The sequence below is a fragment of the Lissotriton vulgaris genome, chromosome 6 (genome assembly GCF_964263255.1).
Source record: "Lissotriton vulgaris chromosome 6, aLisVul1.2, whole genome shotgun sequence".
NCBI classification, from domain to species: domain Eukaryota; kingdom Metazoa; phylum Chordata; class Amphibia; order Caudata; family Salamandridae; genus Lissotriton; species Lissotriton vulgaris.
Genome location: NC_141694.1, coordinates 1,772,049,849 through 1,772,121,937, shown reverse-complemented (window position 1 = coordinate 1,772,121,937; position 72,089 = coordinate 1,772,049,849).

Here is a 72,089-nt window from a genome sequence, read left to right as displayed (position 1 = left end):
CTAGTTTTAACTGTGACAGTACCCCCCGTAATTCTTTCAACCAGACAATTGTATGAAAGCGGTCAAGTAGAACAATGTCTGTCAATGCTGAAGCGTAGTGGGCTAACTCTGGGGTCACCATTAGACGTCTCCAATATAACAGTGGACGCAGCCTCGCTAAGTCCGCAATGTTTTCCCTACCGAGGTCTAATTTTAAAGGAACAGTAGGCCTACTTTGCGGCACCCCTACCAGCCCCCGAAGAAACTTGTTTTCTGCTGTAGTCAGGTTTGCTAGGTTACAGAATCCCCATAGCTCTGAACGGTATAAGCTAGCACTAATAACTTTCATTTGATAGATCTCAATTTACTGGTTTAGTAAGAGACGCTCTATGTTTTAGTAATAATGCTCCTGCTAGTTGGCTAAACTTTAATACAGCAGTATCTATGTGTGTGTTCCATTTCAAGTTCCCCTGTAGGGTTATTCCAAGGTAGGTGAAAGCATCTACCTGCTCAAGGGGAGTGCCTTTAAAGGTGATTACGCCTTTAAACAACAAACGGCGGTTCATACACATAAACTTTGTCTTGCTGGTGTTCAGTTCTAAACCTCGGGAATCACAGAACTCGCCAAATGCGTTGACCGCCTTTTGGAGACCGCTTGGTGTACGCGATAATATAAGCGTGTCATCCGCAAACATTAGGACGGGAACATGTGAGCCAGCTATTATAGGGGCATCAGAAGGGGATCTCTTCAGGAATTCTACTATACCATTTATATATATCGAGAACAGTGTTGGCGCTAAAACGCAACCTTGCCTCACCCCGCGCTCTACAGGGAAGGGGTCGGTTACTTCTCCCTGTGACCCCCATCTAATTTTGGCGTAGTTGTTTTCATGCAGTCGTACAAGGAGAGTAAGAAGTTCTTGGCTTATCCCTGCATCAGCTAGGACCTTCCAAAGCTTGTCCCTGGGGACTAAGTCAAAAGCTGACTTTAGGTCCACAAACACAGCATATAGAGGGCCGTTATTTAAGGTGACGTTCCTCCAGTACAGGGCAATAAAGTAAAAGACCTAATCGATGGAACTTGTCAAGGGACGGAACCCCGCTTGGTATGGTGACAAGATGTTATTTTCCTCTATCCATACTTGGAGCTTATTCTGCACCATACGACCAATCAGTTTCTGAGCTGAATCTAAGAGACTGATGGGTCTATAGTTGCTGGGGAGGGATTTGTCACCTTTTTTAAACACTGGGATGATTTCCGCTCCTTTCCAGGACAAAGGTACTTCACCACCCATCGCCGCTGCATTGGCAAGCCAAGCAAAATATACACACCATGTGTTCAGATCACTTAGGTAGACGTCTGCTGGTATACCGTCCATGCCTGGCGCTCTTCCCCCCGTTACACAGTCAAGAGCAAGACTTACATCTTTTTCATTAAACACATTATGCTTGTAATAAACAGTTGGTGGCAGAGTAACACAAGCTTGCGACTGATTGCGAGCATATTGAGGTTTGAAGAATTCTATCCAATTATTAATGGCAACATGGTTTTGAGGGGGGGCAGCCAACCTCCCCTATCCCACCTTACCGTGGACCAGAATAACTTCGAATCTTTGGCCGCGCATGCAGTTTTGAGCTCACCCCATAGTTCCTCGTCCCACAGCCTCTTCGCCTGCTTTTGTGTGCGTCTATAAGTGTCCCTGGCTTCCCTGACTGCATCGGCGTTCCCCAATTGAAGCTCTCTACTAAGATTCTGGCGTGCCAGTCTACAGCTTTTACCGTACCGCCCCTGCCTACTTTGGTGTTTTTTGCCCTTATTGTGGTCTACTGGTTTTAGGAAGAATGTTTGCAGTCTGCAAAAAAGTTTTTTGTGGGCCTCCATCACAAAGTCTCGAAAGTTAGAGTTACTTGTGAGTAGTTTTATGTTATTTACTTCCTCTCCTACTACTCTCTTGAGTTCATCTAGCTTCCCCTCATCCTCTACTAGCTTCCCCCATTTTAGATGCCGCTGATTGTTTGTACATACTAGGTCCAAGGTCACCCTCTCTTCCTCTGAGCTTACCCCCCTTTCCTCTAAATAGGACTTGAAGTCCGTGCACAGCGGGTTATGATTGCTTTCCATTCTTTTTACTACGGTCATATCAACCAGTTTACTCCAGACCCTGGTATCTACCAGAAAATAGTCTATTCTACTGGATGCCCGACCGTTGTCAAATGTGTTGTTCCCAACACGGTCAGAGGTTGTGCGACCATTTGCGGCTCTAAGGCCTCTAGCTAAACAGAGGCTCTATACTTGAATGGCCACCGTACTCCATCTTTTAACTGCAGCTATCTCAAGCTGGGGGATTCCCCATTTGCTATCCTCTTCCTCGGCTAAGAATTTGTCCTCTTGACCCAGGGGTTCAAAAGTAGTATTTAAGTCCCCCCCAACAATGATAAATTGTTCTAGGGGCAATGATTCTAGCTCCTGTTCGAGGACCGTTATTACGTCTGAGGTCTTTCCCCCTCTGACCCCCCTAGCATATATATTAAAAAGGGCTAGCTCTTCACCATTGTCCCATCAAATATTAACTGATAGTATATCCCCGGTAGGAAGGGATCTTTGCAGGATTGTGCAATTCAGCGATTGGCGAATCCAAATCAGCATACCTCCTGATGGGCGGCCTTTGCCATTTATCACTGCAGAAATAAAGAAGTTGAGGTACCCCACCCGATATACAGGGCTTGGTGACCATGTTTCTTGGAATAGTATAATATCATGCAAGTCGATGAAAGCACACCATTCAGGGGATGTTACTTTATTCGCTATCCCAGCAAGATTCCAAGAAATAAAGGTCAATGTTGATTTAACTGTGGTGGGCCCTGACTGGCCAAGTCTTGAAAGGTTGCTTATATTTATGTTCTGCTGTGTAGTTTTTGTTACTGAAAATTTTGAAGGGATGCCAAGGGCATCATCTAGGTGAAACTCGGGTAATGCCTCACTGCCATTACAACGGGCTAGACTGCTATACCCTTCCAAGGTAACAGGCCTCCCCTCCCTTTTATTACTATTGGGAGCTACCATACGGTTGGCTACCTGGGTCAGGGCTAATGAACCCTCCTTATTAATGCTACCATTATCTGTTTTCACAACATGAGAGTATCCTATCATATTATTTTGATATACGAGTCAATCGCACTTGTTTAGGTTTGATAATGCTGCAAATCTATTTTCTAAGTTTACACCCCAGTCACAACTTTGGACACCCCCACCTCCACCCCCGCCCCTTCTGTTAGCCACTGTGGTCCATTTGGTCCTCAAAACACTTCGTTTAGCAATGAAGCCTCTTCTGCTATAAAAGAAGTCAAGTGTGAGAGGGATGTTTTCTGCTGTTCTGCGTTGAAGGGGCAGAAGATTAGGTAGAATATCGGGCAATACTTCTGGTCCTTTGAAGTTAAATACCACACAGTCGCCTTCAAATCTTTTAGGGCTACTGCCTATCCATTTCACTCTTCTGGCAGTTAGTAATTCCTTTGAGAGTTTTTGTTTACCCCAGTGGGAGATATGCATATTATTAGTCAGCCAGTATAGAGCTTTACTTAAGAGTGATTGGGGGGACTCTGTCTGGCCAAACTTCAGGGTTGGTACATTAGCTAAGGACAGGATCAGTGGGGATGCTTCTACAATTAACTCCATTGGACCTGGTTCCAGGAGAGAATCTTCCCTAGCCCCGTTACTTATCAACGGATCTGCTGGGCGATGGATATTTGCTGCTAAGCATGGGGTGGGGATAAGTGGATGAGTCGGGACCAACGGATCCCTACTTTCTCCAGTTCCACCTTTCCTATGTTTTGTTTGCTCGATTTTGTCCACCACCTGGTTTGGTAGTTCCCCAATGTTTTCATTTGTGTTCAACAGAAGACCCTCAAGCTTGTTAACTTTGTCAGTAAGTTGGTCAATCTTAGATAACAATGGCTTGATTATACCCCTCATTTTTTGATCAAACATTCCCATGAGCTTCTTAATGTTGGCCTCATCCCATAACATACTGCCCTCATCCTCTACCCCTACTTCCTCTGTACCATTTTTCCTAGGTGGAGTTGCTGGTCTTTTCCTGCTAGAGCGTAACCCGCCACGCTTAGGTTGACCCTTTGTGGCCCCTATGGTCACCCTAGGCGCAGGAACAGGCACAGGATTAGGGGGGCTATCCTCCACTATTTCTAGGTCCAGGTCTGCGGCATCATGAACTACCTCATCTATTTTACTCAATATAGCAGGTGAGGATGCATTGTGAGCGGGGCTCTCAGTACTAATCTGGGAAAGCACCACTGCTTCACTGGAGTCTTCTAGTTCCTGTAAATTAACTCGGGGTAATTCGGTTGAGATATTAGTAGGTGTTGGGCTCAACCCCAGGGAAGACCTTCTATCATTGTTTATCTTAGCGACCACTTGGAATAGGTAGTTATCCATGGTGTTTGAAGGAGCAGTACATTGCTTTTGTTTAGACATACCTGTAACAACACTCAACAATCACAGTGGCCCAAAATGTATAACAAGCCTATTGTCCAGAAGCCACTACTTACAAGTACTTTGAGACCTCCCCTTATATCCTTTAGTAAGCGCTATGGTACTTCGTAGTTATCACAAAGGGTTGTAATCACTCACGAAAATAAATAAACAGCGTTCCTGGCCCAGTCCAGTCTCTGCCAGTCGCGGACTGTCGCAGACTGTCCTGCCCTTGTCCCGGGCTACTCCCGGTCGCTCCCGCGCAGCGGGGTTGGATGAGTAGATTTGTATAGTCAGAGTGAGAGGGGAGGAGCATGCAGGGAGAGCGGCCTAGGTGGTGGCAATTGGGTCTGGCGGGCGCTCCTGGGACTTGAAGTCCTGCGCCCGCACTCGCTCGCAGCCCCGCACAACACAGTCACCTCACAGAAGCTTGATGAAGCCCCCACACGAAGAGGGACCCGCGAAGCGGGTTCCGCGAGCAGTTTCTTCAAAGGCAAGTAAGAGCAGGGAAATCCTCTGCGACACGAAATCCCAGCGTTAGCAGATCCAAATAATGTCCCAACCAGCAGCCAGGAGGAAAAGGTTTTTAAATGAAAATGGTGGGGAGGAGCATGCAGGGAGAGCGGCCCAGGTGGTGGCAATTGGGTCTGTCGGGCGCTCCTGGGACTTGAAGTCCTGCCCGCACTCGCTCGCAGCCCCGCACAACACAGTCACCTCACAGAAGCTTGATGAAGCCCCCACACGAAGCGGGACCCGCGAAGCGGGTTCCGCGAGCAGTTTCTTCAAAGGCAGGTAAGAGCAGGGAAATCCTCTGCGACACGAAATCCCAGCGTTAGCAGATCCAAATAATGTGCCAACCAGCAGCCAGGAGGAAAAGGTTTTTAAATGAAAATGGTGGGGAGGAGCATGCAGGGAGAGCGGCCCAGGTGGTGGCAATTGGGTCTGGCGGGCGCTCCTGGGACTTGAAGTCCTGCGCCCGCACTCGCTCGCAGCCCCGCACAACACAGTCACCTCACAGAAGCTTGATGAAGCCCCCACACGAAGCGGGACCCGCGAAGCGGGACCCGCAAAGCGGGTTCCGCAAGCAGTTTCTTCAAAGGCGGGTAAGAGCAGGGAAATCCTCTGCGACACAAAATCCCAGCGTTAGCAGATCCAAATAATGTCCCCATACTTGCCCACACATAAACAAAAAACAGGATGGTACTTATATTCCTGTTGAGTCTGGCCCTTGTTTGGGTTTAGGGTGAAAAGAAATTTGGCGCCCTAAGTGCTGCTGATGAATGTGCGGATGATAATCAAACTGGTCATGTGGGACTGTCTTTGTATACTGGTACCTGCACTTACTCAATTGGAGGTATTAATTTGTACACCAATCAGTAAATTCATGGCCAGTTGATCTAATGTTGACGTTTCAACTCTTAGCCTATTGAAAGGGTCTCATCAGGACCAGTCATCTTGAGAACGTAGCGAGAACATGAGGCCCAAACAGAATAATGTGTAATCTGTGTGGTGTACACAGTGCTACCCTGACCCCGCGCAGGCTTCACAGAATGTACCCAGAAACGGCACATCAATGCCCCCGATGTAAACTACCTGAAGAAGATTTACTTCCTATGTTGTGGGCATGCGTAGGTCTTGCTGACTTCTGGAGGGGGGGTTAAACAAATATTGGAGGATGTTACACACCTGTCCATGGGGAACAAGGCACTAGAGTGCATATTAGGTGTTCGTAGACGGACGAAGACACACAAGGTTCAGCTACACTTTTTTGGACTTGGCGCTTATAGTCGCAAAGAGATCGATCACTATGCGCTGGAAGTCAGCCAGAGCCCCCACTACATATATGTGGCATAGCGAATTGCTTAGACGGGCAGGAGCTAAAAGCGCCATGCAGAGAGGAGGCCTGAGGCCTCAGGAAAAATCCTATCTCCCTGGAATGGGATGCAATGGTGGAAGCCTACAAAAATTTCACCCCGGATGATGCTTCCACTGTACTAAGTTCCCAATAGTAACTGTAATAGTATAGTATGGAATATAGTAACCACTGGCGGTTACGGAAGGAGCAGTGTGATCAGGAATTGTGCACAAAATAATTTAATTGGATGAAGATGATCAATTGAATTATACACTGAACAGCCAGAGCTAGTTGCGGGTGGGGGTGGGCTTTAGAGGGGTGGAGGGTGGGGCCATAGGGTATTGATTTATTATAAGTATTCTTATAAGTGACCTGTACATTATAGTGTAGGAGAAGCCTGTTCAGAACCAGCCGGTAACTGAAGCATCACCAGAAACAGACGATGGTGAGGATGTAACCTACTGGATAACAGGCATTATATGTCATAGAATTACCACGCTGTGGAAACAATATGCACAATATGTATCATGTTTGGTAAAGGAAAAAAAAACAATGAAGTTTGTTTCACAAAAAAAATCTGTGTGGTGTAACCATGAATAAATCAACAAACCCACCACCTAAAGGCTCTTAGTCGAGACTCATCAAATTCATCCAGAATCCAATCATATGGAAATCTACAGAGAAACGTACAGTAGTATGAATAAATAATCAACACATAATAGGTAGGGTCAATCAAAATCCTAGCTAGGATTGTGCAAACATACATGCTGTGTGTTTACAGCGATAGTGCCCTGAATTATGCCACCCTATACAGAGTGTATATGTACTCAACATACAACCATTTTTACAGATCAATACCAAATGGTCACGTCCTGCCACCACTCTCTGGAATCATGCACATCTGGATGCTGAGGATTGGGAGTGATTATTTGTTAAGATAAGGAATGAATCCATTCCCAACATGATCTACTTTTTCTTGAGTCAATAATTCAATTTGCCACGTTGCGTGGCCATATGTGTTGAGCCACATCTCAAAACATTGCATTCAATAACTCGAGGAAGGAGCAGGGGAGCCAACCGTATGTATGTAATATGTCAAACCCTTATGTCATAGCTGCATCCCTTCCCAGTGGATTTGCGATTGCCTCTGGACCTGAAAAAGTTTAATTATAAGAAGGCTCGTAGTCTGTAATGAAAAAACCCAATAATTGTTGTCTGATTTGCCTCAGTACCACCAACAAAACCGCTAGTGTCCAACCCATCAGCACATCATTTACAATGAGCGATGCGCCTCCATTCACCGCTAATGGACGAGCGGGAAGCTTCCCTGCTGTTAAAACCATTGTCGGTGACTAACTAGACCTACACCGCGGGGACCGGACGCTATGTTGGGGAAAGAATGCATGTAGACCCATGTGTTAACATGTTGGTGCAATTACTGGCTAGAACCAATCTTGTTGAAAGCACAAAATACTTTACTAAGGTTCCTGTGTCGATACTGATGGAGCAGGGTTTTTGCGTAAAAAAAAACCTGCGCAGATTGAATCCTCATTAACATTTATTGAACATGCGCAGTGGAGAAAACTAATGAAAGAGACTAACGTGAGTAAAATGCTTATGTGCAAGTGCGAAACTAAATTGACAAGTAGACTAGAAAAAATGATTAGGGGTTCTGCCCACCTCATCCTCCCGTACCTGAGCAGGAGACATCCAAGGATGAAAAAGTAGAGAGAAATGGTACTGAAGGGATCAATCCATTTTTAATTATCAAACAAGAAATAATTAATTATCTTGTGATAAACAAATTAAATCAAAGAAGAATATATCAAAGTTCGTATACACAAATATGGGCGGACAGCCAAAGAGGCACAACAGAACACAGTTTATATACAATACATCACATGTACATTATATACAAATATACAAAACATATACAATATAAAAGTAACTTATATGTACCCTCAGGACAAAAGAATATATACAAAAATGTATATACAAACCAATTTACATATGTACCTCCTCTAACAGTCTAGTGGAGTATACAACTACAAGGTAGTCCCAAACGAAAGAGCACCAAGGGGTTAACACATATACCCAGCTTATATTTGCATAGGTGCATCAATGAGTAAATCTAATCTTTCTTCTATTTAAACAAGGGACTCCGTTTACAGCCAAAGGTGTCGACGCAGTCGCGGTCGCGTTTCAGCCAGATGATATAGGCTTCATCAGGACATGGGTACTCTAATCTTCAAGGCCCTGGCCCAGTCTAGGGAAAATCTTAATTGGCCAACCGACACCACCACCCACAAAGGATGGGGTAGTTGCCACCGTCTCAGCACGAATCTTATTTTCTTCACTGTATCCACCCAGCAAGAAATGAAGGAGATGAAACAGGTGTGTGTTTAGGAAGTGGCTCAAGTCACACAGTCTTCCTTAATTCACAAGCGGCTACAGCCACGCGTGGAACCAATGTCAGCTATGGCGTTTCTCTAACTCTAGTGTTTTGTATATTTGTATATAATGTACATGTGATGTGTTGTATATAAACTGTGTTCTGTTGTGCCTCTTTGGCTGTCCGCCCATATTTGTGTATACGAACTTTGATATATTCTTCTTTGATTTAATTTGTTTATCACAAGATAATTAAATATTTCTTGTTTGATAAATTGACAAGTAGGCCGTAAAACTTGTTTGTTTATGGCTAATGTAAGTAAAAAGACTAATGCTGCTTTAGATGCGCATCATTAATATTAGCTGAAAATAAAATAATTCATCTAACATGGATTGTGCAGGGATGGAAGCAGCATTGGGTTGGTGTGTAGAGAAAACATTTTCATGAACCAATAAATGTTTGTGTTTCATTCTTATAGAATACAAAGCATCGGGTTTTGTTCTGGATGTCGGGTTGAGGGTTAATACGATGAAGAGAAAAATCTGAGAAAATGATCTTAAAACTATGAAGTGTGAGCAGCAGAGGATAAAGAGCCTGAATGTGACCTTCAGACACTCACGAACGTGCCAAAATTCTGAACAAAAGGACATTACTATGAACAAAGAGAAACTTCCTCTGCAGAAAGGCGCAAACCAGAAGAATGATATACGTTTTAACATGTTGTTAGAATAGACGAAATGTGGATAATGAAATGAAGACTATTTCCTCGGTTACGTGGCTGATGTCATAGCCTGTTTCTAAAACAATGGCCTTTGGAAAAATGTGTATGTGTAGACAGTGGAGTGACCATACACCCCCTTTCCTAGCCAATCAAATCACTAGTAGAGCCCAAGTTTGATAATTTTATGGGATGGTCTTTTGGGTTGGAATGTTTAATTGAGGTGCCCGGAGGGAGGGGTTGAGGACAGACTTTTCCGCAGACTGCTGGGGTGAGATCGTCACTTGTCGTCCGTTTGCTGTTTATTCTCGCATTCCTGAACTCAATCTTTGCCTTTCAAATCTACTTGAAGGCAGGGCTGGACTGGCTGTAGCGGGGTCCGGGCATTTCCCTGGTGGGCGGAGGGGTGGGGGCCGGTTTTGTGGCTGCAGGGGGCCGCTTTTCTTACAGGGTGCCGGTTTAGCAGCAGTGCAGCAAAATCGGCCCTCTGTAAGAAAACCAGGAGCTGTGGTTAGCAGCTAACAACTCCCTCCCCTCCCGTTCCCAGGGCCGGTGGAGAAGCAACCTGCCAGGGTTGGTTACTGCTACCAGTCCGGCCCTCCTTGAAGGGCCTATGCTGTTGCCTTGGCCAGGTGACACTGTTTCCTAATTGGGTTAGTATTAGCCTGATATCTAAGTTTGCATAATCTTTGCAAATGTACTTTCTCTCTGAAACTTTTGTCTCTTCATCTATCCACTCCTAAAAGTACTGTCATTGATTATGAGTTTGACATTTTCTCTTCTAATATTGTTTACTTGGTGACGATCTATGATTGAATCTGTATTTCTTGTATGTACTGAGATTTCATTCGCTTTATTTTTATTTAGATAAATAATATAAATTTACAAATGAGTCTGTCTTTATTATTATGTTTTACTCATAATTATTAATTTGTCTACCCTGTCCGATTACAAAAATCTAATTGCCATATTAGGTAAATTAATGAGAGCTAAATAGTGAAATGGTAAGTTGGTTTAGTCTTAGAATTACAACTAACCGGGCATAAAGAGGCTTGTTGGTTATTAGAATTTGGGTCCTGTCTTTATAAATTGTTCAGTCCCTGAGCGCTGGTTCAATACTGATTATTCCTATGTGATACACTGCACTGGTATACAGCCGTTATTGGGAAAATCATAGCTTAATTAAAAGCATTCTTTGAAAACAGGCTGCCCAACAAAACATCAGCGTCAATCAAACCTGTCTATTTTTACATGTACAAATGGTGGATCCATCTGGCAAATGACCTTAAATAACAATGTGCTGAGTATAAATACCATGCATGTAAGATTCACAATGTCGACTTGATCCTGTAGAGCACAAACAAAGTCAGGGTAAGAGATTCCTAGTTCGATATTTAGAGGCAACGCTAATCATATATATCATTCAGTCCCAGAGCTGTGCTTTTCAGTGTGTCGATTCATCTACATTCTTTTTTTGGTGCAAAACAGAGATAGCTTCGACATCATCATCAGCCACATATACATATACATTCGTAGGGTCTTTTGAAACTACATAGTAGACGTAAAAGGATAAAAGGTGTAACAGCCCTCTTAGGTCCTGGCGTGAATCTAGCCATCTTGGTGACATGATGAGAAGGAATATACATGTATCGTAAAAATACAGTTTGCATTTTTTGTTTTTTCTTTTTTGTTTGTCTTCTTTTGTCTGTGTTTTGCCTGTAAAAAACTTAAACAGTAAAAAGAGCACACATAGTTCGGCACGTATGTGAGGTAGTTTCATCAGCATCTCGCATCACAGTCCATCTACAAAGGGACCAATCAGTTGTTCCTAAACCCCCTGCCCTTTTTTCACCCCCCCACACCATCTTCTTAATGTAGGTCCCGCCTGCATCCGTGTATATCACCCAGCAATCATTCACACACCCAATCAGAGGTCCTCGTCACTCTCAGATCCCTTGAGATCGTCTTCTTCCAGTGGTTCACATATATCCCCCCTATATGAGTTCCAGTGCCGCCATACCCCGTTCCACTTGCGTGGATTATCCCTCAGTTTGTACACCGCTCTCTCAGTCAGCATAAGCATGTCCATGTTGCCGACCCACTGGGCTAGTGTGGGGAGATCAGCCGACCCCCACTTCTGAGCTATGTCTCGTTTCGCTGTCACCATCCCCACCGTAACCCAAGTTCTTGCATAAAAGGTGAGGTCGGTCGGCCCCCAGATATTCAGCAGGCACAGTCGTGAGTCTAGAGTGAAGGAGGTGTGTAGTGCTTGGGCCATGGTGCGTAATACCCGTTGCCAGTGCGGGGAATGAGATTTTAATATCTTTTCTGATCACTTAGATACCTATCTCATTCATCCAATTTGGATCGATTATTATCTGTCATTGAGTAAAAGGCAAACCCCGATAAGTTAAATCAACCCCATAGACTGACACAACTCTGAAGAACCACTTACGACTGATAAAGTTTAAAAAGTTTAATATAAAATCAGAATCAGTTGCATATACAATCCTCTCAGGATAAGATTCAACATGTATACAGGAACTAAAAGGAACATAAATTCCCTAAAAAATCTAAGTCTACAAAAGAAAACGATTAAAATCAATTCCAGAATCAACAGATTAAAAAGCATAGACACAAAGTGGATCTGTTGCGTCATCTACAATAAAGAGAATAAACAAGTTAAATCTGTCCCTACTCTATGCTAGATGTCATCCCTACTTCGCAAGCTCCTTACCTAAAAAGGTGTCAGCAGTTTGACTTCCAAAGAAGTTCAACTCTCTTAGCCTCTAATGGTAATCTATGTCGAGAAGCAGTACCCTCTCTGCCTACCCATCCGCTCTCTCAGGGTCCTCGGCCTACTGCTCTCTTGCGCTCTGCTCTTTGCTCTCAGGCCATCTGCTCTCGCTCTGACCTCTCCTCCCCGGGGTGCTGTCCCTAAATACACAATCACAGTATGGGTGGAACGCCCTTTTGACGCCCACCACGTACCCATTCACATGATCTCATTTCTGGGTTTTTCCATAGCTTCATCTCTTTGCGTCGTTCGTTAAGTTGACCTTGCTTCTTAGGCGCCATCTTCGTCTTCATGCTGGTGACTTCATTGACATTCCAGTTGACACTTTCAGAGCAAAGTCTATCACCTCAACAGAACTCTATTCATTACGATTGTGATTATAACCTCCTTTGGTCCTGTGAACGGTCACTTCTAAACAAGACCCCAAATTCCAAGCGTCTCTTATCTCACTTAGGCCATAAACTTCGTCCAGCATTGTCACCTTAAATTTAACAAGACCTTTGACTCCTTGGCTCGCACGTACAGATCAAAGCTATCCCCCTGTTCCTGTGAGCCCACTAAATTACATGCAGCAGACTACACTCTTGCGAACCCTTGGTCAGTTAGGTTAAAATCACACATGACCACACTATTCTAAAATTCCTACAAACTCTTCTACACGGTATGACTTTTAACACACATATATATATAATCGAATTAACAAACCATTGATTATAAGCGAATCCAAGTTACATAAAACACAACGTTACATCCTCGTTCTTGCACAGTGCTATATAGTCTGCACATTTCTTCACTTTACATTTCGCCGCTTTCTCCGTTTAATAATTGCACGTACATGAATTCTGTTCAGCATGTTTTACTGTTCGTACACATTTCCACACATTTCTACATTAGCCCATCCTATATACGGGCCTTTCTAATTCTAATGCATATTCAAGAGTAAATACAAATACATTTCCTATTACTCATGTTACATCGGCTAACTTTATACTACAAGTGCTAACTTTACATGTTAAGTTCTACGTTTGCGTTATAGTTTTCGTTACAATTCTAACTTTACATTATAGTTTTCGTTACAAGCCTATAAATATGGTACGGATATACTTTTCATTCAAATTGCGCTCTCTCAGTTCCCCCCTTTGATGACCTCTAGGGGTCATCACTAAATTCAATTTGAATGACACTTTATACAGAACTAGTTGCAAGGCTCCCTCTTTTTATCATTTCGAGAGCTCTTAAACTTTTATACTGTTGATCTTGTAAAGCAGCTAATCTCCTTTCTTGCTCTCTCATGGACCTTTGCAACCGGTTCGACCTATACCATTTGTACAGTTTTACTAAACCCAACAATATGATTATGCAAATCAATATTATTAAAACAGGTTTCAATATGTACCACACAACGCTTTTACCAAGGTTGGCAAACCAACTTCCAACCTTTCCCACTCCATGACCTACTTTTTCCCAAACATTTACTTTTGTTAAATCTTCGATTTCTTGATGAATCTCTGTAATGTTCCGTATGACTTTCTCAAGTGGTTTTGAATTATCTGGAATGTAAGTACAACATTCCTGAACCTTCAAAGCCTTGCAAACTCCGCCTTCTTTTGCTAGCAGAACATCTAAAGCAAGACGGTTCTGAAGAACCATTGCCCTAATCGACTGCATCTCTCCTTCTACTAGCATCAATGACCTTGCAGTACTAGCAGACAATCTATCCACAACTGTAGCTAGTCTCCTGATCTTAACATCATTAAGTATCAAACCTAAAAGAGGAAACATTGCTCCAAATATGTCTCCAACTACTTCAGCATCTCCTACTTCTCTTTTCCCTCTTGTCGAAGCCTTTCCTTCAATTATCTCTAAATCCTTTGCATGATATATTTTGGGGAAGACAATTGCCAAATAACATGAACCATACCAATTGTCAGGCAATTTTACATAGGCATTTCTTCCACATACAAAATATACATTAGGAATCGCTTGCATCCCTTTCATGAAATCTTTCGTATAGTACTCTAACCTAAAAGCATGTTCGCAATTAACTTCACCTACAAATATACTCTCATAATATGTCTTGCTTCGAGTTAAACATAACTTTCCTTTCTGCGTTCTATCCAAAGCTATTGGACCATTGCTACCTTTCTTTTTGTGTGCCTTTTCTTCTTCAGTCCAATCTGTTTTCCACTGTCCTGACATTTTTAGAATCTTCTGCCTTCTGTACCGGTCATCTACTTGTCCTATGAACTTTTTCTCTACCTCTGACACTCTGCAAGTCAGATTATTTCTGCGTGCATATGAAGTATCTAATGTATCCCAAGGAAGAAAGAATTTTGCCAATCTATCCTCCTTTTTGTGATAGTCCCACTTATTCATTTGTTTATAATTCGGGACGTCAGGCAGTACCGAATCATAATTTGAAAAGTAGTACTCGAACCCTTCTCTACCATAAAATATACTGAGCAATAAACTACATGTTATCCCATATGTCAGGGGGAGATGATGATATCTGATGCCTTCATCTACAGAAGCCGGCAATTGCATGCAAACATAACAATCTTTGGCCTCCATGGCATCAATATACTCGTACAATAGCTTGGCATATGCATTTGATCTAAAATTTCCCTGTGACTCGTCTACGTGTAACCTACGAGCTTCATCTGCCAGTAACGCCTTTTCACGGATCACATTGCTCTCCTCCTTCTTTCCAACAAGAGCAGGTTTCAAAGTCGTTACAGGCTTTACATCTGTTGTCTCCTTTTCACTTGCATGTCCTACTATGTATGATATGGTAACTACTGTAATAATGAGAAAAATTACTACTGCTATTAGTGTACCTATTATGCATTTGGCTTTTCGGTTTGGGTTGCCATTCTCCATGTTATCAAACAGCGTAGCTCTTTCTTTTTCGAGGAAAAGTTTTCTTTTTCAGTCTTTATTTGCTTTATTTTCTTTCTCAGTCTGTGAAGTGCTTCTTTATCAACCAAAATCTCTTTTTCACAACAATGTCTTTTTATCTTCAGCAACAGACAACCCTAACCTTCCCCGTCCTCTAAATGTAATCCCTAATTTTATTCTTCTTTCCACTCGGCGCTAGGTTATCTTCTTCTTTATAGCTTAAACACAAAAGTCTTTATGCATCTACAATGATTCTCGTACCTGCAGCTCTAATAACATATTCCAATAATTCTAAACGAATGACTTTTTCTTCTTGTTCTGGTATTTGATGACCAAAAGTCGGAAACTCTAATCGATTTAGCACTAGGTCTTTGATCCGACTTAGGTAAAGGGGAATGGGAAGTGTGAAAGTCAGTAGCCCCTCAGTCTCGATTCCAGGCGTCAACATCCATATCTCCACTGCCACAATTGGATCGAGATTGATCACTTGCACCTCTCTCACTCTCCCAGATCTCTGTCCCCAAGACATCTGCTAGATAAGTCCACTCAGGGGTGGCGTACCTTCTGCAGGGCACACGTACCCTTCTTGATCTTCTCGGACTCTCAGAGCCTGAATCCGTAGCTTCTTCTTCTAAATCTGAATCCTCAGAGATCGGGACAAGGGTTCTTTCCGGATTTTCTCTCAAGCTTGACCTTCTCCTTCGTTCTGGCCAACTAGCTTCTCCATTCCTTGTCCTCCTGCTCCTTGTTCTTGGACTCGTCTCTTGATCACTTACAGCTTGTTCGGTGTCTGACTCGAGCTCCCAGGTACTCTCCTCTTCTGAGGCAACTTCGGTCTCACTGGTGTCCTGACCGTCATCAGCCTGTTCCGACACAGGCTCAGCCTCTTCAATCACCTCTACAGCTTGGCTTTCCCTCTCTGTGGCTTCTCCGCTTTCCGCTGGATTCTCATCCGAGAGAGGAGCTGTTTCTTCCAGAGGTGCTGGAACTCTTCGGGTGTGTGAGGCGTGTATCCAGTTGGGCAAGCCTCCACACTTTACTGCAGTGTTCGTAACTAGTATGACTTGGAATGGTCCTCGCCAACGCACGTCTAGACAGTTCTTCCTGACATGCTTCTTCACCAGGACCCAGTCCCCCGGACACAGGTCATGGCACAGGTCTTGAGCTGACGGAACCTCTGCAGCCTGGACCTGGAGGGACACAGAATGAATGGCATCAGATAGTCCCTTGCAGTAGTCCAAGATCAAATCGTCTGTGATGTTCAACAATGCTGCACTCGGAACCGATGGCAGTCTCATAGCTCTCCCCATTAGCCCCTCGTGTGGAGAGAGACCTGTCCTTCTATCTGGTGTGCTTCGTATGCTCATAAGGACCAATGGAAGGGCATCAGGCCAACTCAGAGATGTCGATGAACAAACCTTGGCGAGTCTGGATTTAATTGTGCTGTTGATTTGCTCTACAATCCCCGAGGCTTCTGGTCGATAACTACAATGGAGCTTCTGGTCTATACTCAAAGCTGAACATAGCATCTTCACTATTTCGCTGTTGAAATGAGTTCCTCTGTCCGATTCCAAAGAGGCTGGCACCCCAAACCTCGGTATCAACTCTCTAAGCAACAATTTTGCTACTGTAAGTGTATCGCACCTACGTGTAGGGTAAGCTTCAACCCATCTAGAAAATATACAGACAATCACTAAGACGTATCTGAGTCGATTGCATTTGGGCATTTCAATAAAATCCAGCTGCATTCTATTGAAAGGCCCCCCAGACCTTCCTATGTGACTCAATGTGACTGGTGTTCTCTTTCCTACGTTTAGTTGCTGACAGATCGCACAACGCTGACATACTGCTTCTGCCGCTACTCTAAACTTCGGATTGTACCACGTTTGTCTGAATACTCTCACCATAGCATCTCTACCTATGTGTGCTGGTCCGTGCAATCTCCTTGCCATTGGACTAACAAGTTCGTTTGGTAAAACTGCTCTCCCATGTGCAGAAATCCAAAAATTCATTTCACTTTTGGTACATCCAGCTGTTTCCCATGCCTTTTTCTCAAAATCTGGAGCATTTTCCTGAACACACTTCAATTCGTCCCACGTATCTACAGTGTCTAACAACATAGTCAACTCAGTTCTTTCTTGTATTCCCCCCACTTCTACATTGGTGTGAGAATACCCCTGTTCCGCACAGTAACGTGCAACTTCATCTGCGTATCGGTTACCTTGTGACACAAAATCTGTATTCTTTGTGTGCGCGGCGCATTTGACGACCGCTATAGCTGTTGGACCTTGTAACGCTTCTAACAATAGTCTCACGAATTCTCCATTCCTAATAGGAGAACCCGAGGAGGTCATGTAACCTCTTTGAGACCACAACTGCCCGTAGTCGTGAACTACCCCGAAACCATACTGGCTATCGGTGTATATGGTGACTCGAATTTTGTTGCCTGCCAAACAGGCACGGGTCAAAGCAATAATTTCAGCTACCTGAGCGGAATGTACTCCTTCCAGGCAGGCGGCTTCCACAACTCCGGTAATTGTACAAACTGCATATGCTGCTCTCAGCTGACCGATATCGTCTCTTACGCATGAACCATCAACAAAGAATATTTCATCGGGGTCAGTCAATGGCTCATCTACGATATTGGGTCTCGGTTTGGTGCATAGTTCAGTCACATCAAGGCAGTCATGATCTGTACAAATTTCATCATCAATATCATTTGGAAGTGGCATCAAAGTAGCAGGATTCAAGACAGAGCATCTCTTTAGGGTCACATTCTCAGCAGCCAATATGACTTGCTCATAGCGTGTGAGCCTGCTATTCGTCAGATGCTGAGTCTTAGTCCTAGTCATTAACAATTCCACAGAATGCGGTACGTACACCACTAACTGATGTCCCATAACCACATTTTCGCACCTTTCAATGCTGACACCCGTTGCAGCAACGGATTTGAGACATCCGGGCAACGCTGCGGCTACTGGATCTAATGTAGCCGAAAAGTATGCAACTGGCCTACGCGCATTTCCATGTATCTGGGCCAAAACTGCTAAAGCACAGCCTTCTCTTTCGCAGCAATAAAGCAAGAATGGTTTTTCGTAATGAGGCATTCCCAAAGCCGGGGCACGACACAAGTCCTCCCTCAGCTGCAAAAACGCCATCAGACAATCTTTGTCCCATGGTACCGGATCACTCACCCCCTTGTGCGTCAGTTTTTGTAAAGGTTTTGCCTTCAGTGTAAAGTTGGCTATCCACTGCCGACAATAACCGACCATGCCTAGAAACATCCTGACTTCTCTTTGTGTTTTAGGCGCGTTCATTTTCATGATCGCCTCTATTCTGTCTGGAGACACCTCCCGTTTTCCCTTTTCAATCCTATGGCCCAAGTATTGCACTTCTGTCAGACAATACTGCAATTTACTTGGAGACACCTTGTGTCCGTTCTCGGCCAAGTGATTTAGTAAGGTGATGGTGTCTACTTTGCAAGCTTCCTCAGTTTCTGACGCCACTAGGAGGTCGTCTATGTACTGGACCAGAATCGAGTTCTTGGGCAGTACTAGACTTTCAAGATTTTTCTTCAGCAACTGGTTAAAAATCGATGGGCTTTCTGTATACCCCTGAGGAATACGACACCATGTTAGAACGCGATTTTCCAGCTTAAAAGCGAACAGATACTGGCTCTCCTCATCTAAAGGAATCGAAAAGAAAGCCTGGCACAAGTCTATCACTGTGAACCATTCAGCTTGGAACGGTATCTGAAACAATATCACTGATGGATTCGGTACCACTGGACAACATGAAACAACTATATTATTAATCTTTCGAAGGTCCTGCACTATTCTGTATTTCCCACCAGGCTTCTGCAAACCCATAATCGGGGAGTTACATGGACTTCCCACGATCTCCTTCAGTATTCCCTGTTTAATCATGGATTCGATCACAGGCTTTATTCCTGCAATCGTCTCCGGTGTCAACTTATACTGTGGTGTTCTTGGATACTCGGCATTGGGTTTTACCATGATCTTTACTGGTTCTACCCCTTTGATCAGTCCTATTTCTTCTCCGGTAAAATCCCACACCTCAGCTGACACTTTCTCCTTTAAGTCCTGTGGAAGCTCCTCCATCGTTAAGGTAGGGTACAGTTCCACACATCCCTGCAAGTTTACAACCTTAAAATCGGCATCATCATCGTTAGTCTGCACTTCTACTCCTTCAGGTGTACAATATATTGTGCAATTCAGTTTACACAACAGATCTCTTCCTAGCAGACACACAGGGCTAGAATCACAAATCACAAACTGGTGTTCATCACTATAGTTCCCTATCTTCACCGATACTGGTTTTGTTAGGGGATTCGTCATTCTCCTATTTGCGACTCCTACTACCTGGATCGTCTCTCCCGACATTGGCAGACCTGGGACTACCGCCGATCTCAAAGTGGATCGAGTGGCCCCTGTATCCACCAAAAAGGTCGTAGGACATCCAGCCACCTCAGCTTCTACGTATGGTCCTCTCTGGTCTACCTCCAGGGCTGCTCCTAGGGTACAGTCTTCTTCCCTATTCACTCGTTGTCCCGTAAGGGGATCAACGTAGTAGCATTCTTCTCCTCCTACGAACAGTGGCAGTTGTCTATAGGTTTTTCCTCCATTTGCAATGTGAGGCGGTTGAGGGAACTGAGCTCGAGGAGTCTGAGTCCCCCCTTTGATAAACTTTCCCTTCGGGACCGCTGTTCCCTTTACCATGTTGTTCTGAACCTCATCCTCCTCCTGTTCTAATTCCCCCGTCTCGACATTATAGGGACACTCGCGTCTCCAATGTCCCACCTCGTTACACTGATGGCACCTCGTTGTCTTTTTCAGTGTCGCGATATCTACCCTAGGTCTCGGTCTTTCCTCCTCATCTCTGTTTTGATTATTCTGTTTCTTTCCTAGGGTTCCTGTTCCCTGTTGCCGCTGTCCACCCTTTCCGGCTGATTGCATCTGCACCAACATCAGCTTCTCCTTAAGTTTCTTTGCTTTTGAATCTATTTCATCTCTACAGTACCTCGCATACCTCAGAATCTCATCTAGAGGTTTGTTTTGCCAACAAATCAAATGCTGTTGAATCATTAAGCTTATGTCTGGTCTCAATCCCAGGACAAACTTCGACACAAACTGTCCTATGTCTTTGGGATCCATCACGTCCAACCCACTATACTGTTTGAAGGCTTTCAGCAATCTCTCATAGAACTCGTGAACGGTCTCTTTAGGTTCCTGAGTTGTTCGATCTATTTTAACCCAGTCTATGTCCTGCAACGGCACCTTCTCTTTTAACCATGCAATTACCCTTTCGTACTTTTCCATTACTCTCTCTGATGGACCATTCGTCTGGGCATCCCTCGTGGGTTCACAAACGGGCCATTCAACACTAAGTTTGCATGCCGTCCACAAATCTCCGGGTACTACAATGTCAAACAAGGTGTTCAAGTCGACCCACAGTACCTTAGAGATCTTCACGAACCTCTCTACCTGTTTGTACCACTCGACGGGATTCTCCCTTAGCTTTGGAAAGGAATTGGTAAAGGCCGCTAAATCCCCCCTACTCCAGGGCACATGCACGTAGCTTCCGTTCGCGATTTCTCGCAAAGGGAAAGCTTCCATTCGCATTAGCTCTCCATCCGGGGACCTCGTAAGTGTACTCCTTCTGACGGATCCCCTCTTGGACCATCTTTCCTCCCATTTATCCAAATCCCTCTGTAGCAGGGTTTCCGTTCTCCCACAGAACTGTGCATAGAGATCTAGAACCTCAGTGAGTTAGGATGATCCAAAACTCATCTCAGTGTCAGAAATCCGCTTACCTAGCTAGCTACAGTGTCTCATGGATCATTATGGAATGATCCATGTCTTAGACAAACCAGAACATGATCTTTAGAATACCTCAGGAATCGTGGAACACATGAACACTCTTTCGTTATATAATCATTTCAAACCAAAACTGAGAGTCAAAGAACACAAGTGCAAGTTTGAAATATTTATTATTCAATGCAAAGTTCTCAAACGCAGTATCTTGTATAATACCAAAATGCAGATTATAAAAATCAGAGTCAGCAGCATAGTCACTAATCTATAGTAAGCAAAAGGTGCTAGCATGTTATAATGCAAAATCTATAGAAATCTATATCACCTATATTTCGCGCACCCTATCTAGCATATTATTTTATATCTAAGAAGGTCTCATTCGGGCTTTAGCAGGGCGGCCCCATACCTCTCAATGTCAGTAGGAGCAGATCACATCAACAGCTACCAGCTCTCTTCATGCGCAGCACCAAGTGTCTACGTTCATTCCGTGTAACTCTATCTTAAACCCGCGTAGAGCCCAAAATGTTGGCATCAACATTATTTGTGTTATGTCTAATGTGGTGCGAGGATCAGGCCTCCCAGCAACCTTGTGTTAGGTTAATTTTAGAGTGTGCAGCTCTCAGTGTGCAGACAGTTGTACCAAGTGTACCAGGCAAAGCTGATAGCATAGAAATAACATATTATTCTCAAATAAACCACCTCACCGCTTCTAGGGTGAAAGCGACAACAACAAGTATGTGTCGTGTGCAAAACTGAAGCCGAAGGAAAAAAGGCTGTTTAAACATGTAATGCACTCATGCTAACTTAACGCAATATATGTAACGAAGTATCCATATGACACCCCCCCATTGGTCCGAGCACCGTCAAACATAAGGAAAAAGGCAATACTAAATCAGATACAAAAATTGAAAGCAAAGTTCAATAATCTTGAGCTAAAATAAGCTAAAAATATGTATGAAAGAATATGTATGAATGCCTACAGTGGCCTCAAGTCTAAAAATAAAAACAAAACTTTCGAACCAAAAGTTATTCGCCAGGTCTCAAAAATATGAAATGTAGGACCAGGCCGCATCAATCCAAATGTCTGTAAGAGAAAAAACAAGGCACTTATCCGATATCCAAAGTCATGTGCCACATTGACGTTATCCTCAGCGACATCACGTGATTGAATTCTCCATCAGCTGAACACAGTCCATCCCTCCAATTCAGCGAGGGGAAAGTCATATTTCACAACAAAGCACTCCTCCCAGGCATGTCATGATTGGAAAGTATATGCAAAGAAAGTTGCAACAGCCTCCAGTATGAAATCACTGCCATCATCCGAAAATAGTTCAGCAATCCAATTCAGCAATGGGAAAGAACATACGTGCTCCTCCAGCATCGGATCCTCCTGTAACGCCAGAGGACAACTCGGTGGGTTCACCAGATCGCTGTGTGTCAGAAAGGCATCCGCCGCTGCAGAGATCTCCCATTGGCCCAAAACTCCATTTATCGCTGCCAAGGCCATAACTCTTTCGCCAGAACAGATCAGCTCATGAGCCACCACGGGACGCATTAGTTGATCAAAATCGACGTCAGGAGCAGTCCTCAAGCATAGGCACAAATCAATGGCCCAATCGAACTCGCAGCTCAGGCAGTGAAACACAGGTTGGACACACGTGAAGTCGGTGAACCGAAATGACAATCTATAGGCCGTGCTTAATGCTGCAAGCGGCAATGTTCCATAGTAATTGAGCATCCGATTACGGCACAGTGTCAGGAGGTGTTGAACGGCGTCTTGCGCAGGATGGGCATCCATGTTTTATGAAGAAAAACACCAACAGAATGCCTGCGGCTACAGCCAGCAACACAGGTAGTCCACCAAACAAACTCGAAAAAATAGTGTGGAAAAACGTGGGAATGATACCAAAAACTTTTTCAAACGTAGTCACGAGGCCACTGCTTACTAACTTGAAAAAATGTGCAAGCCCAGTCGTTGAAGAAGCATTAAAAATCTGGTGTACCAGCTCGCAGAAATGAAACGGCAAATCAGTATTTAAAAGCGCCTGCACCTCTGTGCGGGTGTTAGCTATGTGAAGGACATAAGTTTCCCGGGCCGAACTCAGGGTCACTTGTTTTTGAGACAAAAGGGCCCTTATTCTGCTTAAACCATTGAATTTTGCTTCCAAGGTTGGAATCCGTGGCCAGATGGAGACATCTAAAGACCCATGCGTGGGTGGGTATAGAACATTCTTGCAGCACACCACACGCTCTGATACAGTTACCACATAAGCCACACCAATTAATAAACCACAACATAATTCGTTGTTTAAAAGCAAATAACTACCATTAGCTAATAATGAGAATGTGGGAACCACTGCTGGAACTGGCGTGCCTTTTAAAACACATGCTAAATTTGGGCGGTCCTGATTACAAGAACCGTGTAACCGAATGTGTCTGCATATTAATGAATGGTCAGGTGACTGTGTGCATTCCTCACCATTAAGATTCACTTCTTTCCCATCCTTCAGACACCTGTATGTGTATGGTAATGACCATGCCTCATGTAGGAATGCATTGCCTAGTGGTTCATATCGTCCTATAGCAATATACCGCATACAGTTAGTAAATTTATATAAAGGAAATGGTAATGTAATTAAACCATGAATAAGCCATGTGAGCAAGGGACTCATGTCTGAGCATACCCTGCCAACTTAGGGCGAACACAGAGAAACCAAAGGCAAGGATTCTAGCTTCTCAATATGTAACATAGAAAACATTTTCCGGTCCAAGGGAAGACATGGCTTGGCAGTTTGGGCTGGACTGTTCCCATGAGGCACAGGGTCATACTGATTTGCATATGGCCATGTCTGAACTGGGGTGGCGGAAAGCTAAAGAACGGTGATGGATTAAACCCAGATCAGTTGCCTGGGGGTGAGTGTTTTCATTGTCAACGCTCCGTCCATCAAGACCTTTTTCTGTTGCTGAAACCACTACTGCCACGTGGCTTATTCATGCCCGGCTGAAGACGGCTGTAATGCCAGAAACCGGTCGTGGGAAGCTTGATTTTGGTCCAGGGAAGACATGGCTTGGCAGTTCGGGCTGGACTGTTCCCATGAGGCACAGGGTCAGACTGATTTGCATATGGCCATGTCTGAACTGGGGTGGCGGAGTGAGCTAAAGAACAGTGATGGATTAAACCCAGATCAGTTGACTAGGGATGAGTGTTTTTACTGTCAACGCTCCGTCCATCATCACCTTTGGTTTTTCTTTGTTCGCCCTAAGTTGGCAGGGTATGCACAGACGTGAGTCCCTTGCTCACTTTGCCACTGGATTCAAGCAAGCCCGGCTGAAGACGGCTGTAATGCTAGAAACCGGTCCTGGGAAGCTTGATTCCGGTTATTAGCACTTCTCATCATGAATAAATATTGATCCAACCATTTGTTTATGTTGTTATTTATTGATTTGTAGTGACCCCCGAAGAAGGGCTCGAAATGGCCCGAAATGCATTGGGTTTTTAACTTGAATAATAAAAGACTGCTTGTGATGGACTCCTTGCACTACTCGTGTTCTTTCAAAGAGGCCTGGATTGGCACTGTCTGAATGCAAGAAAGCTGAAAATTTGCACCACATCCCGATTGTTGAACCTTTTGATAAATTGGATTGAAACTATATTTGGAAAATATGAGTAAAAATATGGTTGAAAGCTGGATAACTAAAAGGACAAAAGATTTTGAATTAAATGTGCACGCTAAACAGCGGCACAACGCTGTGCATTTGGTTTAGGGGCTATGAAGTCCCTCCTTCCTTATAATTATCTCTTCGCCATGTGGGCACTCCCTGACAAATTCAGGTGGCCAGTCTTGTTCAGCTAGAAGAATGTCATAGCCCTTGGATAGCATCTCCCAAAAGAGTTCTCTTATTTTTCTAGTTATGTCCCCCTCCATCCGGAGTGTTACTTCATATAACTTATGGGGTATACTAACCCTGGTGTCTGCAGTTTCAACCTGAATGCATTCATTCAAGTCCACTGTCTCCAGATGATCCTTCAGGATCTTGCGAACTATGGTTACTTCTGCTGCGCTGTCTAGCATTGTCTGAGCCCACTCCCCGTTCTTGAGTTGTGTCCTCAAGATCCTCGGCATGTCTGACTTTTATGCTTGCTACCTTCTTTTTGGAAAACTGAGCTTTTTTACTTTGGTGAACAGGTTCCTTGTCTTTGGACTTGACCCTTGTGTTCTGACCGTCCTCTTCTTTCCGATTTCTGCGAGGAAGTCTGAAAAGATCGAGAGGGACGTGTATCATTATCTTGATATCTATCAGGTTTTTTCAAATTATCCCTATTCCTCAGATTATATCTCTTTTGAGAGGCCTCCCTTCGGGGAGACTTGTCTCTCTGTTAGGGAGATCTTCCTCTGGGTTGAGAATATTTTTCTCTAGGAAGAGTTTGTTTATTACTCTCCCACTTCTTTTTTGGAGTAGTGAGATTATTCTTAATAAATGTTTTTTCAGGATTTTCAGTTAGTTGGGGCTTCAATGATTTTCCACCCAAAATATCTCTACCTAATTCTTCATATGAGTTTTCAATAATTCTGGCAAGCTCATAAGGTTGGTCTGCTATATCTGTTTCTTTTAACTTCTAATGGATTGCCACGGATGCTGCTTCACATCTAATGTTAGCTAATAATATAGCTGAGACCTGTTTGAAATCTTTCAGTAATTTCATACCTAGATTTAAGGTTGGTTCTGGGCCATATTCATTCTGAATTTGTCTCAGAAGGTCTGGTGTTACCGCCATGGACGGTACACCATGTGTTTTTGTGTAGATTGAAGCAAAGACTATACCCCAAGTATCACAGTCCTCCACATGCGGTGCAATCCCCATTGGTAAACAGATTGTCAGAATTCTGTGTTTTTCATGAGGTGTACTACCAGGGAATACTGCCTCTATTTGAGTAATTTTTTGAGCTAGCCAAAACGGAATTTGTTCCCTTTTGGCGGGTAACTGTATAGTCTATGGTGTAATTTTGTTTGTGTTCCCCTGGTACGGGGTGTGTTGCGGAATTTTTATCACTGGTTGGACTGTTAAAGTCCTCATGACATACTGAACCTATTTTTATTATTTGTTTTAGCTGAGCTAAAAGTTCTCTATCTGACATTTCTTCAATGTCAGGATGTGGTGTATAGCTGGCTAGAACCGGCCATGTAGCTCCTGGTCTACCTAGTGGACCGCGCCTGGTAATGTGATTTTGATGTTTTAGGGCGCCATTAAACCAGAGCTGATGCTCTTGGTAAGTTAGTGGAATTACAACGTCCTCGAAACGAATGTATTCTGCTGGAGGTTCCTCTGCTTTGTAGTAGTGGAACTCGCGTGTTACTGGATTTGCTTGTGGAAAAGTAATCCATGAATAGAATACCTCTGTCTGCCGATATTCATGCTCAAATATAACCTTACCACCTCTCGATGATACCCCATTTTCTATACGTTTTATAGTTATGGTTTTCCTTATATTTGCCGGGATGAATATAGCATCCTGGTCATTTTGTTGGAGAGCTGTGTCATCTAAGACTGTTTGAGCTGCTATTCTAGCTCTCTCCCTTTCGTCGTCACTCTCCGACATTTTTATTTACTAAAAGTTCTGCAGAACAATTTTCAAGGAAACAAAGATTAGGTGCACAATATTTTGGAACACTGTATCAACTTTGACTAAACCAAAAACTAATACATAGGATTCTCGTCCCACTAAGTTTTGGCGGATATTATGCCCTTTCACCCACTCCAGACTATTGGAGTTTTTACAGGAAAGAGCGTTCTGTGTGAAAAGCACGACTGAGTTACTCTAGTATCTAGCGTTAAATTATCGCCTTACCAAACGTTGGGCACCATGTAGGGTAATTCCTATATTCCCAATAGGCCCTGCGCGTTGGAATAATATATCCTGTAGTTTAGACGTAGGACTGAGGTCTACTAGGTCTCTACCGGCTATATTAGACTTAATTGTGAGTGCCAGCTAGCTCAGAGGTCACTAGAAACTTTCTCGAATAAACACGAAGGGATTAGTTTCTGAACTGCTACAGTAGTAAAGCTTACTAAGAAGTACAATGCATATAATACGAACAGTATTATAAAGTAGTACTGTAAAAGCATGATATGGTTTCTAAGCCATAAAGTGCATAAAATGTATAAAATACATAAAATACATACAGTGATAAGAGGATGACTAAAATACTCAACTGGTGCTTCTAGAATATGCCTACCCCGGTGTACCTAACCTAAGTCTGGTAAGAGGGAGGGAGTATAAGAGGAGGAGTTTAAGTCTAGGAGTTCTCTGCCAGGAATCTGATTCCAAGAATTCTCTAGGAGGTCTAATTAGCTCTGTACCTTTGTTCTAGAATGAAGGAGGTCTTGTATCTCGTTCTCGGGACTCGATTTCCCAGATACCCGCAAGGGTAGCCTGGAAACAATGGTGCTGGATTTCTCAGCAGGAAAAATTAAAGAATCTCGCAGTGCGTCTGCTGGAGGGTCGGCCTCCTTCGGCACTTGCTGCTGCAGGGCGTCGGGCAAGTAGATAGTCGATCTGCTCCAAACCACTGTGTGTATGTTTAGGCAAATCAAGGCATATTTATACTTTGAAGGTGCCGAGTTTGACGCATGTTTGGACTTAATAACGTCACTCAAAGGCTCATTTCTTGGAAAACGCCGGGAGTTCTAGGAGAACTTAATATTCAAGCAGGGGGAAGTCCCAGGCTGCTGAAGGCGGGTTTTTCCAAGAAAAAGTTGTTAATTCTTGGAGCTTAGTGGAAGTGTCCATGCCGTATTTGGGCTGTACGGTTTAGGCCAAATATGGTAATGATTTCTATGCCTATATAAGGGAATGATAAAGTATACCTATATAAGGGCATGACTCGGGAAATTTATACTAGGCTCTGAGATTCATTTACAACACTATCAATAGTGCAGCAGGTGGAGTGGCACTATGGCCCAGACGTTTGCTTGGCCCACTGCTCATCAATTGTTATTATTTTATACTAACTTGGGTTGTTCTTTGCGTTTGTTCTTCTGAGGGACCAATGATGATTGCCACTGCTGGTGAACCTGAAGGATAGAACATGAAACATTAGTCGAGGAAAGTCACCAGGCAGTGGTGGCTCCTCCACTAAGGTGGAGAAGCGTCACCCCACTGTTTTTTGCAGTGTAAAAAATTAAAATAAACTGATAATAACTCGAGGTAATTATCATTTTATTTTTTCCCATTGCAGCGTCTTTATGGGTGGGGCTCCTCTCAGAGCAGGGGGAGGAGGTGTTTGCACTCCCTATGTGAGCATGAGTGGTTAACCGGCCCTCTCGGGCCGGCCAAACAGTCATGCCCACATAGCATGTTCTCTATGCAGACTGTATTACAGCCGAGGTAGAGAACATACCCACCCCTCTAGCCACTGGTTGAGCGCAGTGTCACGGCGCTCAGACCAATCACAATGCGCATTGCAGTGTTATGATTGGTTGCAGGGAGTGTGGGAACCCTGGTGCTTCATGCTTCCTGTTTCCCCCAGGAAGAGGACGCAGGAGACGCAGTGGCGGTCTGCCAGCTGTTCAGCCTAGAGGTAAGTGATTTTTTTTTTATCCGATCCCCTGCAACTTCCCCCACAGTCCGCCTCACTACTGCTGCAGGTAGCAGCCGTCACCGTTGCCAGTCCCAGATTTTCTCAGGGATATGCACGTCACTCTGATTATACCATCCTTAAGTTTGCACAGACGTGAAATAAATCATGATTGGATTTTTCTGACCCAGTCTCCCACAGACGCGGTATTTTCCTGAAATTTCACATAATTAAGCAAAAGCAAATTATTCGAATTTCACACATTTCTAATACACACCTCCATTGTCCAGGCTAAATCTAAAGGAACACAGGCATCTTAGAAGGATGAAAGTTTGAGTTAGCCATAGAGTTGTGGTTTGATTATGTGGTCTTAGGTCACACATTTTCTAGACTTGTAGTATTATTATGTACTGTGAATTACATCTCAAATGGGAATAAAATGGGAATATTCATATAAAATAAATACAAATAGAACAAACTGTGCCCACTGCATTTTTACAAATAGGTAGTACAATTTCGGGTATTCAAAGCTTTTGTGCATCAGCATGTGTGCCGGTGCATGGCCATGAAACCACTGGGGGATGAATGAAGGCAAGCTTCCTAAAACTGCAGCAACAATCGGCCAATTGGCCCAAAAAGATCTGTAAAGATAATATTGTATTAAATACATTCCGTGCTATATCCACTGTGCTCATCTTGGTAAGTTAGTCTATCAGGAACTATAAATATAGAGGGATGGACTAGTCAGGTCTGAACTTTTCAAAGCTCAAAAAAACCTTATGATTTTTTCTATGCTATGATGATTAGGGAGCAGGCGAGGAAATAATTGTTCAGACCTCTGTAAGTCTATGTATATCGGCCTCCCTAACAGGGTAAATGCATTTGCCAGCGGCGGCTCCTCTGTTATGGTAGAGCATTGCCCCACGTGCTGCTGGCTCAGCAGGCACACACATTCATGAAATGATAATAAATACCATTTATGTGTGGCAGGCTCGCGCAGGGGGCGGGGCTGATTACTGCAATTGCACTCACGTCAGCCCCCTGCCAGTGCACATGAAAGATCCATCCAATTTGTCATGCACACTTAAAAGCCTGCAATCCCAGAGCTGAAAAACCAGATGAGGGATACAAAATTTTCCAGCTATCACGAGAAGAATTTTAGATTCTATTAAGGACACGGAGGCGAGGATTATGCTGTCTCAATTTCTTTACTGAACTCACAGCAGCCAATAAAAAGTAAATCTACAATATGAAAAAACATCATATCCCATGAGGCTTTGAACCACGCCTCATCATTACAGCCAATAGCAACATCACAAAGTATACAAAATAGAGAGGCACCATTCTGGCTTCCTCTTTCTTTGCGAAAAAACAGTCAATAAGTACGAACCAAAAAACAAAGTCTCAACTCTCAACGGAGAGGCAAACAGTTCTTTTCCATTCTCAATGGAGAATATAATCCACACGACTAGAGGTCAACAGCTTCTCACACGAGGATGGTCCATCTCCATCCGGAGTATCCATTCAGTTCTTGTTAGAATAATTTCCTAAAAATAGAAACAAAGTTGAGAAAAGGAGAACCCACAAATCTGATTCTCATAGGGTGGGCATTTAATACTGTTATGAACATAACCATTAAACAACTTAACAGTTGAAATAAACTGTCCCAACGGGTGGGATAATCCTCGCCTCCGTGTCCTTAATAGAATCTAAAATTCCTGTTGCGATAGCTGGAAAATGTTGTATTCTACAGCAGGACCGGAGGCTTCTGATTATGCTGGTTCAAAGCTCATCAATAACAACAGAAGAAACGTGAGATATAGGCTTGTAATAAAAAACTTTAAGCACAGAATCTGTAGACCAGTCAGCTGCCTACAGAATATCTTCTAACCGAGATCCCAACATGTAAGCTTTGCAGGCCATAGTTCCTCTCGCAGAATGGCCACCATACACTGAAATATCAATACCTGCTTCTGACATCACCCATCTGACCCATCTGGCAGCAGAGACCGGTTTGAAAGGCTTTTGAATAGAAAATAACATGTGCGAGAGTGCGTTCCTCATAACATTTCAAACATTGCAAAACACATAATTTATTATTATGAGGGAAAGAAGGATACTCTACCAAACGGGACATCGTTTTTGTCCGTCTCTTGATTACAAAAGAAACACCCTGTGGGGAAAACATTCTGCCTGCTAGATGCAAAGCTCGAATATCAGACACTTTGTGACAGGAGATTAGACATAGCAACATGGTGAGCTTGGCAGATAATTGTTTCAAGGAAAGGTATGTATTATTCGGCCAAGATTCAAGTAGGGAGAGGACCTTAGAAACATCCCAAAGGGTTGAATACCTGGGCCGAGCGGGGTTAGCCACCCTGACACCTTTAAGCACTTTACATACCAGGGGATGCATCCCCAAGGGTTTGCCATCAATATGATCGTGACCTGCTGAGATTACGGACCTGAAGTTGTTAACTGATCTGTAGACAAGGCCTGATTCCGCACACTCAGAAAGGAAGCTTAAGATCTCGGTTAGATCTGATCCCACGGGATCCACCTGCCGTTGAAGGCACAAACCCACCCATGTCTTCCAGGAAGCTGACAGGGGGAATCCAGAAGTTCTATCTGATAGCCCTGAACAGTCTGAAGGATCCACAAATCTGTGGTGAGACTTGTCCAATTGAAATCAAAATGCAACAACCTGCCCCCTAGGGGAATCGACGGGCACACAGAACTTACCAAAAGACTGGGAGTTGAAGTTTTTGTATCCACGGTTAACACCTCTGTTGAAGCGACCCCTATAGCCACAAGACCTGGACGGGTAGAAGCCGGCCTGTTTGGGCTCCTGGGTGTAACCTCTGCGTCTGGGGGTGAAGCCTCTCTGAGGACTTGGATTGGTGTAGCGACCGGTCGAGCATCCTCTGCCACGGCCGGCCCGACCAGAGACCTGATGGATCACTCTCTTAAGGGAAGATTGTAATTTATCGAGGGAGGCGAAGGTGCTCACAAATTTGGTAATGTCTTTTACAAACTATTCGCCAAAAAGTTGTCCTTCCGCAAAAGGGCCCGGTTCAGATGATGCCAACTCCACCAATTGAGGATCAATTCTAAGCAATACAGACTTGCGCCAAGGCGCAGTTAGCGTTTCCCAACATACAAATTGCCATTGCGCCCAACCAGCCAGGACTTCGGGGTGAATAGCGGCCCATATCTCTTGTGCCTGGAGGGCTAACTCAAGAATTTTGGCTAGAGGGCCCGAAAGGTCCAGGACCTTATCTTGGCGCGGTCGATCCCCTATTATGGTCTTTTTTTGTACTTTTTTTAAGAAGGTGGTCATAGAAGAGTCTATGTCTGGAGGGAGTGCCACCTTGTGAGCTAAGTCTGGACGGGGACATTCCGATTTCAGACAAGCCCTAACCTCCTTATCAAAACCCTTACGTAAGTGAGTTTGCATGTATTCTGCCACTGCAGGGGGAGGGATCCAGTCAGCAGACCGAGGATCGAAAATGTCCGAGGGGTCAAACAAGAAGGGAGAGAGTTGGACGGAGGGTAAGAGTGTTTACGCTTCTTAGCGCACTTACGAGGTCTAGACTCCTGAGATGAGTCTGTGTTTGTGTCCTTATCTGTAGTGGTATCATGAATCGGAATGTGGGAGGGGGAAGGGTTGGGGGGCCATCTTGGGCCTGCTCCTTGTCTTGCAAAGCTTCGAATATGTATGTACATGAGGCCTGGGGAGACCGAGGGGTTCTAAAGCAGGGAGGGGGCCTGGGACAGAGGAAGACCCGTGGGAGGAAGGGTTGGGGCAGGGGGAACTAGAAGTTCTAACTTTTGTGCGATTCCGCAACAGGGCGGAGGAGAGGGCTTTATCTAGCTTGGCATCCAACTTTTTATCAATGATGTCCTCAATGGACTCATTGTAGTAGTATTCATCATCACCCTGTTCCTCACACGCAGCAATCTCCTCCTGGTAGAATTCGCAAACTGCCATGATCCAGGTGAATATGAATATTCAATCAGAAGAATCCCCAGATGAAAGCACAATCATCAGCCCCCAATCAAGGTAGGGCTTAGGGTGGGAGCAATTCCGGGGCCCAGGAGCCAGAAAAACAGTATCAAATACACAAGTCACCAATAGAAAGTCCAATCTAGGACTAATGGAGGGAATAACCCCTACCTGCAAGCAGAATAGGGCGCCAAAAATTTATTTCCAGGAGTCCTGGAAAGGCAAGGGTTAATGTCTTAGGTCTGCTGAAGTGAAACGCTGCCTTATCTGTCCAAAGGTGGCCCGCACTGGCTCCTGAGCTTGCTGCGTAGGAGTCCCCGATTCAGCCTGGGGCAGATCGTCGGTCAGGCAGAGAAAAGGAGCTCCTGAGGCGCACGCTGAAGGCCCGGCCGGGCTCCGGCATGCGCCTCGCTCCCAGCAGGGGGGGGGGGCAAGCCCCTCCAATCGCGAGTGGCGATCGAAAGAAGCCAGCAAGCAGGCGGCAGCGGAAGAGCGGGCAGAAGGGGTCTAAAAGCCTAAAGCGCAACACGCGCCTGTTACGCGGGGAAAGTAGAAGGTTACGAGCGCGTGTCTGAATCGGAACCGAGCAGCGCTCCAGTAGAGGGAGATAAAACAGTTGCTTGCACAAGCAATAACACGCGTAATAAACAACAATACAGCAATCTCCACATTACTTTTATCAAGGCCGTAACAGTTAAATCAGAAGACAATATCACACCAGTAGTGCAAAGTAGACAAAATAGAGAGGCACTTATCTGGGCTGTTGGCAGCAAAGATAGAGGAAGCCAGAATGGTGCCTCTCTATTTTGTATACTTTGTGATGTTGCTACTGGCTGTAACGAGGAGGAGTGGTGCAAAGCCATGGGATATGCTGTTTTTTCATATTGTAGTTTTACTTTTTATTGGCTGCTGTGAGTTCAGTAAAGAAATTGAGACAGCATAATCAGAAGCCTCTGGTCCTGCTATAGAATTGCAACTGCAGGGCCCCCAGCCTCAAAATGAGCGCTGGGTTAGCCTGCGCCAACCAATCCTGTGATTGGTTGGATTCACGTGGCATAAGGGAGGAAGTCCCTCTCTATCTGCCTAAGTCCGAGGACAGCGCCAGAACGAAAGACGGCAACTGGAGCCTGTGGCCAGCAACATACATATGGTAAGTTTTTGGGGCATCGCACCCCACCATATGTTTATGTTGCTGGCCGCTACTGGCATTTGCTGTCATCCGCTTTAGTAGATATGGTGGGATTTTTTTCTCTTCAGAAAAAAATAGTTTCTACCACCGTTTTTGATGAGAGATATAAAGGTGTAAAATACTTTCCCACAGATATGATGCACTGAAGCAAGCGTAGACAGCAGACAGCAAGGTGCCGTGCATTAAAGTGACCTGGAAATAGCACAGAATGAAGGAATGTGAAACTAAGAAATGCATCCTTTATTTTAAAAAGAGGAATAGTTGATGATCTGAAACCCGTTATTTGATATAATCTGAAAAAACTCAGCAGGAAAACCCTTATTTTTTTCAATTCTGATCTCTGACAACTTCATGAACTGTACGTATGAATACAAACAATTGCACTCAGGTCTAAGGTCAGTCCTAAGTTGTGGCAAAGAAAACTCCTCCGACTGCATAGCCAGCTCCCTGCAGCTGTTGTCAAACTCTTTTTGGGTAGAGTATCCAGCTGAATCGATTCAGAGATGGGAGGTGCTGAAAATCAAACAATTGCTTCCCGCCTTTGTAAAGGGTGAAGATTGCTGACTTCACATGACTTAGCGTGCACATTTTTTAAATTAAGCAAATCCCTACTTGAGGCATGTATTCTGAAAAGATGCTTAGACCAGTGAGACAGATCAGACCTGGATAGAGCATTTTACCCACAGAGCGAATGTTGTTGGAACGGAACTACAGCCTTGGCAGGGAGGAATGTACCTCCATTTGCTTTTCTGCATATGAAGGCGGTGGGTCCCTGGACCATGCAAGAGCAGGTCTGAATCCTGTTGTTGGAGAGCTTTTCTCTGAAGCTTTAGGCTGCGCATGGGAACACCAAGTTAGCCCGGTGTTGTATCTGAAATCTATTTGCTATCCCTGGCACATGTCCTGTCTTGCTCCATGCCATATCATGATGCTTGGCCCCCAGTTCCCTTGTCTCCATCCTGTTCAGCCACTGGCACCCATGAGCATGTCTGTCTCCTGACCCCTTCTCTTCTTCCTTTGCAGTATGGCAGTTTGGGAGTTGTTATTCAGTCTCTGCTCTTTTGAGATGTCTGCTGGCCTGGCAGTGGTTTTTATGCCTTCAGACGTGCCACCGTCACTCCAGCTCCTCAGAGGGTACTGACTGTTTGCTGAACAGCAGCAATGTTTCATGCAGCAGCTCAGCATTTGTTTTTGTTCTACAAAAACAAACTCCCAGGGTGTTTTCTCCCTGAGAATGGGTGTTATTTTCCTTTTTTCTGTATGGGACCACCACGCTTTTACATGTGATCCCAAAAAGAAAAAAAGCAGTGGCAAAGCCAACAGGTCTCACATAGTTGCAGGGATTCTATTCAGGAACAGAACTATGCTTGGAACCATAGAACATCAGCATGTAGGGACTGATTCCCTATACCACATCAGTATCTATAGGCCCAAATCCAAATAGCTTATAGTGCTTCACTTGCCCCCATAACCCTCCCAGAGAGAAAAGTGATTTGGCACCCCAGAACACAACACACTTGACCCTCTCACGGATCTCGTTAGCAGGTCATCCCCTATCGTTCTCTCACTTGTACTTGTCCAAAATAAATTAAAAAAGAGACAAAAGAGTCAAAAGACAACCTGAAAAGAAAGGAAATGAAAAGTGCAAGTTATTTATTGGAAACTTGCACTTACAATTCTGTTATCGACATTGGTGTGGTGCACTAAAAATTTGCGTTTAGAAAACATCTTTGATTTTCCATTGTGATAACATGTTATTTTCTTATTAGAATACTCCCAAGAAATGCACAAGATTCACCCAAGGAAGTTCAGTACACTCATATGAGACTACATGAGAGGCAGCACACTCTTTAAGCTCTTATCAGGATATAAGAGCTTAAAGAGGGAATTAAAGCTAGGATGACAGAAGTGCTTGCAGATCCAATGATCAATAGATCTGGCAGTGTAGGAAGAGACTTCATACCAACATCCCTAACTGGAGGATATCCCTCTACTATCTCTCTGGTCCCACTCTCTTCCCCTAATGGGTAATTTGTAGCTCCCATTTTATCTCAGGTGTTAGCCAAGGGGCACAGGGCCATATGTCCGAAATGTCCATTCTGTATTTCCTAAATAGTGAATCCCAAGTAATCGCTATTTAGGAAATGTAAAATGGAATGTACAAAAAAAGAGATTTCCTAGTAGCGATTCCTACCAAGTCTAAATAGAGATTTACTAAGATTGATTCCTACACAGCCTAAAGGCCCATAGGTATGATTGGTTTTGCATTTCAAAATTGCGATCTCCTAATAGGAAATGCCAAATTTGGAAATGCAAAACCATTCATACCTATGGGCCTAAGGCACCCCCTGCTTGATGCACTCCAAAAAAAGGTGGTGCAAGTGTGCACTTTAAAAAAAACATTTTGGGGTGCTTTTATAATTTGCACATGGTTACCATAGACTTGGAGCCGATGGTAATAGCATTTCCTAAATGTCCATTTCACATTTAGGAAATGCTTTGTACATGCGCTTGCAACATCACAAATAGGAAATGCCTAGTTGCTGGGTACAAAAAAAGCACTTTGCGATTTCCTATCTGCCTTTGTACATTAGGAAAGGCTGTTTTGCATTTCTTAACGGGCCGAAATTGGAATTTGGCCTGTTAAGAATTGCAAAAAGCTTTTGTATGTATGGTCCATAGAGTGGTTTTGGGAGCCACCAACTTGTAAACCCAATTCACTTTGTCTTGATAAACAGGGGTAGATATGCATTGGGCCGTCCAACATCCGTACCTCAGGACATAAAATCCCTCCAAAATGTAGATAAAAAGTAAATTAGCAACAATGATTAGCCGAGACTACAATTTGGAAGACCCCATTTCAATGCTCTATTGAAGAGTTTCTTCTCCTGTGTGTCCTTTGGGGCATTCTCAAGATGCTCCTCCCTGAGCAATGGTCGATGATAGTCAATGTAGTGATAATGTCCCACCTGCAGCACTGCAACAGCATCTGTGATGGCCTCCCCACTCAAAAAACACTTCTAATCCTCTACAGGTCCCAACACTATGAAGTGTGAAAAATTAGGTATTAATCTGCTGGAACCACAGTGGAACAGGATTTAAATCCCAGTACAAGCTTCCCATCAAAGAGCAAGCAATACCTAAAGTACTGGCCCAAAAGGTGCCTTGCACCAGACTATATCTCCAGACTGTCTGTACCCCACCAGTCCATCTGACGCCTATGTATGTATACATGGATGTATAGGTATTTGCAGAGAACAAACCTAGCTAGAGAGCAACAGACTGGAGCCCTAAGTTATGATTAAAGATCATTTACAATAAAGGCAGATGTTCGTGGGTAGTGAATCCTACTATATGGACACTGCGCAGACCATTCCCCAACTATGGTATTTTTACGGCAGGGGACAGGCTGTTGAGCTCATACAGAAAATGGGTCTCAGGGGACTTGGCATGAGCCGGTGTCCCCCTGGGATAATTCGCGCGGTGGAACGGTCCACGTGACGCGAATGGGGCAGCCTGGGGAGAGGGAGGGGCTTGGTGTGCTCGGGGTGGTAGCGGGAGATCTGACGTCACTCGCAGGAGTGAAGGAGCTGTGGCGTCTTCGTTTTTGCAGGAGCCGGAGTTTATTTCCTGTCAGCTTTTAATTTCGCAGCGCTGTACAGCAGGAGGAATATCGGGCCGAGGTGCGGAGAGATAATGTCGGCTGAAGACATTGCGCGTGAAGCGGTGCGAGCGCTGGTGGCGGTCGGGTGCACAGATTTGCTGCGTCCTGGAGCCACTATGGATTGTGTTGAGGAGGTGAAGCGCCCGAGGCATGTGGCGGCGGAAGGGGTGAGTCGCGCTGTGGCGGCATGTATGCCTCTTTCAAGCCACCCTGTTGAGTCTGTGTGTGAGGCCCCAATTTCCACACTAAAGTCTCGTCGAGCGCGCTCCTCAGGAAGGAGTGCTCGAGATAAAAAAGCTACGCTGCGGTCTACATCTGCGCCAGGTGTGCTGAGGGGAAGCCAGGTACTGCTGACTCCACAGGCAAGGAAGAGAGTTGGAAGGAGAGGTGGTAAAGCCAGCACTAGTTAGGAGAGCAGCCAGCAACAATTGGAGATAAGTGAGGAGGATATGTTTAACAATTATGCCACAGGAGCCAGAAGGGAGGCGCAGTCGCCAGGAGTATATATTATGCAGAAAGAAGCAGCATTTCAGGAGGAATAGCCCCATTGAGATATACTATATGCCCTGATAACAAAAGAATTGATATAGCGCCAGAGGCGTGGGTTGGGGGTCCTGTGGCTGCGTTAGTGGATTATCCCACTGACAGTGAGGAGGAAGAAGTGGGTCAGGTGGACTCTGTTGGGGATGGAGGTGCTGGTCGTGGAGAGCCAGTTTTATCTGAACTCAGCATTCAGACTCAAGAGAGATCAGAGTTTCAGGAGGTTTTGCTGCCTCAAACTAGAGGCCCCCCGAGGGCGAATATTGACGTGGAGTACATGCAGGAGTAGGACAACATTGACTTGTTTGTATATGGCTTCCAGCCTGAAGAGGGAGCGTTTTTGGGCAGGGGTGGTGGGGCAAGTTCTTTATGGTCCGGGGGTCACTGTCCGAGTGGGGCTAGTAACATGGACAGTGAGGTGGTGGCAGTTTTTCCGGAGGCCCGGCCACCACCGCGTCACCCACAAGTGGAGTTTGACTCAGACTTGGGGCCACAGCAGGGGCAGTGGGTATGGGTTGAGCACGCTGACGTGCCCAGGAAGGTGTTGTCTGAAGTAAATATGGAGCAGAGAGCGGGTAAGTTAAAGGCGGTTCCTGGCTGGAGCGGCAGGAACTTGGTAGCGGACTCTGGTTATAGGTCTGTTTCTCCGAGTTCTTTTCCATTCACGACGAAGCAAGGTGCGGCTTTTGGTAAGTCCAAGCATACCCGAGACGGATCTGGTGCGGATTCAGGGTCATCGGCTGGGCGCTCTCAGCAGCGGCCTGTGTCCAATTGGGGGAGATATGATGGTGGTATTGGTGATGGCGCAATGCCAAGCACAAGTTCTGCGGTTAATACGGTACATGTTGACTATGGTGTTGAATATGATGGTGGTGATAAAGAAAATGTGAATAATTCAAGGGAATGGTTGTCGCGTGATGCGGCTCCTGGCATGGGCGGTCAAGAGTTTGGGTTGGGGGGTAGTGGACATTTCACGTCTTCTAGTGTGTTTCAGAGAGCTGGAGCGGACTTCTCTGCAAATCGGAGGCGGCGTGGCGGACATCATAAGCGTGATGGTCTCAAAGAATTTCAGCAAAGGGCTAAGCAGCTGCCTTCAGGAAAGAAGGACTGGTGGGCTGCGTGGACGCGTCCTTTGGTGAGTGGCTCAAGTGTGGTGCCAGGGGAGGGTGATGCTGACAGGACTGCAAATGTTCAGTTTGAGTTAAACCAGGTTCCACAAGAAATGCCTCGCTCAGGTATGGGGTCATGTGGTCAAAGGGAGGTGGGTGGGGGGTAAGTTCTGTTTCGTCTGTAGTTAGTACTTTACAAAGTGGGGTTCAGGGGTGTGATCGGACAAAATTACCCTATATGGGAGTGGCCATGCCCTTGGGCACACACTTGTCAGAAAGGACGAGACAAAAAATTTAGAGCCATGATTATGTGGATGTTTTCCGATTATTACATAGAGATCTGCAGGCTAGAGAGGGATCGAAAGAAGAAGAGATGGAGTTGTCTCGCCGGCCTGAAGTGCCTAAGACCATAGAAAACTGGACGGCCGCTTTTATAATTTATGCTAGTGTATACTGTGAGCGGTATCCGGAGAGGGTGGTGGCGATGTTCAAATGCATTGACATCATTAGGAGGGCACACTTGCAGGTGGGGGGCTGTGCCTGGCTTAACTACGATGAGGAGTTTAGGGGCAGAGTGAGTCTTTTCAAAGACAAGCCGTGGGGGGAAGTGGACCAGGAGCTATGGCTTCAATGGATGTCAGTACATCAGTCATCAGCGACTATCCATACGGTAAGTGGTCTCCCTATAACATATCGGCCCTTTCTCCAGCGTCCCGCTCCAATGGGGGCGGGTGGAATGGGAAGAGCACAGTTGCCTGCCATGGGAGCGTGTTGGAGCTTCAACTGGGGTGCCTGTGTCAGGCAATTCTGCAAAATTCAAGCACGAGTGTGCTCAGTGCGGGGGTAGACATGCCATATTTCAGTGCTTCCCCAATCAACACCATGGAGACCAGGGAAGGGGGCAGAGAGGGAGAGGGGACATTCCACCTCTTGTCCCAAAAGGCTCCTACCCCAGTTAAGCTTCAGGCCATGTTACTCTGTTTGGAGGCCTACCCGGATGGGGTAGCAGCGGTTAAGTTGTTTTGGGGTTTTAGAGTAGGCTTTCGGATTGGATACCAGGGTCCTCGGGAGCAGCGTTGGGCTGACAATTTGAAATCAGCAAAAGAATTACCTCACGTGGTTCGAGCCAAATTGAGTAAGGAATCGGAATTGGGCAGGATAGAGGGTCCTTTTCGTCAGTGTCCTCTGCCCAATTTGATGGTCTCGCCTTTGGGAGTTATCCCAAAGAAAGCTCAGGGCGAGTTTCGACTCATTCACCATTTGTCTTGGCCGGAGGGTCAGTCAGTAAATGACTTCATTGCATCGGAGGATGCGACGGTTTGATATGCTTCGGTGGATTATGCCCTGTATTTGGTTCGCATGGCTGGAGTGGGTGCGGAGCTGGCCAAAAGTGATATTCAAGCGGCTTTTCGTTTGCTGCCCATCCACCCCTTGGATTTCGAATTGCTTGGGATGTTTTTTGAGGATGCTTTCTATGTAGATCGTGTATTGCCCATGGGTTGTTCCATCTCTTGTTCTCTTTTTGAGACTTTCGGCACGTTCTTGGAATGGTGTGTAGTACGGAGGTCTGGTCATACAGCAGTTTGTCACTATTTAGATGACTTTTTGTTTATTGGACAGGCAGGGAGTGAGCAATGCAGCAAGGTGTTGGCTTGTTTTCAGACAATGGCAAAGGAATTTGGAGTGTCATTGGCTCCAGATAAAATGGAGGGTCCAACCACTAAATTGGTATTTTTGGGCATTGAAATCGATACAGAAGCAATGGTGGCTAAATTGCCCTTGGAGAAGGTACAAGAAATCAAGGCCTTTTAGCAGGAAGTTCTTATCGCAAGGAAGATGGAGCTCAGGCAGGTTCAGCGGCTGCTGGGGTATCTAAATTCTGCCTGTAGAGTGGTGAGAACAGGAAGAACTTTCTGCAGACGGCTTGGCCTTGCTATGTCGGGAGCTTCACTGCCACACCATCGCATACGTTTGTCTAGAAAAGTGAAGGAGGACTTGGTCATTTGGTTGCGGTTCTTGGATGAATTCAATGGGGTATCGATCAACTTTGTGGAAGATGACACCGAATGGCAGGTGCAGATTTTTTCGGATGCTGCAGGGGCTCAAGGATTCGGGCTGTTCTGGGAAGGGAGCTGGTGCGCGGAGCATTGGCCGGAACATTGGCTATCGCAGAGTCGTAGTATCGCCTTCTTGGAGTTTTTTCCGCTACTGGTGGCATTGCAGGTATGGGGTGAGGAGTTCAGGGACCGCAGTGTACTCTTTCACATTGACAATATGGCAGTGGTAAGCTTAGTCAATGGGCAGAAGGATAAGGATGTGCGGGTACTGCAATTGTTACGTGCATTTATGTTACAAACTCTTAAGTTCAACATTGTTTTTAGAGCCAGGCATATACCCGGTGTGAACAACTCAATAGCCGATGCTCTGTCTCGTTGTAATTGGCAGAAGTTTCGATCTCTAGCGGAGCGGACAGCTGCAAGACGGAGATTCCCTCGGACATCTGGGACCTAGGGGAGTGAGGATGGCTGAATTGGTGGAGCACTCCATTGCTAGGTCCACAAGACGAAGTTACCAGCACGCGTGGTCTGAATTTCTAAAGTATGCTTCTTCGCAGGATCAAGGTGGTGCGGCTGTGGGTGATGAACAGTTCATGTTACGTTTTGTGTTACATTTGATGGACAAAGGTTTGTCGCACACGACTATTTCGGGCAAACTTGCTGGCATTTCATTTTATAGTCAGTTGCTGTTAGGGAAAGAAGTACGGTGGGGTTTTTGTTAAGCAGGATGTTAAAGGGTTTTGGTAGAAGCAAAGTTCATTCCTTGCATTTGCGGGAACCTATTACGTTTGAACTCTTACGTGGCATATTACATGTTTTACCTAGTTGTTGTTATAGTGAATGGGAGTTGGTGCGGTTCAGGGTATGCATGATATGGATGTTCTTTGGTGCTTTCCAGGTTTTATTGGGTTTACGGAACCAGACTGGGATCCAAACGTCTGATATACAAATTTTAAATGAGAAAGTTTTACGGATCAGGTTACGGCAGTCAAAGACAGACCAACAACGGGTAGGAACTTGGATACAGCTGGGAGGGAGCAGGGTGTTGGGTTGTTGTCCGCTGGAAAAATGGGAATCATTTTTAAAGTTACCTGTTTTTCGGGCTGGGGTAATTTTCTGTCATGCTGATGGGGGTCAGGTATCTTGTTTTCAGTTGTTAGCAGTTCTGAGAAAAGGTTTATCGTTGGTGGGTAAAAATCCTCTGTGCTATGGGACGCATTCTTTTCGAATAGGTGCTGCTACAGAAGCTGCCAGGTTGGGTTGGGGGAGGGAGGAGATTCAACACATTGGGCAGTGGAAATCTGACTGTTGTTATAGATATGTGCGTCAATGAATACAGTATGTTTTTCTTTTATGCTAGTCAATTTTGTTTCTTATCGTAGGTCGACTTTGGTCTTTTCCACGGAAAAAGAGGACATGGATCGTGGGCTACTCTTTGGTGAAGTGGTCATCAGTGTTTGCGGAACAGCAGATATGTGGTAGGGCCTTGGGTTTGCATGGGAAAGACCATGCGGTATTGTGGAAAGGGGTTGGAGGGTTGAACTGGAGAGACCTTTTCCCTTTGTTGTCCAAAATGGCTAAGGAATGGGGATTTCCAGATCTTTTAATCATATATCTGGGAGAGAATAACCTGGTCGAACTATCTGGTCTATCATTGATACAACAAATGAAACTGGACTTAGCGGTACTAAAAAACAATTGGGTGGGCACTGCGGTGGTGTACCGGCACCACTGGTGGGGGGCTCGTACGCATTCGGCAGTGGAGAAAGCTCGCCGGAAGCTGAATAGAGCCATGAAACTTTATTGCACGGCAATGGGCATTACTGTATTGGCTCATGAACATCTTTCAGGCAAGGAGCTTCATTTGTTCAGATGGGATGGAGTGCATCTGTCTCAGATGGGGCAGGCGTATTATCTAATGGAATTACGGGATCTGTTAGCAAAGTTTTGGGGTGTTGATTTATGGTGTTCTAGCAAGGATTTTTGAGTTATGTCATCTGTGGGGAGAGGGGCAGGAAAACACCTTGGTTTTCCTGGGTGGCTTGTCTTTGGGGATAGGATAGTCTAGTGCAGACGTATCCTTTCCCTCTGGGTTGGGGTGGGTAGGTAGAAAAGGGAAAGGGAAAGTTTGAAGGAAAACATTGGTTTGGAATTAAACAGTTTTGGAGTTTTGACAAATGATGAAATCGTTGGGGAATTTGTGATGCAAAAACCAGTATGAAAAAAGGTTGGGGAAAATATTAAAAGGTTTAATTATTTAATAAAATGCAATAGTTGGAGTCTGTCTTTGACTGTCCTAAAATAAAGTGACCTTTTATGCTACTTTGGAAAGATGGGTGGAGTGTTCTTATTGCACGAGGATGGGTTGACTCGACCCAAGCACGAAAGCCCTTACAGCCCATTCTGTTTGCGACCTCATGTAGTGTGTGGGGCGGGTTTGAACATTCTTGTCAAGCCTGGATTCGTTTTCTGGACCGGCCCTGCATGTGAGGGTGGAATGTCCCTTGAAAAGATGGGTCTTCAGCTCCTGTCTGAATTGCAGAATGGTTAGGGCAGTTTTGACGACGATGGTGTTGTTGTTTTAGGTGCTGGGAGCATAGAAGGAGAACACTTGTCTTCTTGCAGTCTCTTTTATGCATTTTCTTTTGTTTCCAATCTGATGATGTCTTAGCCTCTGGTGCTGTGGTCTCTACCTGAGGTAGCTATATCTCTCTGCCAGGTATGAAGGACTCCCAGTTAACCCCCCCCCCCCCCAACCCCCCTCATCAGTACTAGCCAAAAAGCTATTGTAATAACGTTTTCTCGCCACCCCTGCCCCAACCTTTGGCTCTCTGACACTGCCTTACAAATCCAGTAAATAACATATAAAAAATAAATAACTTAAGATATAGTATCAGGAAAAAGTGCATGCGTTTGTGCACATACAAGTTTTACTTTCCCAGATCTCGTCTTTGCACCATCACGATTCACCCCCTCCCTGCACCCTCACACCTCCCCACACTCACACTCACAAAGCGGTCTGCACACTTCCATGCATTGCTACGAGGTGATTGAGTGTTAAATGATTGACAGGTTTCCCTGTGGCGTGAAAGGGGTCATCATATTTCTCACCTATGAGTGTAAACACAAACGGGGCGTGGCCTGAAGCCGTCTATGGTGGACGTGTAGCTTGCTAGCTCCGTCCGATGCCCTAAATATTAGCTGTTTATCCTATACTCCCCTGCCTGCAACCCACCTGATCCCTACTCAGATTGCCCCCGGGGGCCAGCGGCGTGGAGCGGTGCTTCGTGGCCCCACAGGAAATGCTCCTTAGACGAGTTATAACAACGGAGCCTGCTGCGGCCTGTGAGCTGAGACGGAGCCCCGGCCTAAAGTGATCGGGCTGGCCGGCCTACCACCCACCTCCTTCGCGGTCCAGTCGGGACTGGTCTTCCGACGCCCGACACTCTGCCAGCCGGACCCAGGGACTGAGGTACGGAGCCCCTGCCCTCGCTGTGGCCCCACTGCCTGCCCCGCTAGGACACGTCGCCACGGCCAAGCCGCACCGCAACGCGGCCCCTACGGGACGAGAGGCCACCACAGTGCTGTCCCCACGCTGTCCCACGAGGTTGCTGGAACTCTGGCGTCTCGCCGGTGGAGGTGAGGAACGGTGGAGCAGACGAGGTGTGTAGTTTGCTGTAGGCGCTGCGGGTCCAGCTTCCCCCTGCACAGGGTACCGACGCCATAACACAGCGCAGCCAGACCCTGTCGTTGTCTAGGCGCCAGCTTGCCACCGCCTCGGAACCTGGTGGAGGACTCAGACCCTAGCAGTCTCACCTTTGCGGACCACGAGGCTGCCTGCGTGGGGACCAGGGTCGGACTCACAGCGTACAGCGACACACACTGCAAGCGCTGAGACCGCATTGGAGTGGGGGAGTGCGCCACGCGCTTTGGCGCCTTTTCACAACGCTGCGGCCCGGACCCTTTCCACGCTCTCACCAGCCTTGACGCACTGGCTTTGTAGAGGACTGGACCCATCGCCTCTCCCCCCTCGCCACCACTGCGGACCTGGGGATATACCTACAGCTGAGGACACTAGTGGTGCACCGACCCACCCTCACATTGATACCTCGCCAAGACAATCCACGCCACCCCTACCGGCCCTGGGGTCTCCACTACCACAGCTCCTACTCAGTGAATATTGACCCGTCCACACCCACTGCAGACCACTCGGAGGGATAGCGGCGAGCTGCTGCAACCGCTGCGACGCCACCCTGTTAACACGAACCATGGGCAGGAACAGGGGCAAGCCACAAGACCAGGTCGCCCGAACGGACGTACAATCCACGGGCTCTGAAGACCCACTGGCCTCCTCCAGCATGGACATCGTCCCGCCGACCGGTAAGGGATCGCAGGACGCCAAACTAGATCTCATCCTAAATGAAATACGCGCGACGCGCGAAGCGCTAGAATCGCGCATAGACAGTATGGCGACTGGCCTGTCCCTACTCAAGGCTGACCACAACAAATTGGCGGATCGAGTGGCGGAACAGAAAATAGCACTGGACGATCTCATACCGCAACAGACGGAACACTCCACGAAATTAGAAAACGTGGAGAAGCAACTGAAACTTCTGTGGGGTAGAGTGGACGACACGGAAGGACGTGCCCGCCGCAACAACGTCCGCATCCTAGGCATTCCGGAAAGAAGCGAGGGAAGGGATCCAACGCAGTTCGTGGAAGATTGGCTGAGGAAACTGGTGGGCCAGAGAGACCTCACCGCCCTCTACAGTGTGGAAAGAGCCCACAGGATGCCATCACGGCCCCCGCAGCCCGGGGAGCCCCCTCGCCCCCTGATCGCTCGTCTCCTCCACTTCAGGGACAGAGACACCGTCCTACGGGCGGCCAGGGAGGAAGCGCCAATACGCTTTGAGGACAAGAATATATCGGTATACCCCGACTTTACACCCACTGTGCAACGGGCCAGGTCCACCTTCATGGGGGTGAAACGCAATTTACGGGCCAGAAACATGAAATATGCACTTTTATTCCCTGCCCGGCTCAAAATCCTACATGGCAACAGATCTCATTTCTTCGATTCGCCCGAGGATGCGGCAGAGTGGATGGAGGTCACACTGACCCCACAGGCATCACAGGACCCGCTCGCAGACCACCGCAGTGCCAGCCGCAGAGGCTCGCAAGACAGACGGAGCGACACTCACAGCCCCGGACATCATTCATCACGCGGAGATCCGACTACGACACGTCCACCCGGACGCCAGGCAGCGAACTGAACGTCATCATCCCCACGCCACCGTCTAACTGAGGAGGCACTGGCTGCCCACGACGCGGAAGCAACCGAAGACAGACTCTCCGTCACTACCGACACCCACACTGAGGTATCTGGCTCGGACAACAGCTTGCAACTCTTCCCGAAGATCACAGCCCAGATGGCGGAGGAGTTCTGAACGACGACGCAATTGAGCCTCTCCAGGTGGTAACGTATGGCTAATCCCCTCCTTCACATATGGTGGGTTGTATGTGCAGGGGCACATTGTATTGGGGGCTATCATGCCCACGCGGACAGTTCAGTGTCAACCGACGGAGGCCTACCACCCCCGGTATGCACAAGAACTTGACTGACTTGTGCCCACGTTGGGCACCATGGTTTGGCTCCTGGGTACGTTGGCTCAGGGACCTTTTTGTTCAGGGGTTACTTGTTTGCGGGACACTCTCACCTCTTAGCACAGCAGGACATGTAGGGTCACTCAGTTGTATTACATTGTTGAGCCACACAGTTGAAGATGGGACCTCTTAATAACTACCAATTGTGCACCTGGAATGTGCGTGGCATGGGATCTGTGCATAAACGACATAGAATCCTAGCACAACTCAATAGAAGAGGGACACAGATTGCTTGCCTGCAAGAGACACATTGGAACGCTGCTGAAGCGGTGAAATTGCGCAAGAAATGGAGAGGGCAGTTCTTCTCGACCTCATATTCTGCATTCTCTAGGGGGGCGGCAGTTTGGCTCCGTGGCTCTATACCCTTCCAGCTACTAGAGCAACGGATTGACCAGGAGGGACGCTATGTATTTCTACGGGGACTGTTGGATGGGGAGGCGGTAGTCATTGGCTGTGTGTACTCACCTAACACAAATCAATCGGAATTTCTGTTTAATGTCAACAGGGTACTTGCAGATTGGGCTGATCATCGCTGGATCATAGGGGGTGATTTCAATGCTGTACTTGATGTTATGCTAGATAGATCGCATCCCCCATTGCAGGCTACCGAGAGCAGTAAACAGGCTGCTGCGCTTGCAGGATGGGCTGCCGGCTGGGATTTGGCGGATGTGTGGCGCAGCGTACACCCTCTGGATAGGGAATACACCTTTTTCTCACCTCCCCACCAGCTTCACACCAGAATTGATCATGTTTTCTGCTCCCGTTCCCTCACAGCACAGATTGTCCAAGCCCAACACATGGGGAAAACACTATCGGACCACAGCCCTGTGGAGATAACGTGGCAGTGGGGTAGGAAACTGGCTCCCATCCCGACTTGGCGACTGTCTCCTGAGCTCCTCGAGGACTCGGTCTTCCGGTCCTCCCTGTCCGACACTATAGATACCTACTTCTCCACCAATGCACACACGGCCAGCTCCCGGCAATAGAATGGGACACTTTCAAGGTCTGTCTTAGGGGGGCTGCTATGGCTATTAGGGTAGGAAGGAAGCGGGAAGTGATCAGCGAACTGAAAGAGGTGGAGAGCTCACTTGCATCCCTGGAAAACGAGGCGGCGGGCACAAATGTTCCCTTCACACCACTACAGGAGGCACATATTAGACACGCGGAGCTCCTGGAAGAACTGCGGCTTATAGACTACAGGGAGTACACAAACAGGCAGCATACACAGGCTGACCGCGCCGGGCCCCTACTTGCCCGCCTCCTCAAGGACTCCCCGATCAGCCAACCCATTCTGAGGGTTTTCGACCAATCTGGCCGCTCAGCTACCACCCAAATAGGGATCAACACGGCGTTTAAGGACTACTACACCACGTTGTATGGTCCTCCGCAACCCCTATCAGAACCCGCACTTGTGGCCTTCATGGAGGGTCTGGCTCTCCCACAACTTACTGCCAACCAGAACAAGGACTTGAAACGTGCTATTTCAGTGGCAGAGATCAGACAGGCGATCAGAGCTCTTCCAAAAGGCAAGGCACCTGGAACGGATGGCCTACCGACTGAGTTCTACGCCACGTATATAGACCTACTAGCCCCACGGTTACATACTGTTTATTTGGCTGCCCTACGCACAACCTCCCTGCCACAATCATCAATGCAGGCCCTGATCACGTCCCTCTTGAAACCGGCCAAAGACGGTCTGCACCTAGCCGACTACAGGCCCCTGTCCCTTCTCAATACTGATTCTAAAATACTGAGCAAGGTGCTGGCGTCGAGGCTCATGCAATACGTGCCACAGCTGGTCCACCCAGATCAGTGCGGTTTTGTGACGGGCCGCAATACGGCCATGAACCTTAGGCGATTGGCTCAGCTCATGCTCGGAGACAATATTGACACAGGCTCCAAAGGGTGCATTTCTCTAGACTTGAAACAAGCTTTTGATTCCTTGAGATGGGACTATATGTTCGCCACCCTGTTGAAATTCGGGATACCGCCCGAATTCCTCGCTTGGGTCAGATTGCTATACACCACCCCCACGGCCAGAGTGCGCACCTCCAATCAAATCTCAGGTCCTATGGCTATTGCCAGAGGCACCAGACAAGGCTGCCCGCTCTCCCCTCTCCTCTTTGTCCTCGCCCTTGAACCACTACTCTGTAGACTCCGGTTGATGGCCCCCCTCTATGGCATACGGCGATGCGGTACGGACCACATTGTATCTGCCTATGCGGATGATATTATATTATATCTCCGCGACCTGAGAGGTGATCTGAGTCCGGTTTCTCGGGTCTTCGAGGATTTCAGAGAGATCTCCGGCCTCACCATTAGCGAGACTAAATCCTATGGGTTCACCTTTGCAGTAACAGATGGTTCAACCCCCCTGCCTTTTGCCCCTCACGAATTCCAGATGGCTGACACCACCTTCCGGTACCTGGGGATCCAGATATACAGAGAGGCGAGCATGATGATAGACGGCAATCTGGGCAAGGCCATTAGGGCGCTGAAGGCGCAGATTCAGTTTTGGCTTACATTGCCGCTCTCGATACCCGGGAGGGTGGCGATCTCCAAGATGGTGATGCTCCCCCGGCTTATCTACTACTTCACCAACCTGCCATTCCAGATCCCAGCGGCGACATTTAAGACCCTCGACTCACTACTAACCGAGCTTGTGTGGGGACACGGCCGCAGGCGCATAGGTCTGGCCAAGTTGCAACTCCCCTCCGACTCAGGAGGCATGGGCTTACCGGACCTCAGGGCCTATAATTATGCATGCCAGCTGCAATGGCTAGCCTACTGGGTGGCGGGCCGTAATCTGCATGAGATTAATGTTTCGGAGGACGACCACGCTAAGGGGAGAGTACACAACTTGCTTCTTCCCGGATCGGATCTGCCTAGAAACGCCCCGCCACTTCTCAAGCTGGCGATCACATACTGGCGGAAAGCGCTGAGATACACGTCCCCTGGAACGCCATATGCCCCCACAATTCCACTACTGGGCATACCGCTTGGTTCGGGCACGCTCACGACGACCCTGCTGGAGCCCTGGCATGACATGGGTGTGACGCATGTGGGGGACCTGTTTGCGGAGGGACACCTACTATCTTTCAATGACTTACGAACTTCGCAGGGCGTCCCCGGCGGCTCCTTTCTCCTGTATGCTGGACTCCGACACTATATCTCGCGCAAATGGTCGCCTGATGGGCGGGAGCCTACCGCGAACCCTCTTGTTACAATGCTCTACCTTATGGGAACGGGTGGCCACCTGACCAGATGGCTCACATCTAGCATTAAAAAGGGAAGGGCACTCCCACTGTCACCACTACGGGCGACTTGGGAAGTAGATCTTGGAAGGCCGCTAAGAGACAAGGAGTGGGAGCGCATACTCCAGTTCCCCAGGAAGGTGGCCAGGAATCCCAAGTACAAGTTCATACAATTGATGTTACTGCACAGAGCCTACTTGACACCGCACCGACTGCATGTGATGTTCCCTGCGACCAGGAACAACAGCCCCCGATGCGATGAGGATGACGCATCACTACTACATATGTTGTGGCACTGCCCCAAGTTAGGGTATTTCTGGAACACTGTTCATGACTCACTCGCGACCGCTGGTGCACTGCCTCGAACACCTACACTGGAACGTACACTACTGGGGCTGGGGCCTTCGACCCGCACTAGAACCGTGGCGGCGCGCTTCTCTGACCTGGCCTTGTTGCTGGCGAAGCGTGCCAACACGATGCAATAGAAATCGTCTAGACCACCCAACCCAGACATGTGGCGGGCGGAAGTGGTGCGATGGGGGAGGGCAGAGGGCGAGGCACTACAAAGGGAGGAGAGCAGGAGCCTTCGGAAAACACCGATCTCGCTGGAGTGGTTTGACACCTTGGGGGTTTTTGAGGCTGGCACTGACGAAGGTGAAGAGGAGGATAGTGATTAACCGCATAGGGTATTACTGTGCCCCGACCCACCATTCCCATGCGCGACCACCACTGCCTAAGGTGCACTGAGATGGGGTACGGGTACCCCCGGCCCATCGCTCACGCTACCCACATTACCTGTGTATAAGCCTTGCACTTTGTATTAATACGTCAAGTGTGACCCATGTGTAGATATTACATTTATGTGCCTAATTAGAGAGTGACGGGTGGGATTCCGAAGGGGTGGAGGGCGGGATCAGAGGAGAATGGGGTTTGTTAGTTTGTTCTAGTTCATCGACAAAAAAGGAAAAATCGATATCGCTATGTTTCTATATATGCTTGGAGCGGCCACGTACGTGTACCAACGGAATCTACACTGTGATTATATGTATGTAATTGTATGCTATCACTGCTCACAAAACTATGCTAATAAACAGATTTAAAAAAAAAAAATGAGTGTAAACACAAGATGGCGTCTGAATGCCGGATGCAGCCTTAAGACAGAAGGCCCCAGACATGTGATGTCTGCGCAGAAGCCGGCCCCTGTCCGCCTCTAATTCCCTCTCCCGCACCGCAGGCACGGCGTGTTCCTTCCTCTCACTGCAATCACAAGAGACAAACACTTTTCCATTTCACCAGCCAGCAATTTCTGAAGCCCCAGCGTCCTTCCAGTGGATGCATAAAAGTAATCACACAGAGGGGGCTCTCGAATGGAGGAGCATCTTCCAGGCTGAGATTCTGATCTCATGAGCCCTTATTTTTATATTTTTAGGCATTGACATGGAACAAACCAAGGAGCAGCAAAGCATTTTATGGAAAATATTTGAATGCATCTGAGAGTGTTGTCTATAGAACAGAACTGAGGGGCAGCTGAAATCAAGAAATCTAACAAGTGTGGGGCTGGGGCATAAACCTCCTAGTGAAGCCCCTGCCTGGACTCTTCTCCAAGGATTTTCTAGAAATAATTAGTGTGATATTGTGCATTTTCAAGCACGTCAATGCCCATGGCATTGGCTAAAAAAGGGTAGGATTTTGTGGTGTTGTACGGGTTGTTAACATCAACACATCAAGAAGGGGTCCAGGGGCTTAACTGCTGGACATGCTTTAATAAAGACAGGAGGCAGGGGTAACGTTAACTGCAGGCACTCACCTCCGTCGCCTAACTGGCGTACGTTTGCGCCCCCCCCACCCACACTTTTATTATACTAGGGTCGCATGACCATCACGCCCTGTATGTGCCTGTTGCATCATACGGCTACGACATCACATTCCTCCCCAACAAACATCAATACAACATAGGCTTCAGGCCCGCCCCCCCACTATCAGAGGAACAGTCAAGAACTACAATGTTCTTCATGCTTATACTCAGCCAAAGACACATTAAGAACAGTAACAGTCAAGACCTACAACGTAAAACCATCATGCTTGTACTCAGCCAATGACACATTAAGAACAGTCTTATGTGAGATAGTCCTTCAATCGGCAAGATGGGGCAGGATTTCTCTGCAGCTGATATTGTGAAAAACCTCGACTCTGGGACTCAGCAACTTCTGCTTCAGAGGTGCCCTCACAGCGACCACCCTCAGACGGAGCCTGAGGGTAATCCAATTCCACTCGGCGAGCACCATCTTGCAAGATGTACTAGAGTCGCTATAGTCACCACCTCCCTCCACAGGGCCCAGCTCTGTCACGCCGTCATGATGATCCTCAGCCACCACCAAAGGACCGTCTTCAGCCTCCAGCCGGGCCGGGGATGACGTTGAGATCTTAGGCTAATATCTTTTAAAATGGGACACATTTCTGTCCACAGTCTCTCGGTCTCTGCCCGCAATGATCTGGGTTCCCTTGACGTTGAGCACAGTCCACAGCTTCTTTTCATAGGGCAGATGAAATTTGCCAGTAGCAAATCGATTCTTGAGCAGTACCAAATCCCCCTTCTTAAACCAGCGGGTCATGGCATTCCTCTTCTGACTGACTTGAGAGCACGCCTCCCGACGACGAGCATCAATCCTGGTGTCATCAGGTGTCATCAGGTGTCTGCGGCTGCCACTGGGGATGATGAGGTATTGAGCCTGTGACTACCCGACCCATCAGCAGGTGAACAGGAGCAACCCCTGTGGTGGTGTAGGGCGCCTGGCGATAGCTTCTGAGGAACGTGAAGATGGCTAGCTCTATGGACTGTCTTTTATTGTATGCAATTCAAATTACTTTATTTAGAGTCCTCATGAATCTCTCCGCTTCACCGTTGGCCTGTGGCCATATGGGAGTGATGCGGCGGTGCCGAATGCCAAGGTTGTTAAGTTAGGTAGTCAGTTCTTGCCCTTGGAAGGGAGGCCCATTGTCAGTGCGCAGTTCTTGCTTTATGCCATGGGCGAGTATGATTTTTTCAATCTTGGGTATCACTTCCATAGCATTAAATGTCACGACTTCGACCTCCCGGTACTTTGAATGTTCATCAATGGCTACCAAGGTATGGCGGCCGTCAGGAAGACTACCAAAATCCATGCTGACACAGGACCATGGAGACCTCGGCCGAGGTTCCGCAATGACTGGAGCTGGACGGGGCATCTCCCCCAGGGCTTGACATGATGAGCAGGAGCGGACCGTGGCCTCTACCAGTTCGTACATTAGCGGGAACCACACCTTGGTTCGGAGTCGGGATTTAGTTTTCACCATGCTTGACGCCCTACATGGGCCAATTGAACACATCTATCCATCAAAGACGTTGGAATTACCAGCCGGTGTCCCCTCAGCAAGCACCCCGTGGGGTCTTCAGTGAGCTCATCTCTGACATGGTATAGGCTCTCCATAATCTGTTGTGCCGGGATCGTCAGGATCTTCCAGCCTTGTGCCAGTTACTACTCTGTAGAGCCCCTTTGGCTCTTTGCAAGCAGTCACCTCTGGATGTTGCTTTCTGTGAGATCCCTCATGGACAGGGGAAGGGGACACTTCACATACTCTTCGGTGTCAGCGGCGTCTTCCATTTCCTGAGGCGTGGCGGCTCGGGGATGCCATGACAGGTAATACGCGGGGTTGCGGGGCCCTGATTAGTATTCTACTTGGCAATTGTAGTCTTGAAGCTGCAACATCCACTTCTCAATCCGTGGAGGAGGTTTCATAGATGTCCCTGAGAATAGAGCCACCAGAGGTTTGTGGTCCGTTGCTACCACGAATGGCTTGCCGTAGATATAGAGGTGAAAATGGAGACACCCCCAATGAATGGCAATAATCTCCTTCTCTATTTGCGAATACCTCTGTTCTGTTTCTGTGAGTGACCGGCTTGCAAAGACTACGGGAGCCCAATCGTCCTCCTGCCGTTGTCTTTGTAGGAGTACAGCTCCTAGGCCCATGGGACCCGCATCCATTGCTATCTGGGTCATCTTCCCCGGGTCAAAGAAAGCCAGTGTCGTCGCCTCTGAAAGCGTGTTCTTGATCTCCTTGAAGGCCTTGGCTTGGTCTGGCCCCCACTTCCACGGGACTGAATCCTTAGTGAGCTCTCTAAGTGGCAGCGTTAGAGTGGTGAGGTCGCGAATGAATCTGCTGCAGTAGTTTACCATGCCCAGGAAGCTGCGGACTTCCATCACACTAGTAGGGACTGCAGCGTCCTTGATGTCTTTTCTGGATCTGGATTGACTCCGTCCATGGAGAAGGTGTATCTGAAGAAATGCAGCTTTTTGTTCAGGAATTCGCACTTTTCCGATGCAAAGTGAGTCCAGCGTCCCGCAGGCGGCGCAGCACTTGAATGAGGCGAGCATTGAGTTCTGGTAGCGACTTTGCACGGACCATGATGTCATCACTGATGTTGATTACACCTGGGACGTCCATGATCAATTCATGTATGATGTTTTGGAACACTTCCGTGGCGCTGGATACGCCAAAACTCAACCTAGTATAGCGTCGTAGTCCCATGTGGGTCGAGAAGGTGGTAATGTTTCGTGATGCTCCACATAGCACCAGCTGATGGTAGCCGGACTGCAAATCAAGCTTGGAGAACCAACAGGCTCCGGCCATTTCCCCAATGAGGTCATCGATGGTCGGGATTATGTGGCGCTCACGTTTGTTTGCGATTCAGAAAAGGGGGTGGTGATGAACAGAGTGTCTGAATTAAGCAGACCACTCTTACCCAGTCCAAAGATCAGGGCTTGATCCATCACCGTTATTTAGCTCACTGCACCATCCCAGCTCAGAACCTGGCCATATGCAAATTAGTCTGTCCCTGGCCCAGTGCATCATGGGAACAGGGCAGACCAAACTACCAAGCCAATTCTTCACCAGAAAGGAGACGAGCTTCCGGGGATCGGTTTCTGGCATTTCAGCCGTCGTCGGCCCGGCTTGCTTGAATCCTGATGGTGCAGTGAGCAAGGGACTCATGTCTGAGTATACCCTGCCACACCTATAGTGGCCAAAAACGATTCAGAAAAGGGGGTGGTGATGAACAGAGTGTCTGAATTAAGCAGACCACTCTTACCCAGTCCAAACATCCTGGCTATATGCAAATTAGTCTGTTCCTGTCCCAGTGCATGATGGGAACAGGGCAAACCAAACTACCAAGCCAATTCTTACACTGGGAAGGAAACCGGTTTCTGGCATTTCAGCCGTTGTCGGCCCGGCTTGCTTGAATCCTGATGGTGCAATGAGCAATGCCAGAAACCGGTCCCCGGAAGCTTGTCTCCTTTCTGGTGAAGAATTGGCTTGGTAGTTTGGTCTGCCCTGTTCCCATGATGCACTGGGCCATGGACAGACTAATTTGCATATAGCCAGGTTCTGAGCTGGGATGGTACAGTGAGCTAAAAAACGGTGTTGGATCTAGCCGTGATCTCTTGACTGGGTGAGAGTATTCTGCTTAATTCAGAAACTCTGTCCATCACCACCCCTTGTTGTTAAATATTTTGTCCACCATAAGCGTGGAAGGGTATACTCAGATGTGAGTCCCTTGCTCATTGCACCATCAGGATTCAAGCAAGCTGGGCCGACGACGGCTGAAATGCCAGAAACCGGTCCCCGGAAGCTTGTTTCCTTCCCAGTGTAAGAATTGGCTTGGTAGTTTGGTTTGCCCTGTTCCCATCATGCACTGGGACAGGAACAGACTAATTTGCATATAGCCAGGTTCTGAGCTGGGATGGTGCAGTGAGCTAAAAAACGGTGTTGGATCTAGCCCTGATCTTTTGACTGGGTGAGAGTATTCTGCTTAATTCAGAAACTCTGTCCATCACCACCCCTTGTTGTTAAACACGTTTGATTGTGGCATGGGGTAAACGCATGTCCACAAAGATTCTCACTGCGCCAGGCTGCTTAGGTTTCCGAGTGACAACGATGGGAGAGACCCAAGGCGTGGGTCCCGTTAATTTCTCGATTATTCCCGCCGCTTCCAGCTTCTTGAGTTCCTCCTCGACCTATCGTCACAGATGAAAGGCTATCCGCCGATGTTGTAGCGCCACCGGCTGAACCGTTGGGTCAATGTGTAAATGAATTTCCTTGCCCTTGAATCTTCGGATGCCCTCAAAGACTTCTGAGAACTCCTCTAGCAAGTGTTGGATCGACTCATGATGCACACTGAAGGCGAACGTCACCACTCCTAGCTCTTCGGCAGCGCGGCACCCTAGGAGCATTCCTTGGCCATCTTCGGTGACATACACGTTGGTGGTGACAGAAGAGTCTCCGTGGGATATGGATGTTTTGAAGCGACCTTGTATTTTCAGGGGAGTGTCTTGAGCATAGGCAAACACAGTGATTGCAGACGGGTACAACTTGGGTGCTGGGCACAGCGTCTGGTGAAGGGCGGAAGCCATGATATTGATGGTAGCCCCAGTGTCCACGACGGCCATGACATCCTGGGACCCAACCCGGATGTTGCACTGCGGCAGACGTGGCACTTTGCGGGTCGCAGCGCCAATCATGTGTATTTTGTGGACTACCCGCTCTTCCTCCTTGTCGTTGTCCATATCACTAGGTGTCTTGTCTCCCTCAGGTAAGGCATTGACCACCTGCCGTGGCTTGCAATACTTTTTGGATCTGCATACTTTCTCAAAGTGGTTAAATTGCCCACACCCTGAGCATCTCCTTCCTTTGGCCGGACATTCTGCAGCCGGGTGCGGAGGCCCTCCGCAGTATCCACATGTTTTTGCAGGTCCCCCAGTTGCGATGCCAGGCCCCTTCTTGCTCCCCCTCATCGAGGGATTGGCCGTATCGGCATTTACTGGTTCTAATTTCACGGGAGCTTGGAGGACATCCTCCATGTGTGCTGCTCGTGCCTTAGACAGCTCCTTGGTTCGCCCCAGGGTCAGAATGTCGGCAATGGACTTGCCCGATTCTTCTAGAATGCGTTCCCGGAGTTTGGCAGAAGCGCACCCCTGAATCACTTGGCCTCTTATCTCTTCCGTCTCGTCTTGGAACCCACATGTTGATGCTAAATTCTTGAGTCTAGCATGGTACGTGTTCAATGACTCTTCGGGGAGCTGGCACGCTTGCCTAAATATGAATCTCTCATAGTCCAGATTGGCCATCGGCTCAAAGTGACTGTTGAGGGCATTTATCAACGTGTGGTGGTTCTTCGGCGTGGCTTCTACAAGTGTTTTAGCAATGTTATGTATGTCTTTACCCCCTAGTTGCAACAGCATCGCTCTTTTCTGGTCCTTTTGAAACTTGGTGGCCTCAAAAAATATTTGCAGATAATCCACCCAGTCCTTCCACTTGGGTGGCAGGGATGGGGGCAATCCTTCCACAATAAAAGGCTCTATGGGTGGTATTTGGGACATGGTTTGTGTCGTGGACATTGCGCCAGGTCCTGCAGGGTGTGCCTTGTTCTTGTGGGTTGCCGCCGCGCTGTACTGGTAGTGTATATGTTTGCTCTGCCCTTCACTGAGCTCTTTGCTGTGCCTGCGTGGCGATTTGTGCACCTTGGCGTGGCGTGTGTCGCCCCTTCTCTCTCTCTAGGGCGTCCGCCCTCTCTACTGGGGTGTGGTGCCCTTGTTCTGCCAGTGTTCTCTCTTGCAAGGCCTTTGCTCCGGGGGCGCCCTCCCGGGGCCTGTTCAGGGCTTGGGCGTCAGCTGGGCCAGTGTTAAGGCCTGGGCTCATGTATGTTATATGTCCTATGTGAAAGCCTTGTCTACCCCTCCAAGGGCCTGTTCGGGGCTTGGGCATCAGCTAGGCCCATGTTAAGGCCTGGGTTCATGCGTCTTATAGGGCCCATGTGAAGGCCTCGTCTTCCCCCCTCCACCACGTGGTGCAGTGGGCACACTCACAGCGGGCCTCCCCGCACAGCTGGTGCACTGGGGGCCAAACGAGGGCACAGGCGTCTCAGGCGTGCAGCCTGGGCCAGACACGATCCGCAGACGGACTGGGGAGCAGCCTCCCAAAGCGCTCCAGCACCAGGGGATGACGCCACGTGGCAGCACGCAGCCGGTGGCAGGGCTCGCACACAGCAGGCGGCACTGCGCGATGCGTCGCTGAGACAGGCTCACCTCGGGGCCGCACCGGGCCACGCAGACCTCCTCAGGCCTCACACTGGCTACCGGAACACTTCTCCAGCTGCCAGGCACCGGTGCGACATGGCGCTGCACGTCGGGGCACGAGCGCCGCGAGTAACTGGAAACGCTTGCGGCTGCCTCACCGCAGGGTGTGAGGGCTCGACCACCCTTGTTGCCAATTGTGGTATTGTACGGGTTCCTAATGTCAACACATAAAGGAGGGGGCCAGGGGCTTAATTGCTGGACATGCTTTAATGAAGACAGGAGGCAGGGGTAACGTTAACTGCAGGCACTCGCCTCCGTCACCTACTTGGCGTACGTTTGCGCGCCCCCACACTTTTATTATACTAGGGTCACGTGACCATCACGCCCTGTACGTGCCTGTTGCATCATACGGCTACGACATTACAGATTTAAATTCAGTGTTAGGATGGGGTCGTTTATTGTATATGGAAAATGCATGGGAAGCCTCCCCAAAGTTTAAAGTAGCTCTTTGATTAGGCCAGGGTTGTGTCTCATTGTCCTAAATACATGGGCGGTAGAGTTGTATTTCTGATGACAATAATGACGTTTCATAATATTCTGAGCTATTTTGTACTTACTTTCAGGCCTCTAATGCCATATTAGTTTATAGGCAATGTGTACAAAAGAAGCTTTGATGATGTCATCAGTGATGTCATCAATGATGTTGTTTGAGTTGTCATCAGTGATGTCATACTTGAAGTTACATTTCACGTTATGAGTGATGTAATATGTGAAGTCATAATTAGTACATGGCAGTGCAGTGCACAACGCAGAAATACACCAGTTATACCGGAGCTAACTATAACTTGCTCCTCCACAATGCACTGCTTATGACCTCCCATATTACATCACTCATGACATCAATTATGGCAGCATTGGTTAGCAGTGGTTAGGTGCGCGGAGTCCTAAAGCCAACAGAACAGAGGTCAGAAAAAGTGGAGGAGGAAGACAAAAAGTGTGGGTGTGACGCTGCAGAAAGGTCCATTTTCCAACAAGAAGCAAAAAATGTGTGTGGAACATACTGGATAGAACTCATCATCTGCCCACAGAGTTACTCTTCTGTACAAAGATTTATAATGTAGTCAATGCCTATACAGTTTTCAACACCGCTTCCTTCTGGTCCCGCAGCTCGCCCGATCCTGATAAATCAGATGAGTATTCTGATTTTTCAGGATCGGGCATGTCGCGGGACCAGAAGGAAGCGGTGTTGAAAACTCTTGATTGAAATAAGCTTATATACTAATGAGAAAGACTGGTCCCTAGTGAAGCAAGATCGTTTTGGGGAAGTGAACTTAACAAAATCAATGGTTTTTATGTTAAGCTGTGATATTGACACATATTGGAAGTTTTTTGAATTACACTAACACCATTGGAAAGGGACATAGCTACTCTATGGTGGAAGTGTGTAAAACTCGCGCATATTTGATGACTTATGTATTCATGCTTTATGGATCGCACAATAATGAAACCCTGATGATGTCCAAGTAGGACGAAACGCGTAGGCTGTGTCATTGGCTGTATCATTTTGAACTTTTTGAAATATTGGATTTGTGATTATGAACTTTCTACATTGGATCTGATACATCTTGATTTGTTGGACAATATTGGATATTGAAAATAAAGTATTCACGGACTACAGTAGTGGACTGGAAAAACCTTCTTTCAATATTTTGGCATTCCTTCTCTTTTGATTTAGAAAAAGTAATATGGTAGCTACTTGTCACTATGTAAACTATAAAACAACCCAGCACCTCATTGGATGATGTAATCAGTGTTACCATCAACAATGTCACTTGAGCTGTGATCAGTGATGTCATAGAATGTGGTGAGTGATGTAGTATGTGAGGTCATAAGCAGTGCATGACGGGTGCGCAAGTTATAGTGAACTCTGCTAACTATAACTGGTGAAATTCTATGGGTTCTTTAGTTCAAAATGGTAATGTTGTCAAAGACATATTATCCAAACAATAACGTTACTTTACTTTTTTGTTCAGTGGATATATGCATAAACAGACACACACACACACACATATATATATATATATATATATATATATATATATATATATATATATATATATATATATATACATACACACACACACATATATATATATTCACAGAAAAAAAACATAGGTTTCACACCAGTTATAGTTAGCTGGAAATGTTACTGACATAAAACCATAGAAATTCCAACGTTATAGTTAGTTGGACTCACTATAACAAGCGCGCCTGCAATGCACTGCTGATGACGTCACATATTACATCACTCATGACATCGTCAGTGACATCACTCATGACATCACTGATGACACCAGCCAGTGAATGTATGTCTTTCTGAAAAATTAATATGTTTAATATTTGTATTTGTAAAGGTTGATGGAAGAATAAATGGTTAAATAAGTGTGTAAATGGATGTTTTTTTTTTAAAAAAAATGATTGGTTAACTGCCTTATTAAGTGTATTTTATTGAATACATATATTAGCGACCACTTCCAGTTAGCCCCTGGCGAAGAAGGAGACTCAGACCTCTGCAGCATTAATTCAGGCGAGAAATCTTTATTGCCACGACGCGTTTCATGGTGTCCAGCCCTTGATCACATACAGCGTTTACTGCGCCATTTTTTGTTTTTATACATATTGTGATGATGCACACCCAATTTGCATTAGTGAAAGTCACGTGATCATAGACATTGAGGGCAGACTGCGATCATGATATTAAACGCCGGGATTACTCGCCCTACAGAGAAATGCATGTTTGTTACTAAAATGTTAAAATGACAGTGCATTTTTAACAAATAAAGAACCAAACATAAATAAATCACTGTATAAATACAAAGCAATCTCCAAGTTAAACAAATACATAGTAGCATTTACTATTCTAGCTGGGTAAATCCATAATACATCTATGATTGATAATAAATGCCTATGAGAATTAATCTTGTGACAATAACTGGATGAATCCAGAATGCTTAAAGACTTATAAAGTGCGTAAGTGCTAACTATACTATAGTGAAATACTTATAAGGTGCTTAAAATATTGTGCAAATAGCAAACCCATCCCCTATATCAAAAGGGGAAAGTGCAGTGCAGTAAAAAGATATACATTAAGACCATAGTTAATATAATAATAATTAATAGCAAACGTGCATTCCAATTCCTTGATAATAAAAAACTCCAGCCGGAGCAATTATTAAAACAATTCTAAGATTGGTAAAAAAGTTTGCTAAAAAACCTACAAAAACATTAACAAAAGGTCATGGAAAGATTCTGCTTAACGCGTAAAAAATGGGAATGATGGAAAAATATATAATATTTACAATTCTGATAAACACCATACTGCAGCGATATATACTCAATCAATACTACAAGAAAGTGTGCATATCCTCCGTATTGTTATATATATATATATATATAAAACGTGATCAAGCCTGTTTGGTGAAACGCGTTGTTTGTTTTGCTGCCGAATAAATTCTTAAGCACAGCAACTTCTGGAGTGTTGTCGTAACTTTTCCTTGTACATGGGAAATCTCTTTTGGATATTTGGGCCGCCGGGACCCTAACGACGACCCGCTCGTGAGCAGGTACTGGCCAGATACCGGAATTGTGGTTTGCAATATATATATATATATATCCACTGCAAAAAAACAAAAGGTAAATATATATATATATATATATATATATATATATATTGTATGGCAGAGGCACGCATGGCTAAACCACGCTTGCCTCTACTCCGCGGCCCCAACAACAAACATGTCATGCCTTTACCATGCGATTTTGTGGTAAAGGCATGACTGGTAAAGGGATGTGTGGTAAAGATCACACCCCAACCCCCCGAGCCATAAAAACTACCCCGCCCCCTGAGCCCTTAACACTACCACAACCCCCCCTGAGCCCTAAACACTTCCTGACCCCCCAAGCCCTAAACACTACCCGAACCCCCACAGCCCTAAACACTACAACAGTCCCACCTGAGCCCTAAATACTACTCGACCTCCATGAGCCCTAAAAACTACCATGACACCCCTTAGTCCTAAACACATCTTTGACCGCCCTGATCCCTAAAAATGACCCCTACCACTCTGAACCTAAACACTACCTCACCCCCCCAGTCTAAACACTACCATGACCCCCCGAGCTCTAGACACAACTGCAACCCCCCTGAGCCCTAAAAACTACCCCTACTCCTCCGACCCTAAACACTACCCCGAAACTCTCTGAGCCCTAAACACTCTCCCAACCCGACTCCCCCTGAACACAAAATACAACCCCGACCCCCGAGCCCTAAAAAACAACCCTGACCCCTAAAAAGTACCCCAACACTTTAAAAACTACCCCCACCCCCTCAAAATCCAGCCCCAGTCCCACTTACCTCACTGCATCCTCTCTCGACCCATTGCTGATCATGGGCCGAGCCATCCCAGCATGTAGACCACGCACGTATATGCATGGTTAAGGCAAGCGTGGTTGAGCTTGAAATGGCACATGTGGCTCTGCCTGTATTGTATAGGTTGTTATATATATATATATATATATATATATATATATATATATACACACACACAATTTAGAGTATTACTCAAAGGGTCCATTGGATTGTCAGTCCATGTCCATGCCAGTCTTCGCCCACATACGTCGCAGCAACAGTGGAGGTCGTTCCGCTCTCATTTGACCTATGGACCTCATCCTGTTTGCTGGAATTCAGAAGAGGATTCAAGACCTGGTTATTCGAATGAGCCCGCGGGCAGCTAGCAGCGCCTGGAGACCCTCGCCGGTGATTAGCAGCGCTTTACAAATCCATCTAGATTAGACTGGACTGGATGTGCCCACTAATAAACAGCACATACTTAGAATCCCACAGTGCTTAGGTAAACAGCTTCCACGGAGCCCAGCAATCGACCAAGCAATCTCTCCTACTCCTTGTTGTCTTCTGACCTGGGAAAGTTAAGGCACTGAAGGTCCTGATCAAGATGAAAATAAATGAAACCAGTGATTGAAACCTCAGATGTGCTATCAGTGGCTTGTAACCTTTTTCAAATGAGTTGCATCAGTATGATAAGGCGGCACACACACATCAGGGCATATATGCTGCCGCGAGAACTACACGACTGATCATCTATTCCGCTGAATGACTTCGAGCTCAATGAAGCCGCCTCTGGAGACAGTTTACCGCCTTCTTGTCGACATGGCAGCCAGCGTCAGGACAAGCCGTGCCGGAGGGTCTGGAGAGAGTAGACATATTACTAACATTTCGAAGGAGAGGAGCTGCCCTCAGGCGATGCCTGGAGGTATTATGGATGGGGGTGGGGGCTTTGACTGATCACAGGCTGGATGTCTATCTGACTCAAACCTGTCCTTACCCAGATCCTAGCTCAGCTCCTCTTCTTTTCTCTCTTTCTACTTTCCTGTTCTCATTCCACAAACACCCTGGAGATGATGAGAATAAATAACGCCTCTCTATGCTAGCACATGTCAGTATGTGCACTGTAGTGTGTGTGTGTGTGTGTGTGTGTGTAAGGGAGGGTGCAGGCACACACATCTCTTCATGCACACAAGAGTGAATCAATGAATGCATGGATAGATTGACATGTACTAAAGGGGTGCTCTTGTCTCCTTCCCCTTCAAGGCGCTAGTAGGGGGTACGCTGTGCCAAAACTTTCAATGTTGACAAACAGCATCCCAAAATAGTGAGATGAGTTCTGATTGGCAGTAGCACAGCAAAGATGTCCTGGGCGCTAGTGCTAGCAAGGAAATTGTACCCTTTGGCTGCTGTTAGGGTAGTAAAATACAGCAATTATCATGGTCCAATGGGTCCCTCGGGCTCTGTGCCCCGGTGCCACTGCACCTGCTGAACCAACAGTACCCACGCCCTTGCTGATTGGGAATATTAATCAAAAATGAGTTATACCAGATGTCAGGTGGGTGGTGTCAACTTGTTGCTACAGACTGCTACGGTTCTCCATATTCTGGCCTGGACTTACACCAGCCTTGGAAGTCCTTTGTGATACATATTTGGAGTCTCAACAGTACAAAATGGGGCACAACTCATGTTTACATGTTCCTCATTTGTTTCTGCTCACATAGCTCTCCTTTCTGTGGTGCACACTTCATGGGCTGCTGCAACTCATGCACTGATGGATCCCACTCAGCCTACATTATCAGCAAGCCCTACTACCTTCCTCATACTCCTTCACTGAATAACTATCTACCCCTATCCCAGGTGACCAGCAGGCACACCTCTGATACTAGCTGCTATGGCACCTCAGTGCTTGGACTTGATATTTGTGTCCTGGTGATGACTCTCTAACTAATCTGAATAGGATGATAATTCTTTAATATGGAAATTAAATGACTGGACTTTGATGCAGGTCCCGTCACCGCTTTATGCGCCTTCTATCACCCAATGGACAGCATTGTGTGATTCCTCCATCACTGAGCAAACTCGTTATTTACATTTACTGCATCATGTAAGAATAAAAACATATTGTATGACGCTGTAATTTAGATGAAGTCTTTTGGAAAATAGTTACACGTTTCTTTTATTGTAGTATTTTCTCTAAAAATTATACCTCTGTGAGCCCCTGTTTATTTTTTTTCATCAAAGTCTTAATATTTCAAGCATGAATAAACACTTAACATATCTCAAAATAGAAAACGATTATATCCCCATTTAGCCCTATTTTCCCATCCCCTTCCACCCCTACATTCTGGTTTATTGTAATTTTAGTGCGTTTTGAGCGTATTCAAAACAAGCATTGGCAAAGTCAATAGGTCTTGCCTATGCAATAGCTATTATGTTTTTAGCCACCAGCGTCACTGCTGTTCAGCAGGGCTAAAAGTTAGTAAGGTAAAGGAAAGATGAGTGTAGTGGAGTTAAGTTAAGAGGAGTGTCGTAAAGTGGAGTAGAGTGGAGTGGAGAGTTATGGAATGGGGTAGAGAGTCATGGAGTGGTGTAGAGTGGAGTTGAGTGGAGTGAAATGGGGTGCATTGGGGTGGCATAGAGTGAAGTGGTGTGGAGTGTTGTAGTGTTGTGGAGGAAGTAGAGTGTTGTGGAGGAAGTAGAGTGTTATAGAGTGAAAGGGAGTAGAGTGGAGTGAAATGGAGTGCATTGGGGTGGCATAGAGTGTTGTAGATCAGAGTCGAGCGGCGTAGGGGGTGTTGTGTAGAGTAGAGTGTTGAAGAGTAGAGTGACATAGAGCACAGTAGATTATTGTAGAGTAGAGTGGCATACAATGGAGTAGTGTATTAGAGTGGGATGGCACAGAGTGTTGTAAAGTCAAGTGGCAAAGAGTGGAGTGGACAGTGTGTCAGAGTGGAGTGGCATAAAGTGGAGTGAGTGGAGTAGGGTGGAGGAGTTTGGCATAGAATAGAGTTGAGTACAGTGACATGGAGTGGTGTAGAGGGAGTTGCTTAGAGCGTCGTAGAGTGGAATAGAGCAGGGTAAAGTGTTCTAGAGTGGAGTAGCATAGAGTGAAGTAATGTCATAGAGTGCAATAAAGCTTAATGGAGTAGAGCATTTTAGTATGAAGTATCATGGAGTGGAGTGTCATAGAGTAGGGTATGGTACAGTGGACTAGATTGAAGTGGCGTAAAGTACAGTGGTGCAGGGTAGATTGGCATAGAGTGCATTGGATTTGAGTAAAGTGATGTAGAGTCCATTGGCGTAGAGTGAAGAGTAGATTGCAGAGGCGTCCAGTGCAATGGCGTAGAGTTGAATGGCACAGTGAGGAACAAAGTAGCGTACAGTGCAGTGACGTAGAATAGATTGTTTCAGAGCAGAGTGAAGTGGTGTAGCGTTGATTGGTGCACAGTAGAGTGAAGAGGTGTAGAGTGGCATAGAGTGCAGGGCCATAGAGTAGTGTGGTGTACAGTGCAGTGGTGCAGAATAGATTAAAATGGCATAGAGTGGAGTGATGCAGAGTAGAGTGGCGTAGAGTGCAGTGGTGTAGAGCGCATTGGCAGGACAGTGGCGTACAGTTAAGTGCAGTGGCGTAGAGTGCAGCGGCATACAGTTCTGTGGCAGGGAGTGCAGAGAAGAGTGTCATAAAGTGCAGTGTCATGGAGTGCATTGCTGTAAAGTGCATTGGCGTATGTTACCACTAAGCAGTGTCATGGAGTGCATCAGCATATAGTGCATTGCTTTAAAGTGCATTGGTGTATGTTACCACTAAGCAAGCAGTCACAAGCAGGTACCTTGCAGACACGAGGGCCATGATTTAGCTGCTGCAGAGGCATAGGTGCCAGAAGCCCTAAGGACCCCAGTGGTCACCGGTCATTGCTCTATGTTACCACTAAACAATCAGTCACAGGTCCAGCTACTTTGCAGACATGAGGGCCATGATTTGGATAGTGCAGCAGGTGCAGTGACACAAGGGTCAGAAGTCCTAGGGACCCCAGTGGACATCGGTCGTTGCTCTATGTTACCACTAAGCAAGCAGTCACAGGTGCCGCTACCTAGCAGACACGAGGGCCATGATATAAATGGTGCACCAGGTGCTGAGGCACAGGGGCCAGAAGCCATAGGGATACCACTGGACAAAGGTCATTACTCTATGTTACCACAAAACAAGCAGTCACAGGTGCAGCTACCTAGCAGGCACAAGTGTAGCTGCTATATTTGGGTGCCACACCCCCATGCAAATGAATACTGCAGAAGGTGGTGCAAGCTACCTGCACTGCACCCACTCCTAAAAAAATCTCGCAACAGATGCCATAGCCATCATATTTCAAGGGCAATATTCTAGTAATATTAATCACAAGAAAGGGGAGAGGGTCATTCAAACTCAGCTACCCCAACCCCCTAATATACCACAAGAACACCAAGAGGGGTAGAGAGAAGAAAAATAAATATAGTAGAGTGACAGACACGTAGTGGCACAAATTGTGTATTAGAAAACTGCCCTCACTCACACACAAATGTGTGTGACATGCTTCATCATCGGGTCTGCTTAGAAAACATCCTGGCGTAGACACGCACAGGATGGAGCATAGGAAGGGGGAAGACAAACAACATAAAAAACAAATAATAATGCCAGGGTATGTGTTTCCCAGTGACTGGGTACTGTGATAGAAAAAGTGCAGTGTGGAAAGTGATTAAAACTGACTCATGGCTGCCCTTACCAATCCCTTTATTACTGGGCCCCACGACCAGGTTTAAAAATGGTGCAGGATGGGTGTGTTTATAGAGAATATCAGGTTCTCAAAAACACCCTTCCTGAAACTGCTGATGTTAACATGTTTCGACCGTCATTTTGTGCCCTAATGCGAGTCACGTCGGTCTTCCTCAGTACTACTATCCGTCCCAGTCTAATTCCCTACCCTGCCTCACTCAGGTTAAGGTGGTAAAGGGACCAAAATTGATCCAACACATGTGGAGGTAATTCCCACCAGCACGAGATACAAATACTAGAACAAAAAAACAAAACAAACAAATGCATGTCATGCAAAGTACAGGATCCCATTTATCATGGTCAACAGGCGATATAATGCCCATATCATTGAGACATTATCTTCAACTCTCCTGCGAAGTCTGCTCATAATTAGACCCCGGGATTTCCAAATAATTTAATGTTGTAATGTTTGTCAGAAATTGAAACTAGTAATCCACTCACAGCCATAGCCGTAATAAAAACAGGCATTCCCCTCTTCACCGAGAAAACCTGTATGTGTCCCACCCACATACACATATTCAACACTCACTGAGTTTTTCACAATGGTGAGCCCGAAATGCCGGGGGGCAGGGAGAACCCCTAAAAACACAACCCATGTTCAGGAAAAACAATAATAAAATAACCGTTAACACTCGTATGGTGGCTCATGAAGTTTCCAAGAGGTTAGCAACCAAAGCCTCCCCCCACACACAAGCTCTGATGTCAGAAACTCCTTACTGTTTTGAAGGGGAATTCACGCTAGTTTATGCCTGCCATCACTCCGCCGTGTAGTGCGGGAAGAAGCCGCCGCCATGACCGTTAAATGGTTTGCTTCCGTATCCTCCCACATCATGTGTCCCATCCGGGATGAGCGTGTCAGAGCGCGTCAACAACCCGCCGTCAATAGGGATGAATGTGGGGGGCGTGGTCTACAGTCTCTTTGCCACTCCACTGCCCGACCCGTCTCAAACTATCTTGTAAGGGCAGACTGGACAGTGGTAATAAAGGTACAGAATGGCGATCCCTGCAGCAGGGAAACAAAAGAACCCATTGTATTAGCCCATTATGAACTGCAACAAGGGGCAGCATCCACTATGTATTCAGAAATCTGGGCAGATGGAGCGTGTGTTTACTGACCCCTAGCAAAACAGTCCTACCAGAACGGGTCATAGCAGTTGCCCCAACACTATGGCCATTACGCTGGAAGATTGTACAAGTCCCATTACTTAAAACCTGCATAACCAAAAGACAGAGGGCCAAATATATTCACCAGCTAACAAACGGAATGAGTGTAGGGGCGTGGTATACAGTCACTTAACCACTCACCTACCCGACCCATCTAAAATTGTCTAGTCCTGGCAGACCGGACAGTGATAATCAGGGAAAAGGATGAAGTGCCTGTAGCAGGAATAGCAGAGATTCTTTCATATCAGACCCTCATAAGCTGCAATAAGGGGAGTATCCACTGTGTGTTTAGACATCAGGGTAGATTGAGTAACCAAATGTCTGTATATATGTGTGTGTCTTGTAGCCCCTGACTCAACAGTCCTACATGTGAGGGTCACAGTAGTGACCCCATCACTCTGGCCATTACGCTGGATGATTATATGCGTCCCACTGTCCACATGCCCACCGGAAAGAAGGCCCAGCAAGTTCACACAACCAGGGTCTGGGTACACAAGAATCTTCCCTAAGCTGTTTACACAAATATTGAATATATACCCTGGACCACAGCTGACAGTCTCTTAATAACCAGATCATAGGAACAGAAATTTACTGCGTTAAAGCGTGCCACGGAATATCGTTATTTAGTCCCCATCAGTGAATTTTTAATCGATATACCCATTTCTGTTCCCTCATAAGGAGTGCTCTATTACTGTCGCCCATTTTTGACCCCAGCTGTAATTTTTCAATGACTGTCAATACATTTCCTCAGTAGTGTGTTTAGCCTCTAGGTAATGAGCCGTCAGTTTAGTGTTTGACCTCCCACATCTGATGGTACTCCGATGTTCCGTAATTCGAGTTTTCACTCTGCGGCTAGTCATCCCCACATAGCGCTTCTGGCATGGACAGGTGATCAAATAAATAACTCCCTCGGAATTACAATTGGTGTGAGATCTTTGTTCCCAAGGGTAGGCTAGACCAATGTCAATAGACTTAGTGTTGTTAGTAAAGTGGCAGACACTACAGGATCCACAACGAGTATGAGCCATCACTGGGGGAAGACCTGTAAAAGTACTGACCCCCCCCGTGTTGCACCTTCCTTGGTCTAGTATGAACCAGTAGGTCTTTGAGACTTTGGCCCCTTTTGAAAGAAAAGAGTGGCTTCTCCACAATCAGCCCATTGGAGTTCAAGATCCTCCAATTCTTCAAAACTGTCCGTTTGATCTGTTGTGAGGAGACAAAAACTGATTTGTTTGTCGCAGATTTTACAGTTTTGGGCAACAGGAGTTCCAGATTGACATTCAAGGCTCTTTTCTTCACCCTTTTAATCACCTTTTCAGGATAACCCCTCTCAAGCAGTTTCTCCGACAGAAGACAAGCCTCTTCCCTGAAATCCCCCATGTCAGAACAGTTCCGGCGTATCCGGAAAACTGTCCAACCGGTACATTTTTCCGCAGGGATTTCGGGTGAAAGCTGTCAAAGGCAAGTAAAGCATTTTTGTCTGTTGTTTTGTGGAAGACTTTGGTATGCAAAACATCTTCCCTGGGTTCTATTACCAGGTCCAAGAATGGTAGACTTGTCTTGGTAATGGTGGAGGTGAAGTGAAGTAAGGGGTTCCTCTTATTCAACCATTACAGGAAAGACTGAACCGATGGTTCATCTCCCTTCCAAATTACCAAGACGTCATCAATATACCGACGCCAAAGTTTTATATTGGACGTCCAAGGGCAAGATATGTCGTTGATAACAGCCCGTTCAAAGGACCCCACATACAGGCCCGCCAGACTAGGCGCAAAGACGCTGCCCATGGAGGTACCATGGGTCTGCAAATACAAAGTGCCCTCAAACTCAAAGTAATTCCTAGTCAAGGCTATTTCGGCCAGGTGTAAAACAAAGGTCCTAGGAGTTTGGTAAGGCCAGTCTTCAGCAAATAGGATTTCCTCCAAGACCCTGAGAATTTCTCTTTGCGCAATGTTAGTATAGAAGGCCTCAATATCGAGGCCTATGAGACAATCAGTCCCAGGGTCAAATGGCATGTCCTTCAATTGGTGTAGAATGTCCAGGCTATCCCTCAGGTATGCAGGTAATCGCTGCACGAGAGGTTTCAGATAAAAGTCACAAAATTGTGACAGAGGTTCCAAAAGGGACCCCATCCCTGAGACGATAGGTCTGCCCGGAGGGAGTCTGGTAGGTTTATGAATTTGTGGAAGGATATAAAAATAAGGTGTTCATGGTTGCTTATTCATCAAAAATTCAGCCTCATGACTTGATATCCAGTCATTGGATCTTGCTTCCTCCACCAGTAAAACAATTTCGGTGGTAATCTCGGTATCATTATTATTGGATCAGTAGCAGACTATAAAAAAAAGCATGCCCGGTCGGTTATCAATTCATACAATAAAATTGAACCCCAATTCTATCTAACTTCTTGCTTGAAACCGGCGGTAAGGGATGTATTGCTCAAGCTTAGGTTTGGACACTACCCAACAAAAGATGGTACACCGAGATGGGTACAAGTTTGGAAATCACAAAAGTGTAGATTATGTGGTTACATTAATGAAACATTATTGAACATTGTGGGCATTTGCCCCAAATTCTGTCAAGAAAGATTAACACTTTTAAAACCATTATTCAATAAACAAGGGGTGAGAACATGTCGCCAAATGATAATACTGTGCCTTTCAATGGCGTATCATCAATTTAACAGTTAACTTTGTCAAATGTATTCTTATAGCTGAGAAAAAAATGGCTCAGGACGACGTTGTGGTCGTTTGATAAGAATTGAAAGCGGCTATGATTCCAATTATATTGTTTTTCACTATACTGGAATGAAACTTGATAAAATGTATAAAGTATCTGAGGTTTGGGGAAATTTTAAGAAGCATAGGTGCATTTTATATTTTAAGTATTAAGAACACAACTGGACCACTTTATGCTCTCCTTCTTTTTAGGGGTTGATGAAAAAAAGAAAAAAAAACAGACAGGGGACTCAAAGATTATTTTGTACAAATTGGTTTATCAATATGTAAGGTGAATAATAATGAAATGTATTGTTTTATATGGTTATGAACAAAATACCCTTTTATGATATTTTCTGTACTTCTAACAGTTATAAAGATTTGGTATTACATCCTTATTATCTTTAAGGAATGTAAGAAATTGCTCTGATTCACGAACTGTTGTTTTATTGTTCGATTTTAATTAATCGGACAATAAAGAATATTCTTCTTCGGTGGTAATCTCTGAGGTGGGATCCCTCAGGAGTGTCCGATAATTCCTGTTGTCAGATAACAGGCAGGCACACTCATCATTGTATGTGATTTTGTCCAAAATCACTGTTGCTCCGCCCTTATCTGCAGGCTTCAACACGATATCCTCATTCTCCATCAGTTCCTTCAAAGCAAGCTTCTCTACATTGGACATCTTAGAAAAAGAGCGTACTTTCTGCTGATGTAGGTTTTCAAGATCATGAATCACTGCTTGTTCAAAAGTCCCCACTTCCAGGGGTAACACAGCTAACTGAGGAGTGAAGGTAGACTTTGGCCGTAGAGTAGTATCCCCTCTAAAAGGATCCTTGAACTTCTTATAAAAAAAAAAAGATTTTCA